This window comes from Silene latifolia, chromosome Y (genome assembly GCF_048544455.1).
Source record: "Silene latifolia isolate original U9 population chromosome Y, ASM4854445v1, whole genome shotgun sequence".
NCBI lineage: Eukaryota > Viridiplantae > Streptophyta > Magnoliopsida > Caryophyllales > Caryophyllaceae > Silene > Silene latifolia.
Window position 1 is genome coordinate 425,459,508 of NC_133538.1, and position 72,089 is coordinate 425,531,596.

At 39.7% G+C, this 72,089-nt stretch overlaps 1 protein-coding gene across 4 annotated transcripts; it reads right to left on the reverse strand.

The window, feature by feature from the left end:
* Window positions 1-13,882: 13,882 nt before the first annotated feature.
* LOC141626634 (uncharacterized) lies at window positions 13,883-17,918 on the reverse strand. Of its 4 annotated transcripts, XM_074440337.1 has the most exons (6): window positions 17,768-17,918; window positions 17,223-17,621; window positions 15,198-15,276; window positions 14,505-14,613; window positions 14,346-14,416; window positions 13,887-13,970 (listed from the first exon to the last, which is right to left on the reverse strand). In XM_074440337.1, exons 2-5 carry the CDS (start codon window positions 17,357-17,359, stop codon window positions 14,349-14,351), a joined length of 393 nt encoding a protein of 130 aa, XP_074296438.1. In that variant the 5' UTR covers window positions 17,360-17,621; window positions 17,768-17,918; the 3' UTR covers window positions 13,887-13,970; window positions 14,346-14,348. The 4 variants fall into 4 exon arrangements, 1 of the variants encoding a protein (XP_074296438.1); XR_012536239.1 differs by having other exon boundaries at window positions 13,883-14,613; window positions 15,198-15,268; XR_012536240.1 differs by having other exon boundaries at window positions 13,883-14,613; window positions 15,198-15,284.
* Window positions 17,919-72,089: the final 54,171 nt, after the last annotated feature.

Consider the following 72,089-nt stretch of genomic DNA (forward strand, 5'->3'; position numbering starts at 1 on the left):
AAAATGTCTATCACCTGAAGAGTAATACTACTGGGCGTTTATATTGTCGCGTCAGGGCAAAGATGGCTCACTTGATAACCAACTTTGATTCAGGAGATTATAAGGGTTGGGCCACAACATATTTGTTTGTTAGGGCAGATTCTATTGCCCCTAACCTGGACTATCTCAGTTATCTAGCCGTGGAGGGTGGTAAGTATTTCCCTGTATACAATTTAGAACATAATGATTTGTAAAAAAATTTTAATATAGAAGGCTAAACTGAGCACTTACAAGGCTGGTAAGAGAGGAGAGGACCTGGTCTAATACTGAAGGGCCTTCATGGCCCTGTTAAGAGAGGAGAGGACCTGATCTAATTGTCTTGGCCAAGAGCCTCTGTCTCGTTTTAAGAAGGCTAAACTGAGCACTTACAAGGCTGGTAAGAGTGCTAAGGGTTCAGGGGCCTCAACATCTGGAAGGAAGTTTAATTTTCCTACGTTGACATTTATGCCTGAGCATATGTTTGTATTTTTGATATAGGATTTCGTCGTGTAGCTATTAGGGCTTCTGCAAGGATTGCTGGTTTTGACATGTCCGTAGTGAAGGCAGGGATTTCCCAAATTACTGGGGAGAAGTCTCAGAGCAGAGAGACTACATGGATTGATAGTACTCTTCAAATTCAGGTTCCTACTCACCAAGCTCAACTGGTGTCTCCTCTACAGGCTGTGGGTGATGCTGACGAGTCCAGGCAGGCTAGCAAAAGGAAAAGGCAGGGGTAGGTTTCTAAGGGAGTTGGAGCTGTTGGTGAAGGTGTAAGCGAGGTTAGGGAAGTCAGGGCTAGGCTTGGTGATGTGCAGTTTGCTAAGGAGAAGATCCAAGCTCATTCCTTCTTGGTTGATGATCCTTACTTTATGTACTAGGCTGAGGAATCGTCTACCCAGGTTGTAGCTGCTATGTATCATTCCAAGGATTGTGCTGCCAACTTGGTTGCCATGCGTAGGGGGTATGGTTCTTTTTTCCTTGTTTTTATCTTACTTTCAAAATTTTTGATCATGCTTAACTACTCGTGATTTCGTTGCAAAATGTAAACGTAACACCCTCATCTACCAAAGAGCCTTAACAAGACCTTCTTTAGTAGATAAAGGTGTTACCATCTCGGTTGCCTGAGGACAGTAATAATCAAATGTCGATAAAAGAACAATTATATTAATTACAAGTGATTTAACCATACAACTAATACAAAAGATACAACTCGTGATAACTATCAACTAGGTGAAACTATCTCTGCCATGACTCGTGATCGACTCGTGCCTCCAAGCACCCAGCTAAGATCTATACATCAACCTGCTAAGACTGACTGCTCACCATAGTGGATCACGGCAAACACAAAACAAAGAAACAACACGACAAAACCACACAAGGTCAGCAATTGAGGTAACAAGTACAAAAGAAGACTCAACACAATTACAGCAACACACACACACCACCTCCTCCAACAAACCACACACCTTTGACTGCCTGAAGGTCCAATCCTGCCAGTGGGCGACCGCAGTCGTTCCCACCTATGCCCCGCTCATCAATCCGAGCGATAAACCCATGTTCCTTAATGTGCACATCCCTTCTGTGGCGGGTTCCATAGAAGGTGAATCAAGGGCGTGAAGCCACTCCCGCACGTGACTCCACTCAACCGAGGACGCGCCTCGAGAACCATAGACAACAATCACAACCAGATGTACAAACAACAATCACCAACTACTATCTCAACATAATGATAATCAACTACCACAACCGAACATCAACAATACACTAATCCAATTATGCGTCAACAAAAGACCCTCTAGACAATCAATAGTGCCGAATAGGCGAACCTACCTTTAGCAACCGCAGCGATTCAACGTCCGATCACAAGATAACAATCAACCATCAACACCACCTATACTAACAATCACAACCATCTATTACTACTACCACAACCATAACTGAAAACAAGGATGACGATGATGATGATGATGACGACAACATACCTATACAAAGCAATCCAGCGTAAAGACCACTACCTGACTCAAGCATCCCATCCCTATGGTGTAACCATCCTCAAGGGTCTCAAGGAGAGGAACTATGGTGGAGGAGAAGTGGAATGATTGCATTTAGGTTTTGGAAGAAAGGAGAAATGATTTGGGTTTCACGATTATACGATTTATAATTCCCCGCTGGAAACACGTTACTCGATCGAGTAACACACTTACTCGATCGAGTGGCATCTACTCGATCGAGTTCCCAAGCTACTCGATCGAGTAGCCTCAGCTAGATCGAGTAACACAAATCATCACTCTTACGGTTTTCCGAAGGTTAAGGCAGGTGTCTAAGGTCAGTCAACATCGGTCAACGGGTCCCTAAAAGGACGGGTATTATAGTAAATGACATATTGAGGGGTGCTTGTGAACTAAAGTCCTCTAACGCCAAGAATAATGTCCTGGACTGGGAGGTGCAGTGTTTGAAGTAGGATGTTGAAGCTTTGAAGACTGACTTGGAGGCGCTAAAAGAAGAAAATAAAGCTTTAAAGACGGTGAATGAGGCAGGCAAGGCAAAATTGGTTGTTGAAACGTCGAAGCTCGGGTCTGCTCATAATGTAGTGAAATCTGGTCAGAGCAAACTTGATGCTGTCCAGGATGAACTCAAAGCTAAAAAGCAGGCTATGCAAGATCTTTTGAAGGCAAATGAGGAGCTGGCTGTTGAGAGGGACACAGTGCAGAGTAGGTATAAGGATGATGCCTTGTACTTCTTTGGCAAGGGTGGGGTTGATGCTATGAAGGACCCTGTTGAGGTGAGGCAATAATGGAAACCTGAGTAAGAAATAACTGATCTTAATACTGCCTACCCTGATCTTCACAAACTGCATGTTGATGACGACGTCGACTCTCCCCCCAACTAAAAACAGGAGTGATGAGGATGATGAGGGGGAAGACGTTGCTGATGAAGGCATTGGTACTGCTACTACCTCCAAGGCACGTTGATAATTTCGCTTAGGATAAGTTTTTGGCCTATCCAGGGGGGATGTTCCCTAGACAAAACTTCGAATATTTTAGCTGGTTTTTAGCCCATCCAGGGGGGATGTTCCCTGGAAAAACTTTGCTTTTGAACTTCTTGTGCTATAAATAAGTATGTAATTTAAAGCAGCTTTTTACTTTCCTCTATGTGCTTGGTTTGAAATTTTTGTACCTGTTAAGATAAAGCCTGTAAGGAGGGCTTATGGCCCTCAGTCTGTTTAGGGACTTATGGCCCTCGGCCTTTCTGGAGGGCTTTTTTAGAAGGAGGGATAGTTGCCTGCCAGGAGGGCTAAAGACCCTCAACCTATCAGGAGGGCTTAAGAAAAATAGTCCGGATTTATTTCACCATCTTACCTGTCTTTTGTAATGAGCTCAATTTTTTATGTATTTTTGGATGTGACAAAATGTTTGAGATTTTTAGTGATCTCTATTTGTCATAGCTTGTGAGGCATTTCTGGAATGTTGTTCAGGTTTGCTGGAGTGGCCCTCAATCCTGAATATTTGTTTAAGCATGCAAATATATTATGCTAAATAGTTGCAGAAAATGCATAAAACAAGTTTTCAGTATTCAATGTAGTGGTTTGAGATATATAGTAAAAGTTCAGCTTGTCAGGCAATTTCAGGTAGCAAGAAATCACATAGAAAAAACATGGATCATTTTATTCAGGATAAGTACACATAAAAGCATGCCAGGTAAGTGATAGGATTGATATCCTTACCTGGTTCAGGCAAAACTAAATGGGCTTATACATGAAATAGTTTTAAGTGAGAGATATCCAGGATCTAGGGATCATTTCTCTGTCCAGGGTTCGAATTCTGTAAGAGCACCCACAATAGAGAGGATTGAGCATCCTCTTAACCCTATCTCTCTTCTAAGAGGACATCCTCTCTATTGTGGGAACTATGTTGATGATACGCTTGTCGTGTACCTATGCAAAGATAAATTCCCTAAACACAAATAAATGTAGTAATTGGGGTCGAACCACAAGGAAACGGGAATTCCGTCGTGAATTTATATGGGTGGATTTTTATCAAGGTCGACTTCGATTTTTGGTTTGGTTTGTTTGTTTGATGATTAATAGAAATTATGATATAAATTATATGATTAAAACGGAGTCTAAAGGGTTCGGGTCATACATGCAAGGGTAAACATATGATCATGATAAATTCGGTACTAATAACATTGTCAATTACTTAGGCATAGAGACACCCACCTTACGGTATTATTGTCAACCATAGACCGGGTCCTAGAAAAACTCTCGTCCATGACTAGGTCGTCCTACTATACATGCTTAGTCTAATTCAATTCCGTGCCTCTCGACTTATAGAACGAATGAACAAACTTAATCAATTGAATAAGGCCTTAAACAAAGATTAAACATTGTGTCACAAGCATGTGATAGAAGCAATATGAACAATATTATTATTAACCAATTTTATCATCTTATATACTTGATTTTTGCATGGCTCCCCTAACTTTTAGACTAGGAAATTTAGCTACTCATACTAAAATATAAATTGCAAACTAAATTGTAAGAAATGTTAAACATTGTTATATGATTTATATAAATTAGATGATATGACATGTGAAATGAACAATGCTAATGTAAAATGAAATACTTGATTATAAACTATGGGGTAACTAAAATAGTAATGTAAAATTGCAAACGTAGAATTAGAAATACCTTAAGGGAAGAGAACTTATATGGAAGAATAAATAACAATAACCAAATGCTTGAACAATAACTTGAAGTACAAAATGTTGAAAGATTAAATAATGGAATGCTTAACAAATTGTAAACTAAAATTAGCTTAGATTCCTACAAAAATGTGTTAAGACGAGCAAATACACTAGAACAACAAATATTATCTTATGACACTATGATAAGTGCTAAATAACAAATAAAATGGAGCTAATATAGGGGATGGAAGTATATAAAATATGCACTTATCAGTTGATGCCCTCTTATATAGAGGAAGGTGAATACTTCCTCTAGTTTTAGAGGAAAATAGACATAGGCCCTTGTGCCCATAAATTAATATTTAATTGTCATGTTCATTATTATATTAGTTTTGTTGATTTTTAAATTATTAAACAAATATAAAGTGACATATAATATTAAATATAAAATATAAAAAAAAAGTATTATAAGAGGATCCTCTCTATTGTGGGAGAAAATTAGATGTAGAGAAATGAAGAGGATGTAGATAGTGAAAAATGAAGTGGATGAAAGAGGGTATGAGATGTCAAAAAATTAAAAGGGGAGTGAAAATATAAGAGGATGGGGTCATCCTCTCTATTGTGGGTGCTCTAAGCTCCCTGTCCTACTATTAAATCAATCAGGTAAGGGTCTTCCCATGTAGGGGCGAGTTTGCTTACATTCTTGTCTTTTGTATTTGGAAAGACTTTTTGTAGGGTTAGGTCCCCTTCCCTGAATACTCTGATGTTTACGTTTTTGTTGTAGCTTCTGGCTACCATTTGTTGGTAGGATGCTATCCTGATTTTGGCTGCATCTCTCAGCTTTTCAGCCAGGGTCAGGCTGTATTACATCAGTGGCTGGTTTTCCTCAATAGTATTTAGGCTACACCTGGTGGTGGGTATGTGGATTTCTGCTGGGATTACTGCCTCACAGCCATAGACCAAGGAGTAACGTGTATGACCAGTTGATGTCTTAGGTGTAGTTCTGTCAGCCTAGAGGCCTAGAAGGAGTTCTTTATCCTATCTGCCTTTTCTTTGCTTTAGTTTCTTTTTTAGGCAGTTAATCACCACTTTGTTGCTGGACTCGGGCTGGCCGTTGGCTTTTGGATAGCCTGGTGTAGAGGTCACCATATTAATGTCCCACTGTGCACAAAAGGCCATTGTTCTCTTTCCCACAAATTGTGTGCCATTATCACAAATTATTTCTGATGGGATACCATAACGGCATATGATATTTCTCTTTATAAATGATATGACGTCCTTCTCTTTAATTTTCCTGTATGAGTCAGCTTCTATCCATTTTGAAAAGTAATCAGTCATAGCTAACATGTAGGCTTTTTGCCCAGGGGCTTGTGGTAACTTGCCTACAATGTCCATCCCATACTTCATAAATGGCCAGGGGGATGAGATGGAATGTAGTAGCTCAGATGGTTGATGAATGAACAGAGAGTGAAGCTGACATACTTCAGATTTTGAGCTATAAGCTAGGCAGTCAGCCCTTAAGGTTGGCCAGAAGTAGCCTGTCCTCAGAACTTTGCTTGCCAGGCTCCTACCTCCTTTGTGATTTCCACAGTATCCTTCATGTATGTCCTCAATGACTTGTTTGGCATCGTGTGGTTCCAGGCATCGCATGTAAGGCCCAGCCTGAGACTGTTCAAACAATGTGTTCTAAATGATGGTGTAGGTGGAAGCTTTGATTCTAAGGGCTATTGCTTCATGCCTATCTTGGGGTAATATCCCCTGCAAGAACCAATCATAGTATGGTTTGGTCCAGGAGTTTGTGTCCTCAATGATGGGATATGTTTGATCAGGCTTAGTATTGGCTGGTTCAAGCAGGTGAACAATGGGTATCTTATCAAATACATCAGGACTGAAATTTGATCCCAGGCTGGCTAGGGCATCCGCCTGAGTGTTTAAGTCTCTTGGTATCTGATCAATGTCAAATGAACTAAACTTTTTGCAAAGGTTTTTGACATATTCTAAATATAGAATCATTTTTGAATCCTTTGGAGCGTAGGTTCTTTTGACTGGATTTGAAATTTAAAGTGAGTCATTTTTTACCTTAAGATTTTGCACGCCAAGATCTATACATACCTTGAGTCCAGCTATCAGAGCTTCATATTCAGCTTCATTGTTTGTTGCTTTAAATTCACAACTAATAGCCGGAGCTATTATATCCCCATGTGGTGATTTTAGTACTAACCCTAGGCCAGTTCCACTCATATTGGTTTCTCCATCTACGTTCAGGGCCCAGTCCTGATCTGATTTTTGGGTGTTTAGTTGATTGACCTCTTTTATGAGGTTTGGTTCTAAGTTGGGACTGAAATCAGCCACAATGTCTGCTAAGGCCAGGGATTTTATTACCGTTTTAGGTTCAAAGGTGACATCATAAGTACTAAGTTGGACTGACCATTTTGCCATTCTGCCTGACAGTTCAGGTTTTCTTAGGACGAATTTGATAGGTAGATTAGTCCGGAGTATTATTGGGTGACTCTCAAAGTTAGGTCTGAGTTTTGTGCAGGATACAATTAATGCAAGTACATATTTGTCAAGTAATCCATATCTTGTTTCTGCATCCAGGAGGCTTTTACTTACATAATAGACTGGATGTTGTTGGCCTTCAATTTCCTTGACCAGGACTCCACTTACTATTGTTTCAGTGACTGATAGGTAGACTGTCAGGGGTTCTCCTTTGTTTGGTTTAGCCAATAATAGTGGAGTGGCCAGGTAAGTTTTTAATTCCTGGAAAGCTGTTTCGTGTTCAGGCATCCATTGGAATGACTTGTTCTTCCTGAGGAGGTTGTAGAATGACTTGCATCTTTTAGATTACATGGATATGAATCTATTCAGGGCTGCAACTCTTCCACTCAATCTCTGGATATCTTTGACTGACTTAGGTGACTCTAATTATAGGATGGCTTTTATTTGTTTTGGTCTAGCTTCAATTCCTCTCTTTATCACCATGTATCCTAGTAATTTGCCGATGATACTCCAAAGTGGCATTTGGAGGGGTTGAGTTTCATCTGGAATTCCTCCAGGATTTTGAATGCTACTTCCAGGTCTTTCACATGATCTTCAGCCTTTTTTTATTTGACCACCGTGTCATCTATGGAGACTTCCATTATGTCACCACTTTGGTTTTTGAACATCATATTTACCAGGCATTGATAGGTTGCCCCTACATTCTTCAGGCCAAAGGGCATTGTTGTGTAGCAATATATGCCTCTTTTCATGATGAATGCAGTGTTTTCTTGATCAGCTGGATGCATTTTGATTTGGTTGAATCCACTTGAGGCATCCATGAATGTCAATAGTTTATGTACAGCTGTAGCATCCACCATTGCATCAATGTGAGGGAGTGGGAATGGATCTTTTGAGCAAGCTTTGTTTAGGTCTGTTTAGTCTACACATTCTCCATTTACCATTTTTTTTTTGTACCACAACCACATTGGCGAGCCATTCAGGGTACATTACTTCCCTGATCATTCCCATGTCTATGAGTTTGTCCACCTCTTCATTAATGATTGTGTTGCGTTCAAGGGCAAATTTCCTCCTCTTCTGTTGTACAGGCTTGAAAGAAGTGTCAATATTGAGCTTATGGGCAATCACATTAGCATCTATACAAGTCATATCAAAATGTGACCAAGCAAAACATGATGATTTATTTTTAAGAAAGCTTACTAGTTCTGGCCTGAAATTATTAGGAACATCAGATCCTACCATTATTACCTGATCTGTTTCCATTTGCATCTGTGCCACATAAGTGCTCCTGACAGTGTACTGTAATTGCTAGACGAGTGACTTACCTGCCTTGGAAGGTTTTAGTAACTGTGTAACATTCCTGGGCAGATTTCTGTTCACCTTTGATGGTTGCTATTCCCCATTTTATTGGAATTTTGACACACTGGTGGTAGGTTGAGGGAGTGGCTCTGACATTATGGATCCAAGGCCTGCCCAAGATTGCGTTGTAGGATGAGAGGCAGTCTAGGACTCCAAATCTTTCATATGATGAGACTCCTTCAACGTAGGTTGGCAGGTAGATTTCCCCTAGAGTGTTCTTGGTCACACAACTGAATCCTACCACGACATTTGACATTTTTATGATCTGATCCTCGTCAATCTTCATGGCTTTCAGGACATCAAGCATGATCAGATTGATTGAACTTCCACCATTTACTATAATCCTCAGGAAATGAGCAATACCATTTTGCATAATGATGACCAGGCCATTATGATGGATGTCTGAAATTCCCTGCATGTCAGTGTCGTCAAAAGTAATTTGAGGTAAATTTCTGAGTTTAAAATGAGATTTCATTTTGGGCTCCCTGGCTATTTTCTTTGCAGCTGAGCTAGGCAGGCCACAAATCTCAGAGCCTCCATTGATGAATTTAACTTCATAGATTGATGGTGCTGGAGGTAGATCACGTTTTGGCCTTTCATGATCCTTCCTTGATCCGTTGTCATCCCTGTTCTTTGATGGTATTAGATCCTTCAAGTATCCTTTCTTTAGGAGGTAAGCCACTTGTCTTCGTAGACCCAGGCATTCCTCTGTGGTGTGTCCTATGTCCATATGAAATTCACACCATCTGGTTGTATCTTTCCTGGAGTTGGGGTTGTCCGTCATTTTGGGCCACTTCACAATGTCTCCCACGTTGTCAAGCCTTTTGATGAAACCTGCAGTATCAACGGAGAAATTATATTCCTGAATAGGTGGATAAGTTTAAGAGTTACCTCGTTGCTCAGGAGCGTAGTTTACTTCAGATTTGTCAAGTCTAGTATAGGGAGATGGCCTGGAGCTGCTTCCTCTATGGTTAGAGCTTTTCCTACTAGACCTTTCGTAGCCTGTAACACTGTTTATGGTTTCTGTTTTGAAGCTTTTATCCTCTTCTAGCCTAATGTAGCCAAGTGCCTTTGCCTGAACATCTTCAAAAGTTTGGCAAGGTTTCATGGTCAGCTCATCATAGAAATCACTATCCAGTGGTAGCCCTTGCCTGAATGCTTCCACAGCTGTTCCAACGTCACATATGGGGATTAAAACTTTCTCCTTATTGAATCTGGTCAAGAAAGCTCTGATTGTCTCTTCAGGCTTTTGCTTGATTCGATACAGGTCGCTTGATCTCTTCACGAGCTCCCTGCTACTGGCAAACTGATGGTTGAATGAGTTTATCAGGTCTGCAAAGGATCTGATGCTTCCATTTGGCATGTTTATGTACTTTTTTAGGGCAGGCCCGGTCAGGGTTGTTCCAAAGCCTTTTCACATATATACTTATCGTAGTTCACTGGGTATAGAGGCTGCCAACATCCTGTGCTTGTAGTAGGCTACATGGTTTTGGGAATCTCCAGTTATATTATAGGTCCTCATTGATGGTACTACAAACGTTTTAGGTAGGTCTACCTTGGCTATCTCATCCACGAAGGGAGAGTCAGCATAGCTTTCAGGGTTGGCTTCCTCGATGCTTGTAGGTATTCCAGGGATCTTATCGAATTTCTCATGGAGTTTCTGGATTTCTTAGACCATTGCCATCATTATGGCTACATTGGTTTGATCTGGAGTAGTTTATTCATTTGGGGTTTCTTCTGATCGGAATCAAGATCTCCTGCTTTGGTTTTTGCCATCATGATGGGGTTTGAGTACCAAAGTTGGAGAAATCAATATTCCTGATGATTAAAGAAAATGGAGCTCCAAGATGGATCTTCAATTTAAAGCATGAGGCTTTATCCTCCAGCTTTTGCTTCAGATTGGACTCTGATTCCTTCAACTTCTGGACTTTAGCTTCAGCCTGACCCGGTTTTTGTTCCAGCTGTTCCATTTCTAGTTGTTGCGTGGCGGCAGCCAGCTGTTCTTCGACACTGTCTCCAATCATTTTTGAAAGGGTATTTGTTTTGTTTGAGATTGTATTTTTGTTATTTTTGAGCTAAATGCCCCACGGTGGGCGCCAATTTTTTTAGCAAGATTTTACACAGATGTATTGTGTCTTGCAAGGGGAGTATTTGTAGGGTGATCTAACTCAATAATAAATGACTGACTAGTATAACGAGTAAATAAAGAATAAGTAATAGAAAAAAACACAAAGATTTATACGTGGAAAACCCTGGGAACAAGGGAAAAAACCACGGGCACCAAGCCAGAAGGGATTTTACTATGATTGATATGTGTTGACATGAGATAAATCTTGTCAGGCTACTTATAATGTGAGAGAACGTATGCAAAAATGTGTAGAATGTATACAATAGAGTAAAGGTAAGTGAGTAAGAAATTGATTCCTTTCTGTCTTCTTTCCCCTTGCTATTTATAGTAGCCTTCAATGATCTTTAACGGCGCCTCCCAATGTTAACATGGACGTTGCTAATTAATAGGCCTTGTGCCCTATTAATCCGGAAGTGGACTTCTTCCTCTAACCATATAATGTTCACGTTCTCAGCTTTAGTTGGTAACTTTTCTTCTTTTATAGGTTTGTAGAATTGGTCTTCCATGAAAGTAGAAACTATCTTCCTATACCATGATCGTTGCTTGATGTGTGTCAGCTGTATCTAACCATGCTAGGCATATATTTCTTCTGGGCAGGCAGGATATGGACCCCTGACTTGCTCTTTCCTCCTGGCTGGTGTCAGTAACTGTAGTGGATACTTGGTTTTGGGTTGCCCCTGTCTGGGCTGGCCTGATAGTTGTCGCCTGACATTTGTCTGATTAGGGAAGACAAATCTTGGCTCAACAGAATATCCTCATCTGCTATCCTCAACTTCTAATAACCCGACCGCAAATTAATCTTAAAAAACACTCCTGCACCACTCAACTGATCAAAAAGATCCTCAATCCTTAGCAAAGGATACTTATTCTTCACGGTGACATGGTTCAACTCCCTATATTTGATGCATAGCCTCACACTCCCGTCTTTGTTTTTTACAAACAAAACTGGTGCACCCCAAGGTGATACACTAAGTCAGATGTACCCCTTATCTAGAAACTCATCCAGCTGCTTCATAACCTCTTCCAATTCTTCTGGACCCATCCGGTAAAGTGCTTTAGATATAGGCCCCGTCTCCGGTTTGAGTTCAACACTGAAGTCGATGTCCCTCTTAGGAGGTAACCTCGGTATCTCATCTAGGAAAACGTCACCAAACTCCCCAACCACTGGTATGTCAGATGTTGATGGCTTCTCTACACGCATATCCCTCACATGACAAAGGATTAAAGGACACTTCTTTCTCAAACACGACTTTAATGTCATTACCGCGATCAACTTCATCTTAGGGTTTACCACGAACCCCTATATTACACTTTGACTCCCTTTGGCCCTTTTAAAGACACCCTCTTTTTCCGACAATCTATCTTAGCCTCATACTTGCCCAACTAGTCCATCCCGACGATAACCTCAAACCCATCCATAGGAAACTTTAACATATTAACCAATAAATCTACATGCCCCCACCATCATGGACACCCCTTTATACAACTTAGAACATGACACTGACTCTCCCGAAGGTATAAACACATTATCTTTTACCAACTCATAATCTCCCAACCCATAGCTAAGGCATGACTCCTAGACACAAAAGAGTGGGTTGCCCCTGAATCAAACATAATAAAAGATGGCGTGTTATGAACAAGGAAAGTACTGGTAACAACATGAGCATCATTCTTGGCTTCCTGCTTGCCTACCACAAAAAGCATCCCACTGTTCTTCTGGCCTCCACCCTGAACCGTGGTTGGTGAAGTAGTAGGTTTGGCTGCCGAGCTTTGTGACCATTGTTGTTCGCACGCTGGTACGATCCTCCATTATTGCGGTTCTAGCCGCCATTGTTGTTGTTTTGACCTCCATGATTACCCCTGATGTGACTCGTATTTACGCGCATTTAGTCCCTTAACTAGCCTCGTTCCTATGCTTCCTAGCATGTATTAGGGTCGTTTCTATCTTAAGCTTCCTACTTTGCATTTTTTATGAGGTTTTGTGCCCTTGGTAGAGGAGGAGCGCTAGCCTTGCTTGTATGAAGCAAAATGGAGCTAAATTAATCGCATATAATGACCAAGCATCAAAGAGAAGACCGATACTAAAGACCTAAGTTGATAGAAAAAATAAATGGGCAATGATGAAGGACCCCCACGACCCTTGAAGGATCCCCACGAGTTAGGCGATGGCCAAACGAAGAAGAAGTAAATCTGCACTTCAGGACGGGCGTCCCACTGAGGAGGACGGGCGTCCCCAAAGCAGGACGTGCATTTTTCAATGCAGGATGGGCGTCCATCAAGATGATGTTGTGCGTCCCGTGCCAGGACTTACAAGGCGTTGGACCTCATTTAAGGGGCTTAATCGTCATTTAAGCCCTTAGTTAACCTAATACTTGTACTTAGTATAAAACTCTCTTGTATTAGGAGATTAGAATGAAGTCATTAGAGTAGATTAGACATCTATTAGCTTAATTGTATCTTAATCCTTCCTTAATTATTGTTCAAGAATTCTTAGATCTAGTTGGGTAATTGAAGATTATTTGGGTTTATTGAAGAATTGGCAACTCTTCATCATCAATCAAGTTCTCTTCTATTATTCTTTCCTTTCCATTTTGTTCATCATAAGTTTGGTACAATTTCTTTACTCTTTGCTTAATCATTGTTTATTGCTTTACTCTTCCATCATGTTTATGTTTGTTAAGATGATTGACACAATTGTTAACATGATTTCCATGATAATGAGTGAGTAGTTTCCTAACTACGGTTAGTGCACTACTACAAAAAACATCAAAGAAACCGGTTAAAAATGCCATAAGAAACCGGTTTATAACCGGTCTCTAGCTCATAGGTGTCTTAGCCTAAAAGACCGGTTATTTGAACCGGCTTCTTTGGTTATATGAAAGAAACCGGTTGACACCAAAAACTGGTTTCTTTTACTAGTAGTTAAGACATCAATTATTGGCCAAAACCGGATTATTTGATATTACCTTTGAAACCAGTTTTCGATTAAAACCGGTCTCTTATATTTTATTTAAAAACAAAAAAAAAATAATTCAAACAATTCGAGGCCTATATATTATTAATCAAAAATTATAATCATTAAAATATTACAATTATTAAATTATATAATCACCATCAACATCCAAAAGCAACCAATCTTACAATTATATTGGATTCATATAAACTAATCTCCAATTATACATGGAACAAATCTAGAAAAATACTAACTCTTCAAGTTAACTTTGTCGTCAAAATCATCTAATCTGTACCCAAACTCGAAGACATCACTCTAGCCTTGCTCCTGCACAAAGGGAGAAAAAACAGGCAGAAAAGAAAAAAAAAGGCAGTACAGCACAAAGTACGTACTCTTGATTCATAGTCTGTGTGGTCGATGTTTTTAAATCCCCTACACTATAGAAAATATAATCACGCAACCCAGGCAGAACACCGTTGCTGACTAATAGCAACACAATGAGTAAAGTAAATGATTACTTGTAAACTTATTTGAATCAAAATCAGTTAAATTGATCGACCCTAATTAGCAAGTCTAACCATTTATGTCTGATATTTCAAACACAACAATAATAAAGCTATAATCCTACAACAACCTAATGAAGAATAGATAGAACAACCCAAACCTTAAAAAATTAAAACGAAATTGATGAAAAATGAGTACCTATTATCGAGGAACTGGCTCAAAGGAAAAGAAAGCAATTGTTTTGAGGTTGATAAAACTCCCTATGTGTACTTAATCAAACAAAAGAAACCGGTTTTATATACAACACGGATATGAATAATGATAAAATTAAGCAAATGGGTGAGAAAAGGTGCATACCAAGCACATTACTCCACTGAGGAGTAGTCAATACCAAGTCTGATCCAGTAAGTGCCTCATTTGGAGTACCATTGAAACTTTCTAGGCTTTGCCTGTATGTAGGATCAACCTGAAATGAAAATTCAAGAAAAAGATAATGTGGAATGAAAGGAGAGTAGTCTTTTTAGTTGTGGCTTAATTTCGGAACACTGTCACCACAGGTTTTTTTATTATTATAGTAGTTTTATTTATTAATTTCCTGATGACCGACTTAATTACCTATGTATAGCTTGTCATTTATATTACTCAGTCTCGTCTAAGATGTGTCATGTCCGACTGTCGGACACGGTTATTTTGGTTGAAATTTTCATTTCTTTGATCTGAAATAGTGTTGAATGGCTTTGCGTCGGACACGCGAGACATGATGGTGAAAGTTGTACAGAATACGATGCACTTGTGACGGATATGGGAACGACTCTATATACTACAGCCCCTTACAACACGACCGAAACATTGTTGTTAATTTTGTATCAATACTAGACATATCAACTAATAATTAAAAGCTTATCAGTTTATTGCACCGTAGTGCGCTGAAAATTTGTGACTGATGCTGAAAACTAGCTAATAAAACGGTCACAGGGCTGCTTCAGGATGATTAGATAAAGCAATAGGAGATACTGAAACTTAAATGGAAGTGGAGACTAGAAACATTACAACAATCTTGTAGCCGAATCTGAACTCCGTTGCATTCCGCATCTGTGCTGTTTTAATAATCTCCTCATCCTCTACAATACTGACTCACTATCAGCAACACGTTCTGGTTATCATCATATCCATACATTAATACTTAATATAAGAAGACGTATATAAACTACTCCTAAGTAGATAAATGGAGAAAATAAAAGCACTAAGGGGGCGTTTGGTACGGGAAAGGGAAAGAGAATGAAATCAAGGAAGGGTAAGAGAGGGAAATGTATGGGATTACCCATATTATACTTGGGTGTTTGGTTGACAATTAGAGGGAAAGGGAATTAAAAGCCAACATCCACCACCTCCACCACCATTATCCACCAACTGCCACCATTATCTACACCGGCACCACCACAAGTAGCGGCATCGACGATCTTCCTCACGGTACCCCACGGCAAACCTTATCACCGCGCCTCACGCCCTCAACAAACGCCACAATCCCGACCCCAAACACCTTATTCATTCTAAAAAATCCACCACAACCCTTCGGAAACCCCTCCCCCACCCCTTAAAACACCAGATCTGGTGTAACCGACGTCGGGCGGTTGTAGTGGTGTGGGCGAGGAAGGTGTTGGTGGTGGCTGGTGGGGTGGGAGATTTACTGAAGGTGTTGGTGTGGTGTTTAGTGGTTGAGGATATGGGGTAGCGTGGACAGGCGGCGTCGCTGGTAGTGGTTGTGTCGGCAAAGCTGGTGGTGGTTGTGTCGGTGTGGTGGGTGAAGGGTGTAGGTGGCAGTGGTTGACGGTGTGAGAGGGTATGGTGCGTGTTGGTAGAAGTGGTGGAAATAGGGAGTAGGAGGAAGAAGGGATTATGGGGTTATGGGCTTACCCAAGGGGGGGAGGGGTATGGATGAGAATGATTTTGGGGGTAAGGGGGGGTATGGGTTACCATTTCTTTGTGTCAAACAAACAACAACAAAAGGAATCAACCATTTTTATTCTCTTTCCCTTTCCTTATTCCCCCCAACCAAATGCCCCCTAACTTGATAAACCTCAGAAGCTAGATTCCGATAAAGTGTGTCCCCATATATAAGATACAACATAATATAGATAAGTGGTTGTTGCCCCAATATACGGAGCTCCAATGGCATGTATGTACTATGTAGGATACAACATCATTACCTAATATATATGTAGATACAATGGCAAGAAACCAAAATGAATTTCGGAAATTAAAATAGAAATATAAACAAGATATAAACAATATACGGAGCTTTTTCATTTGCTATTACGGATTTCCAAATGGCTTCACCAAAATAATAGTATTCAACAACACAAGAGACGCATAATGAAGGAGCAAGCACTTTGCAAAGATGGTTTCACCAAAAGGACTCCGATTACGGCGGTTGAATATAACCAAGCTCAACGAAGTTTTAACAATATAAAAGGACGGTTTTTAGATGACCTATGTCCTGCTTTGAGAACTACTCCACACAAATGCTAAAAACCAGAATCGTAAGATAGTACATAATTTAACAAATGTTAAAAACCAGAGTATGGCAATGAATCATAGTTTTGCACCCTCTTATAGTAAGATAGTCTTGTTCTTGAACAATATTTGAACCTGTCTCAATTCAGACCTGTCCTATTTAGGGCTTTCTTTCTTAAAATCAGAATTAAGGAGATTATTATTTAACTTGACTTGTGGAAAGTGTAGCAACTTTGTCTAACTATAATTTAACAAATGCTAAAAACTGTAGTCATAAGGAAGCTAGCCAATTGGAAAGGCGTAATAGTAAATGAACAAGCTTCGTATATTGGGTAAAATTGAAATAGAAACAAGAATAGAAGAAAAAGAGAGTGACCAAATGAGAAAGGACGAAATCGAAACCAACATCAATGTGGAATGAAAGAAGGTGAGACATGTCATTGCTTTAGTCAGTCTCTACTCCACAGTAACGAGACTCCCCTTTATCCCGTGCTCTTTCACCCAACGGAGAGAGCAATAAACAAACAATTAAGTGAACGAAGCTCCAACAAATTCACTTACAGGTCCAATTTCTCAAGCTTTTCCGGATGGCAGAACGCCACCACTGATGTCCTCTCCTTTTCCGAATTTGTGATTACCAGATGCACTGCACTCTTGAACACGCCATTAGACATTACCTGAACAAGCATGTCATCCATTTTGAACCTCAAGGCCTTCTGTTGTTAGAAAGTTGTATGCAACAAACAAATAAAAGAAGATGACCTCGCCCAGATGACCAATGATGACAAATAGGGCACCAGGAATAACAGGAACCTTGTACCACTGGTCATTATTAAGAACCTCAAGGCCTTCAGTATCTAATAAGTTTATGGATATTGTTGTTCCATCGACATGTCGTGGGAAGCCATGAACTCTGTCAGGGAATGGGCAATCTTCCTCCTCAATACTCAATACTCAATACTGATAAATTGATAGATTGATACAGAAAGAGCAATAAACGAATAATTAAGTGAACAAATCAATACCTAAACTATCATTTGCTCCTACAAATTCAATCGAAATTAAAACCCTAAAAAATTAAAACGAAATTGAAGAGAAATGAATACCTAAATCGAGGAACAAATATATGCAAACGATAATTTTGAGGAACAGGCGATCGATTTGGCTGGAAGGAACTGTCGCCGATTTTCTTAAGACTGCGTTTGGTGGTGGCGATGTGCGGTGAGGCGAGAAGTGGGGGTGTTAACTGATAGTGGTAAATGGTAAGTGATAACCCATGTAAAATGAATTAAAAAAAGAAGAAAAAAGATAATGGAAAATTCCCAAAAAGTTAAGAAACCGGTTTATATACAACCCGGTTTGTTAGCTTATTTTAAGAGACCAATTTTAAAAAATCAACGGTTTCTTATGTTAAGAGACCGGTTTGAGAATTTAACAGGTTTCTTATTAGTGATCTCTTTGCTATTTTTTGTAGTAGTGGTGGGGGTTTAGGGGAGTTAATCATGGGGTAGATGTTTACTTAATGAGTTCATATGATTGCTTGCCCGTTGTAGTTTCAACTTATGCACATGTTATGCTTGATGAAATGCTTGATTGACAACCTAGCATGATTCTCTTATCCTTTCAACAAGACTTGTAAGACATAAACCAACTCAAAGCTTGTCAGACCATACATATAGTTGAATAGGGAGAATTAACTCGTCGTAGGTATTGTAAAGTCTTGACCGACTCGGCTCCGAGACCCAAAACTTTCTAGGAATTCTTAGATATAAATTAACTCGATTCCACTCTAACAATAAATTGATTGCATCTATGAAACTTGTTTATGTGATCTCATCATGATTCCCCTATGAACCCATGACACCCTAGTAACATTAATCAATTGGTTACACCCCCATTTACTTTTCTTGCTTTGTTACCCACTTGTTTATATTTCCTTTGTTAGGTAGTTTAGATAACAATCTCAACCCAAACCAAATTGTGACTTAAAGGCATAACTACTTGCATTTGATAGCTTAATCCAATACCCGTCCCTTGGGATCCGACCTTGACTTACCGCTCTACTAAGAGTAGTTTGTTGAGATTATAAATATGTTTTAAGAGTGTACACTGACACGCAAATCAAAATGGCGCTGTTGCCGGGGACGGTGTTCAATTGAATTGTTATCAATATTTGTTTTTAGTTGTGTCTTTCTTTGCCTTGGGGAAAAATATTTCCTCAAGCTACTTCTCACCTTTTTCTCTTAGTTTAAATTGCAAGATGGACCTTATAGATTGTTGTTTATAGGACCATGTGGGTTCTACTCTCATCAAAGACCCTTTGGAAGCATTGGAGGCCTTGGAAGCAAATGAGGGCAACGGTAAACATTGGGCATTGGAAGTAGATCTCCTTGAAGCCGCTCTAGCCAACAAAGAGCTAAGAGACAACGGTAACCACCATGATCTTAGACATCTCTTGGTGAAGAAATATTCAAAGCCATGCTTGTTGAGGTGGATATTGTTGCTCCAAGAATTTGACTGAGAGATAAGAGACAAGAAAGGAGCCGAGAATGTAGTTTCGGATCACTTGTCAAGTATTCGATTTGACTACAATGAATAAAGTACACCAATTAATGATTCCTTTCCCGATGATGTTCTAATGGCCATCCACACATAACTCAAACGACACACAACACCATGGTTTGCCGATTTTGCAAACTAAATTGTTGGAGGAGTTCTTCCCCCGAATTTGAACTACAATCAATGAAAGATATTCCTATGTAAAGTGAAGAGGTATTTTTGGGATGGCCCCAATATCTACAAGGCATGTAGTGATGGTCTATACCGAAAGTGTGTGCCACAATGCCAAAGTCCAACAATCGGGCTTCTATTAGCCCACCAGGTTTGAAGATGCTAGAGAGTTTATCCTTCATTGTGACCCTTGCCAAAGAACCGGGAACAAATCTTGGAGAAATGAGATGCCACAACGAGGCATATTGGAAGTTGAAATCTTCGATGTATGGGGTTGATTACCAAGGTCCCTTTATATCCTCCCAATGCAACAAGTACAATATAGTTGCCATTGATTACGTATCAAAGTGGGTAGAAGCAATTGCTACTCCAAGCAACGATGCAAAGATGGTAACCAAGCTTAAAAGAAAAGTGATCTTCCCAAGGTTTGGAGTCCCTAGAGCAATTATTAGTGATGGTGGAACATACTTCCATGAGAAGAAACTTGCATCTCTCTTGACAAAATATGGTGTTCAACATAGAACCGGCTTGGGATATCATCCTCAAAGAAGCGGTCAAGTCGAAGTTTCTAATAGAGTGATCAAGCAAATTCTTGAGAAAGTTGTTTACAAGACTCGTAAGGATTGGAGCATGAAACTTGATGACAGTCTTTGGGCTTATAAGACGGCCTATAAAACCCCCCATAGGAGCCTCCCCTTACAAGTTAGTCTATGGAATGGCTTGTCACTTGCCAATTGAGTTGGAATATAAGGCCTTTTAGGCAATCTAGCTCTGAATCTTGATCTCAAGCTAAGTGGAGAGAAGAGGATCTTGCAAATTGAAGAGTTGGAAGAATTTCGACTTCATTCATATGAGAATGCAAAGTGTGGGATTTATCTGTATGCATCCCTTTGAATTTAAGGACTATAACGAATATATCATGATGAATGCTAGTCATAAAATTAAATTACATAAACAAAAGGATAAAGAGAATTAGAAATAACCTTCGGTCCTAGCTAATTTGGCCTATGAACAATATCACAATGATATTCTCCTATCAGTTGCACCCAAGATGCTCCGAGAAATAACCCTCAAAATTGCTAGAATGAGATCCCCAATTATCTGTAAATATTAGGGTTTTTGTGTGTTTTCTGATGAGAGAAAATGATGAGCAAAACTAGGTTAAAATTAGGTTAGAAAAATTATGATCTACCATACCCTTATCAAACCGAGTATAAGGTGTAATAGGGTAGATATTTTCCTTCCAAATTTTCGGCCCATATACCGAAATTAAGAGAGTTAATTTCTCCTTTTTTCGGTTATTCCAAAAATGTATAAAATGTGTACATAGTCATCTAGTGAGGATCGAACCCATGACCTCTTGGTTTGAGTACCCTCACTATTACCACTATGACACATTCATCTTGTTGATGTTAAATATAACCGATTACATTTAATTACGAATTAACAGATTAATTCGTCCAAGCTAACATTACATACATTTAATTAAATATAACTTATTGTATTCAATTTACGAATTGACAGTTAATTCGTCTCAACTAATATGATTTAATCTTCATTAAATAATTGTCTCATCAAAACATTGACTAACTGTTTAGTCATATAAGGCATCAATGTGATTATATTTCTATAACCACATCTCTCAAACACATCCTATAGGTGTGACCTTTAGGGACCAGTTGATCACCGCCATCTGTATGATAATAACGTCAAACTTTCTAGCAAGCCACCGTTATTAGGTAATCGTTAATCAACTGATTAACATACGAAGTATACCCTTGTGAACCTGTAAGAGATTTACAAATATTATCACACTAATTTGTGGAGGACACAAGCTCCAATAAACTCCCACTTGTCCTCACAAGTTTATGTGCGATAACCGATTCTCATATCCTAAAATTTCTCCCACTCAATGTAAAACAATTTGCAAATCCGTATTCACAAAGGTCGTATTTTACAAGTGATCATTATCAAGAGTGGTTTCCCCGACTAGAGAGTAACTTAACTGATAAACAAATCAACATTCGAGCATGGCCATGCATTTCAGTTACTACTCCTCGAGTGGCCCTGAGAAATAACTATACCTGATAAAGGTTGGATATTTTCCTCAACTCGAATCCTGCAGATGTAAGCACCGTATGAAATGACCCAGAAAAAATCTACTTAGCCTCCAGTTACGGCAGACCGTGAGAAAGAAACCAAAGTCACCCAAAAATTGCCTTAAGCTCAAGAGATAGTTGATAGTCAAAAGAATCGACTCTAGGAACACAATGGATGTCCTATCCACGACCTGGCACCGAATGTTTTTAAACATTTAGGACTCCATTACGTTGTCACAAAAATTTGTCCTACGAGGTATCGTTATAATCTCGCATTTGTGATCGATCAGTCAACAGTTTGACTTATGGCTCGTTGAACCCACCATCAATCGACTGCACAATATAATAGCTAGAGTTATCAGCTCTTGTAGGTGATTACATACCAAACAAAATATAATGTAATTCAGTTCACTTTGTGGCGTTCAAAGTTGTCAGTAAAATCCACATGAAAAACAAAATATTATATTAATACGATGAAGTTATAAATAGTATATGAAAAAGATAATGTATCAAATTCATAATCAACTATTACAACTCAGGAACACGTTTAATTCTCATGGAAATAACGTGCCCTCCATGCTTATCATACTTCAATGGCTCAGTAGTAGAATCTGCTACAACTTCCTGTTTGGAACTATTCCGGCTGACCGCAGCACCATTAAGAGTAAGAACGAATCTAGACTGAGATTTCTAATCATCTCGATCCATTTGGAAGCTAGCATCTGCGCAACATATTGCGCATAGCTTAGTATCGCCTCCATAAGTCAATACCCAATCCTTAGTCCTCCGTAGGTACATGGATTCTTTTGATACCGACTCGTCATACTCAATGCATATGCCACGTCTGGACGTGTGCATATCATGGCATACATGATTGATCCTATAGCTGATGCATAAGGAACACGACTCATGCGCTCAACCCCTTCAGGCGTCGTGGGTGACTGAGACTTGCTCAACTGCATCCCAGACGTCATTGGAAGGTTCCCCTTCTTGGAATTGATCATTGTGAACTTATCAAGAATCTTATCCAAATAAGACTCTTGACTAAGTGATAACGTTTGTCGTGATCTATCTCGGTAGATACGGATTCCCAATATGCGTTGTGCCTCACCCAGATCTTTCATCTGGAAATGGTTCTTCAACCATTCTTTAACCGAAGGTAGGAGAGGAATGTCATTCCCAATCAGGAGTATGTCATCGACATACAATATCAAGAATACAATATTTCTCCCACTCGACTTGATATATAAGCATGGTTCTTCGACCGATCGAGTGGAACCATACTCTTTTATCACCTGGTCGAAACGATGATTCCAACACCGAGAAGCTTGCTTAAGTCCATAAATGGAACGCTTAAGCTTGCATACTTTCTTAGGACGTTTAGGATCTATGAAACCTTCGGGTTGCACCATGTACAACTCTTCCTCCAAATAACCGTTTAAGAAGGCGGTTTTCACATCCATTTAGCAAATTTCATAATCATGAAAAAACGGCAATCGCTAAGATTATCCGAATGGAACGTAGCATGACTACAGGTGCAAAAAGCTCATCATAATGCAATCCGTGCACTTGAGTGAAACCTTTTGCCACTAGTCGTGCCTTATAGGTATCTGGTTGCGCGTATACAGAACGCTTTATTTTGTAAAGCCATTTGCACTGTAGAGGTTTTACCTTATTAGGTAAACCAACTAGATCTCATACGTCATTCTCATACATGGAATCCATCTCGGATTGTATGGCTTCGAGCCATAGCTTTGAGTCGGAACAGGCCATAGCACCTTTATAGGTAGCGGTTTCATTACTCTCTAGGAGTAAAACGTCATTCTCCTCGACCATACCAATGTATCTGTCCGGAGGCTGAGAGACTCTACCCGACCTCCTAGGTTCCTCAGGAATTTTAACCGTATCATCAGTTGGAGGAATAACTTCCTCCATCTGTTACTCGGTTCTTGGTTCTGAAATCTCCGATAGCTCGAAGGTTCTATTACTCGTCTTGTTCTCGAGAAATTCTTTCTCTAAGAACGTCGCACTAGCCGCAACAAAAACTCGATGTTCGGTAGGCGAATAGAAGTAATGACCAAATGTTCCTTTTGGATAACCTATAAAGTATGTCTTGACCAATCGCGGGCCGAGCTTATCCTCGTGTCTCCACTTGACATAAGCCTCACAGCCCCAAACCCGAATAAAGGACAAGTTAGGGACCGTTCCCTTCCACATTTCATATCGAGTATTGTCGACAGCTTTAGTCGGACTTCGGTTAAGTATAAGAGCAGCTGACAAAAGAGCAAAACCCCATAATGAATCAGGCACTACCGTGTGACTCATCATGGATCGAACCATATCAAGTAAGCTTCGATTTGTCCGTTCGGACACACCATTCAATTGAGGTGTTCTAGGTGGAGTTAACTGCAAAACGATTCCACAGTCTTTCAGGTGTTGATCAAACTCATTTGAAAGATATTCGCCACCCCGATCTGAACGGAGTGCTTTAACCTTTCTACCCAGTTGGTTCTGTACCCTGTTTTGGTATTCCTTGAATTTCTCAAAGGACTCACTTTTATGCTTCATTAAGTAGACATATCCGTATCTACTCAAATCGTCCGTGAAAGTGAAAATATCTATAGCCATCTCTAGCGGTAATTGACATAGGTCCACAAACATCAGTATGTATGAGTCCTAATAGGTCACTAGTGCGCATTCCAACACCTTTTAAGGAAATTCAAGTCATTTTGCCAATGAGACATGATTCACACGTGCCATATGCGGAAAATTCGAATGCGGGACTAGTCCTATTATCGACGACTTTCCTTACGCGTTTCTCATTTATGTGTCCCATTCGACAATGCCATAGATAGGTTTGATCTTTGTCACCAACCTTTAATTTCTTATTATTCATGTGTAATACTTCCGTGGTTTGATCTAAGATGTAAATTCCATTCATGGAAACTGTTTTGCCATAAATCATTTCATTAAAAAGAAAATACAGCTATTATCCTTTATTGAAAATGAAAAACCGTCTATCTTGAGTACGTAAATAAAAATAATGTTCTTAGATAAACTGGGTACATAGTAACAGTTATATAAAAATAACTCAAAACCACTAGGGAGTTGGATTACATATGTTCCCTTCGAGACTGCAGCAACTCGTGCTCCATTCATGACTCGCAGGTCCACATCACCCTTTTCGAGAGGTATTATGTTCTTTAGGTCCTGCAAATAATTACACAGATGAGAACCACAACCAGTATCAAGTACCCAAGTTCCGAAACTTGCATGGTTAATCTCAATCATATGAATATAAGATGACATACCAACAGGTATGACGCGGCCTGCTTTTATGTCCTCACGGGACAGTTCCTCCTCCAATGTCCAGTCTTGTGACAATGGTGGCACTCAATGTCACCGCCCTTGCTCTTTGCCTTGCCCTGTGAGCCACTAGTCTCACCGGACCCACTCTTACCGTTTCTTGGCTTTTTAAACTTTGGCCTACCTACAGCTAGGTCGCCATGAGCCTTGACCTTACCTTTACCCTTGTTGGAAATCGTGAGAACATCCTGCTTCATGCTCCCACTCAATTTCATATCCTTCTCGGTCTGTACGAGAAGGGAGTGTAGCTCATGAGGACTCTTTTTCAAGTCATTCATGTAGTAGTTCGCCCTGAAAAGGGCAAAACCATCGTGAAGAGAATGAAGCATTCGGTCTATGACAATGCTCTCACTGATTTTACAATCAAGTGCCTCCAACTTCTCGACATTCTCAATCATGTGAAGAATGTGTGGGCTAACCGGTTGGCCCTTCTGGAGTTTCGCATCAAAGAAGCGACAGGTATGCTCATATGTAACGATTCTCGGTGCTTTTGAGAACTCGTTAGTGAGCGTGGTGAAAATCTTGTTCACACCTTGGGCAATGAAGCGTCTCTGCAAATTGGTTTCCATTGCAAATATGAGTACGTTCTTTATCGCACCCGCTTCCATAACGAAGTCACTATAAGCGAGTGACTCGTTGACTCCTGCATTGGGGCCTGGGTTTACCGGTATTGGCTCGGTTAAGTACCTGAGCTTACCGTCAGCAATGACACTAGGCATTTGGATTGCGTTATTTCCAGACATTTTGTTGTAACAGTATTATCAAAATAAACGTGTTCTACACTGCGAGAAGAAGAATAAAAATAATAAGCATGTGCATCGATTTTAATTGAAGTCTAATGATCTAATGTCATAACGCGAAGACTCAAAACATTTATACAATTGACCTTCCTCAAGAATTATATAAATGATCCCAAGACTCAATTCTCTGTAAATTGATAAGCTAACCTTTTAGCTAATTCTACCGTTAGAATTCTTGGTCGATAAATTTCTGTAAATTCTATCTTTAGTCCATCATAATCACGAGAAACTCTTCGGACTATGATGTTGAGGTAAACTAAGTCAACACAACTACTTACCCAACGTAGAAGGGGTCATATTATGCCTACTGACGAAGAAGGGATTCATAGTTGTTTGCCCTTATAAAGACTAATCTCAATTTCCGTTTTGGAGGAAGATCCCATCAACTTTATTTTAATTCATTTTAAGTGAACTAATATCTAGCATGCGAGAATGAATAAACTAAGGTGATGGCTTAATAAGTTTGTGACATCTGTATGTCCATGAAAACTAACATACAACCTATATGAGTCAATTTTCATGCATTTTAGTAGTAGGTGGTTTGGTTTTTTTAAATATGATGCATAAACTATCATGTGAATGAAAAGCAATATGAATGAAAACGTAAAACAATAAAAGTCCTAGTGTGCCCTATCCTATCAAAATGAACATTAAATACAAGTTTGGAATCCATCCTTGGACCCGAGAAGCTTGTCTTGATGTTCCATCTTGATCCATGTAGCGGGAGTGAGCTCCAATCTCCATCTTTAGTCTTCTTTTGAAAAATACAATAAATAAAATTTACATAATAAACCTATTTATTATATTCTAATTTCAAAACCTAAAACTAAAGAATAAATAAAGGAGATTCGAGATCTCATAATTAAATAAAAATTATGTTTCCTTCATTACGAAAACATAATTAACTAAGGCCACACTAAGTATTACAAATTACAACCGATTGCAAAAAATACGTAAATAAATTCATTCAATGATTCATTCAACAAAATTAAAATGCATCAACTAAAAAATAAATTAAACATACATGACACAATTCCTTAATTATGTTAATTAATTTATCCAAACCACCTATTTAAAAACAAATTAAGTGACAATTCCTCAATTAATCACATTAATTTCAATCATAATTCATATTAAACTTGTAATATGAATTTAATCCATCAATATTTTAAACTGCTTTAAAATAATTAGGTATCTCAAAATTGTGAACCGTTTCACAACAATTAATCATACATTGTAAAGGTAATGTATAATTAATATTGGCCAAAACAAACAAAAGCAAAATCCTTTTTTTTATATGTCTCGGCTAAACCAAGAAAAAAAACAAGCCCTTTTTTTTCGGCAAAAACAGCAAGAACCAAAAAAACAGCCCGTTTCTCATATTGTTCACGATTTTTATCTATAAAAAACCGAAACAAGACAATTTTTTTTTTTTTTAAAAAAAATACTGTCCTATGTGAACAGTAACGTGACGTGAACAGTAACAAAAAAAAAATTCTTTACTCGGATGCTTTTCAAATCGGCATAAACAAAAACAGCCGCAAAAAACATTAATCGGTTTTTCGGGAAAAACCGAAAAGAAAAAAAACAGAATTTTTTTTTTATAGTAAAAATACTGTTCATCCGTGAACAGTACCGTGACGGAAGGAAAAAAAATTCCACGGATAAAAAAAATCCAGCCGATTATATATTTTTTTCGCAAACCCTAATAATTGTTTACAAACAATTTTATGAAAATCATCAAAATTAAAATTCGTGGCCTTGACTCTGATACCACTTGTGGGATTTTTCTGTATGCATCCCTTTGAATTTAAGGACTATAACGAATATATCATGATGAATGCTAGTCATAAAGTTAAATTACATAAACAAAAGGGTAAAGAGAATTAGAAATAACCTTCGGTCCTAGCTAATTCGGCCTATGAACAATATCACAATAATATTCTCCTATCAGTTGCACCCAAGATGCTCCGAGAAATACCCCTCAAAATTGCTAGAATGAGATCCCCAATTTTCTGTAGAAAATGATGATCAAAATTAGGTTAAAATTAGGTTAGAAAAATTATGATCTACCATACCCTTATCAAACCGAGTATAAGGTGTAATAGGGTAGATATTTTCCTTCCAAATTTTCGGCCCATATACCGAAATTAAGAGAGTTAATTTCTCCTTTTTTCGGTTATTCCAAAAATGTATAAAATGTGTAAATAGTCATCTAGTGAGGATCGAACCCATGACCTCTTGGTTTGAGTACCCTCACTACTACCACTATGACACATTCATCTTGTTGATGTTAAATATAACCGATTATATTTAATTACCAATTAACAGATTAATTCGTTCAAGTTAACATTACATACATTTAATTAAATATAACTTATTATATTCAATTTACGAATTGACACTTAATTCGTCTCAACTAATATTATTTAATCTTCATTAAATAATTGTCTCATCAACACATTGACTAACTGTTTAGTCATATAAGGCATCAATGTGATTATATTTCTATAACCACATCTCTCAAACACATCCTATAGGTGTGACCTTAAGGGACCAGTTGATCACCGCCATCTGTATGATAATAACGTCAAACTTTCTAGCAAGCCAACCGTTATTAGGTAATCGTTAATCAACTGATTAAAATACGAATTATACCCTTGTGAACCTGTAAGAGATTTACAAATGTTATCACACTAATTTGTGGAGGATACAAGCTCCAACACAAAGATCTACAAAGAACGCACTAAAATGCTCCATGACAAGGGGATCAAGCAAAAGGCATTACACAAGGGAGACAAAATCCTTCTATTTAACTCTAGTTATCGACTCTTCCCCGGAAAGTTAAATTCACGATGGACGGGTCCCTTTGTGATCACAAATGTTGGAAAGTATGGAGACTTTGAGATAATGTCGGAGGAAGGAAATCGGTTCAAGGTCAATGGTCAATAGATCAAGCCATATTATGAAGGAGATTTCGTAGGAGAAGTTGAGGCCATCCGCCTTGAGCCTCTCCCACCATAACAAAGCATTGAAATGGAAGAGAGTTTGGTGGAGTCCTCCCTAAACCACCACTTGTAAATATACTAACTTACTTTCTTGCACTTAACTTCTTGCATTGCATTTTATTTACCTCGTCTCAAGCATAATTTTTGACATGAGAGCAAGTGAGGGAGGGTTACTAATCAAATTTGATGTGTGAAGGTAATGAAATTTAAGTATGGGGAAGCTTTGCCTAGGCTAAGAGAGCCTATGGCACTCAATCCATTGCTAGAAAGAGGAAGCCTTAGAAGAGCTAAAAGGAGGATCCCCATGAGTTGGCCTCAACTCGTGGGAGTTGGAGCCAAAAACATTGAAGGAAAAATTCCTGTAGCAAAACACGGGCATCCTGGAATCAACCCGGGCGTCCCAAATACTCAGGTCGAGCAAGCCAGCATGAGGACGCATGTCCCCATCTACTCCTAAAGAGAAAAAATTTAGCTGCAGCAAAATACGGGAGTCCTGGACACGACCCGGGCGACTCATCACGGGCGGACCGACATGCGGACGCACGTCCCTCCCTACGTCTACAAAAAATTCCTAAAGCAGGAAATGCCCGGCTCCTTCATCGACCCACGCGTCTCCCTCCCGTGCTCCTCTTCTAATGACTGCCAACCCTACTTTCTTTTCCTCATTTTCACCATACTCATTAAGACACATCAACTTCTCTCTCTTCTAAGTAACCAAATCCCCCCCCCCCCACACAAACACTCAACGCCACCAAATCTCATCTCTAAACAACCAAATCAACCTCCCTAAACATTAGCTCACCCAAATCTAGGGTTTGAGAAATTCCACAAAGCAAAGAAATCCTACTTAGGAGGATTTCATTTCACTCTCAACCACAAAGTTCAAAGGAATATCCAACTCAAGCAAAAGCATCATCATGGCAAGGGAAAAGAGAAGGGCAGAAAGGATAATTGGGAGTTCTTCTAGCTCACACCACAATGAAAGGAGAAGGGAAAATGAAGATATCATTGATCTCTCTCGACTTGAGAGGTTCTCCAACATCGAATTCGTCAATGATGCACAAAGGACCGTCTTCCATCGACTATTGGGTAAGAACATCCTCCCTACAAAGTTTGTGTGTCATGATACTTTAACGAAATTAGGAATTTATCATCGAACCGAGACATTGTTTGATTTTTTTGGACTATCAACTATGTTCCATGTGCATGAACTTACCTATCAATCACTTGTGCTCGAATTTCTGAATTTCCTAAAGATCTCTACCATAAATGACACCATTTGCATTGAGTTTCGTTTAGAGAATGTAACAAGGATGATAACTTCGGTTGAATTTGCGGATATATTGGGTTTAGACGTGTTGATCTCTCGGCCATACAAGCCTAGGAACTATAGTGTAGCACCTTTTTGGAGAGCCCTAATGGGCTGCGACTTGACTAAGATAAAAGATTGTTCGGCTTCCTACATTCAAAACCCCATTACAAGATTCACATACCATTTCATCACGAGCACCCTACTAGCTCGACGTGACCCGGCCGTGGTAAATGAGCTAGATCTTACATTCATGGAATCATATTTGAAAATACAAGGGAAAAGCGGTTGTAATTTCAATGCCCCTTTTGTGATGCTTGAACGATGGGCACGATTTCGGAATGGTTGTGATAATGGGATGAGACATATTGTCAATGGAGGCTTGATTACAAGAATATCCAAGAGGTATAACCCAAATTTCAACAAAGATAACTCATATGTCCCTCTTCCGGGCAACACTAGGCTCAATGAACGACTTCTTTTCCAACAACATTATTGGATAGCCTACGAAGGGTATGAGAGGCAAATCAAATGGTTAACAAAAGGGAGTGCCTCACTAAGCCTTCCTAGAAGGATTGACAAGGATTTCACCAAGGAGGGGGCCCCTTTATTGAATACCATCATACCTAGTGCCCGGAAATTCAAGACAAGAAGATCAATCCCAACCCCCTACTTTACAACAAACAAGTGAACCTCAATAAAGTGAGGGGGAAAGAATCACTATTCCTCCCTACCAACTCTACAACCACCCTAACCCGTTCATTCTACTAAGGGATGACTTTACTACGGGTTTACTTCAAGCAATGCATAGGCAATAATACGATGATAGGGCGGATGCCTACTATACTCTTTATCCCAATTTCCATCAAATGGCCTGCCAAAGGTGGATTAATGAGGAAGGAGCACTTCTCTTATGGGCTCAATTTGACATACTCTTTCCTAATTCGGCCCATGGGAATGACAGAGCTAGTGGAAATGGTAACGGAAAGGAGGAAATATCAAGTGACGGTGACACCGTGGAAGTGAATAGTGATGGAGATGAGTTTATGGACTTTTATGAGAATGATGATTCGGGAGTGAATTGGAGTGATGAGCTTGGAGGAGATGATGATGATAAATGAAAGAGTTCTTTGGCTTGGTGGAAGAGGGCAAGAGGCACCCACCATGGCTTTTGTGAGCTTTTTCTTCCTCTCTCACTTCCATGTCAAAAATTGATTTGCATAATAATTTAGTTTGAATAATTCTTATTGTTTTGGCTTTTGCCTAGTGCATGCCCTATTAACATCAAAGGACCTTTTCCACCTTAGCAACATCAAGGTGATGACAAATTTTACTCCCACTAAGAAAATCCAAAATGACAATTTGCATAGCATGCATGGCCTTGTGGCCAAACTCCCTCCTTCACTTTAACCGGTTTGGGGAAGTTTAGTCACAAGCATCCCGAGTTAAATTAAATTAGCTCTCCGACCAATCGAAAGCATGCATCATTTATAGTAGTTTATCTTACATAATTTCTAATATATTTCATGTAGTATGCATTTAGTGTAGAATTCATGGATTTCATATAGTTTCATGCATTTGCATAATTTCCTATCGTTTTGTCCATTGAGGGCAATGTCCATACTAGTGTGGGGATGGGGAATTCTAACATCTAACCTATTTCAAAAATAATAAAAATTGAAAAATTTTAAAAAATTTCAAAAACATGTTCTTTCCTTTATAGTATAGAATTGTATATATTTGTTTGTTTGTCACTCTTATCACATGGGGACGACTACACCACATTCGAAGCATAAAGTGTAACACCCCCATACACCAAGTGCCTTACCAGGACCACCTAATACATGGGAATGCTACCATCTCGGTTACCCGAGGCAATGCATATCCAATATACAATAAAGGAATATACTTTTCTAAATACGTTTAAAATGATACAAGTCCAAAAACCAAAACTTATAAGTAAATACAACTGTTTCTCAAAACTGTCAAACCAACTGAAACAATATAAAAGAATGTTTATGACATAGTGGAAGACTTCTAAACAGCTCGTGGTGACTCAACCCAGCTATCCCATGCGCATCAACTCATACCTGCTCAATAGCTGCTCACCATCCCCGAATGGATCACCACAGTTTTCAAAACATTTAAACGGGGTCAGTACTGACTACACAAACAATACAACAAAAGCAATACAACAATCCCATCGAACCAAACCTATCTCCATCATATCATCACACACCTGACTATACACTAAAGTGTGTAGTCCTGCCATAATACTCATCGCAACAAGTATTCAACACCGCCAGTTGGGGACCGTAGCCGTTCCCACCAAAGCCTCGCTCATCTCATCCGAGCGATAACCCAAGTTCCTTAATATGCACTTCCCTTCTGTGGCGGGTTCCACGGAAGGCCAATCAAGGGCATGAAGCCACTCCCGCAAGTGACTCCACTCAGCCGAGGAGGCACCTCGCAAACAGCAAACAGTTATACAACAACCACATTATACTATCAACAATCACCAACTCCAAATCCAATACCGATATGATATACAACAACAACAACAACAACAACAACAACAACAACAACAACAACAACAACAACAACAACAACAACAACAACAACAACAACAACAACAACGACAACAACAGCAGCAACAACAACAACAACAACAACAATCAATCAATCAATCAATCAATCAATTATCAACAATGCCATGTAAACAATACTGAGTAGGGAAACCCTACCTGGAAAAGCAATCACCAAGATCATCACAATCAGCTAATCATAATCGTTCTTCCACGAAATCACCTCCTATAAACACACAATCATACAATCACAATCTAACATCAACAATACTCCCCAAAACCCCAAATTTACCCAATTAGGGTTTTCACTAAAATCAATGAAACGATATAAAAATCATACTAGAAGCTTACCCACAATGCGACGGTCTCAACGGCGTAAAGAACTCAACAATCCGACGACTCTAGCCCTTAGGATTTGATAGCAATGCGAAAGAGGAGAGTAACGTAACTTGTTTTTATTTCTTATGAAACTTAGAATAGGGTAAAATGACAAGAAACTGACGAAATATGCTTTTATATCCTTCTCGCATTACTATCAAAACCCGCCAAAATAACCCGTAAGACTCACTTACTCTATCGAGTAAGTGACTTACTCGATCGAGTGCCCCCTAATCGATCGAGTGTCACACGTACTCGATCGAATACCCAACAGGCAGACTACTGTTCTGCGTAAAAATATACTTACTCGACAAAGTAAGCTCCACTCGATAGAGTACCCATAGACATAGAAAACCGTAGTATTACAGTCATCCCTCCTTAAAAAGAACTTCGCCCCCGAAGTTCAACCCATACTCAAAACAAACATACTAACTCGACCAAGACACAACAATGCAACTAAGAACTCAAAACGAAACCCCAACCTATAAAACATAAACTCTTAACACCAACTCCACCAACTATGCCTACCTCTACAACATAACTCACAATATCGTATCCACCACATTATAGTCTGTCGACACTAACTCCATACATTTACAAATACCATCCACCAACGTCGCTAGCATCGTCTCACTACATATTGTCCACCAGAATCTCCAGTATCAAGACACTCATACATATCAAACTGAATGTTACATTATACCACCCTTAAAAGGAACTTCGTCCTCGAAGTTTACTCACACTCATAAACATCATCATCCATCTATCAACACTATCGAACTCATAAACATCTTCATCCAACTGTCAACAATATCTAAGTATTCCTAAACATCGAACTACTACAAGCACGGCCATGACCTTTTAACCATATAAACCACAATACAAATCCATTCTTTATGTTACACCAACACTCTACTTCCAATTATACTACAACATGTACAACCATCAAACTCTCTTTGCCGCATCCTACTCCTCTTAAGATAAATGTTACGTCCTTGTAACTCACTAATACTAGATCCTTAGATGTATCTTCTCCTTATCCTCATCACCACCACCGGTCAAAGATAACCGCCTATAACCTCAACACCTATAACCATTCCTATTTCCAAGGCTCTCTTACTTAAACAGTTCTCATACCTTAATTCATTTGGTACACCATGTAACCTCTACCACAAAAACCTTAGCGTAACCAATACTCCAATTCTTCCACATTACTATAAAACGACATACTCCTCTATACAAAGCACCTATCTCCAAAAGCATAACTCACGATCCACACTTATTACCCACCCTGACACTAGATCCTCAAGTTCTTTTCTTTCATTACCGCAAAATTCATTCCTAACTTAACATGATACTAATTCCCAACACCCTATGTTCAATGTCTCTATAAATGATTATGAACTACTTGCCGCTTCCAGATCAATACAACACATGTTCCACAAATCAGTTGCCATTACTATGTCAACCAATGCCTCATCTAAAACAAGGTCAAAATTACTGTAACAACCTCTCACAACTGTGTCCCATCAACAGGATATCACTATACCATGACAACAACGGAAACATATACAACTCTCTTCCATATCATACTCTACCCTCACTCCCAAGCTGAAACGAGCAAGAAACATCAATAAACAAAACAACGGTCTATATGTCCAAACGAAACTCACAAGAAACAATTGTAAACAAAACAACAATCTATATGACTGGTATACTCATTCGAAAACGTACTCATCCCACCTACTCCACCACAACCGATGACGGCATCGCAACACCGCCACTAACAGCCGCACCACATCGCGAAAATACCCGCATCACAACACGAAATACTGTGTCCGGATTACCACCCGAGGCACAACAGCCACATCAATAGTCATCGCAGCTCATACAATCCCATAAACACTGACTCAGTACAACTTTCATGATAAGAAAACTTTATTAAAACCGCTCTACTAGATCACAATGCAACAAATTATACGGGATAAACAGATAAGAACCTCATGAATATCATCCATACCTTTTCACGGAATAAACATATATCATGAATACACATACAAGTATAACTAGCCATGCCAGATCACTCAAATTATTACTTTTTGAAAATCATTCCATTAGGTTACCGTACCCAACATATATTACAGAACATTCAGATAACAGTTGTATAACTATAACATCATACCACTTCTCGTAAGGTCAGAACCTCATAGAAACATTTATACACATCATAGATGTAACACCCCCATATTCAGAGGAGCCTTAACTAGGCCTTCCTTAGCATATAAGGGCGTTACCATCTCGGTTGCCTGAGGAAGTAATAATCAAATGTCGATAAAAGAACTATTAGGTTATATTACAAGGGATTTAAAACCAACTGATGATACATAGATACAACTCAAAGTCTACTCGCTATAACTATCAAAACTCGTGAAGACTCATCCCTACCGAACTCCACTATCAACCATATCAACACCGCTAAGACAATCGCTCACCATAAGGGATCACGGCGGACACAAAAAAACAAACAAGACAACCACACACAAGGTCGATGACGAGATAAGATACAACAATATCAATAACAACCATCAATACAACTCAACACAAACAGCCAAACACACAATCGCACCCACTCCAAACAATCTCCGTCACCGACTGTCCACTGGACCAGCCCTGCCAATGGAGGACCGCAGCCGTTCCCACCTAAGCCCCGCTCATCATACCGAGCGATAACCCTGTCCCATTAATGTGCACATCCCCTCCCGTGGCGGGTACCACGGAGGGCGAAACTAAGGCCTGAAGCCACTCCCGCAAGTGACTCCACTCAGCCGAGAATGCATCTCGAGAACCAGAGACAAATCAATCACAATCATAATCAGGACCATCACACTACGAATGCGATAAAATACAACAACCACAACACAACCACAACATCCGACACGCTAGACCATCTACAGAAACTGAGTAGGCGAACCTACCTTTAAGCAACAACAACCAATCCATGTCAACACATGCCATAATTAGCAACCAAGCAAAGCCTATAAGCACAACACGATCATCTATTACTACCAAGCAAACCCTAATTGCAAAGATGAGGATAATGATGATGATTATGACATACATATAAGGAGAAACCCGGCAAAAGACCGCTACCCGACTCAAGCTACGCTCTCCTAAGGCACAAGGACCTTCAAAGGGCTTCCATGAAGGTTTTGTGGTGAAGGGAAGGGAAAAAGGCGACTGATGGATGGGAAGAATGAGGAGGAAATGAATTGTGGATTTAACAAAACGCGATTGAAAACCCTTGCTGAAAACTCGATACTCGATCGAGTACCCAACATACTCGATCGAGTGACCCCCTACTCGATCGAGTATCCTCTACTCTATCGAGTACCACTCCTAACACGTAACTCAAGATAGTTTTGGCACGCATTTCTAAGACTATTCCCGCACCCAAGGTCAGTCAACGTTGGTCAAAGGGTCTCTAAAAGGGCGGGTATTACAGTCTTCCCCCCTTAAAAGAATTTCGTCCCCGAAGTTCCACTCACTCATCTTAACGCTCAAGACACGGGAAAACAGGCCATCACCATTCCTCCTACTCAAGTCATTACTCCCCGGATATACCATCCCCCATGTCATCATCATCACTATCTAACGCTCTATTCGTAACGACTCTTACTCTTATCATACACACATTATCATCCTCAACTGTTACTCTATATGTTATATAAAACATCAACCTCGTAATGCGAAGCACAAACAACGCTTACTCATCGCATGATAACCACTATCAACTCGAAACATGTCTCGTATCAACTTCATGCTGCACAACTAATACCACCATGTTACTTAACCACGCGATTCAATTACGATCCATTGCACCATAACTATCTATTCATGACCGTCCTTTAAAACATATCATCACATTCACTTTAATGAACTAAAGTAACCACTTACACTTCATTTAAGCAATGTGATCAAAGTACTAGGAAATTTTGTAATTAAACAACAAAACATTATAAACGAACAACAACATAACTTCAAAATTAGCCTTTTTATTTTGCGACATTACTCTTCCCCTCTAAAAAGGAACTTCGTCCCTGAAGTTCACCACCAAAAGTTACAACACATATTACTTATTACTTGCTTCATAGCATGAATTAGAAACATATTATTTGTCATGGACATTACTCGCTAAGCACATCCTTGTTAAATTCGAAATCATACATAAACCACCGGAATAACTAGCCGCCGTCGATAAAGCATGTTAATAGGGTATGCACGAATGTACGAGGAGATGTAACTCCGATAATTAGGTAGTAATAGGGCGGATGCAACATTTAAGTGACAAGAAACTATCACCGCTTCACTAATTGTGACCGATATGCATATAAAACTCAAGCACGACTTCCAACATATGAAATTAACGGTTCAAAGATGTCACTAAGTACTAACAACCACGTTAAACATCGAACTTGCAATTATAAAACAATTGCACACTTTTAATTTTTCGAAAACTTCCTGTAACAGTGCTACTCGATCGAGTATGTAAGGGTACTCGATCGAGTGACATGCTACTCGATCGAGTGTCTTGGCTACTCGATCGAGTAGCCAGAGATCAGAATGCATCAAATCTGTCATACCTGTAGCTACTCGATCGAGTAAGGGGGTACTCTGTCGAGTACCTACAGGTCAAATGCCTTATAAAACCTGTCATAAACCAACATATATATACATAGCCGTCACATACTTGGGTCGAGATGATTTCCCGACCCCAAAATCAATCCTGCAACAAAGTTAAGTAACAAATCCGGCGTTATGGCCAACAATACATATCCATAACCACAGTTTCAACGAAAATAACTACCGAAATCTAACGGCACTACCAACATCTACTACGAACGACCATGCATCAAGATGAAACAAGGAGTATCACTCCTCCTGCTGCTGCTGCTCAACCATCACCTGATCATCACCACCACCTCCAGAAGTACCCGCTCCCGATGACCCAATCCCCGCATCTACTCCTACCCCGGCTCCTGGACTCATGTACCACGGGGTCAAGCCACCATAGGCAAAGGACTAAGGTGTCTCCCACGTCGAGTGAACCACCCCGTAGGAGTGGAAAACCCCTGTGTAGTCCCCAACTCCGCTCCACCAAACCGGATGCGGTCCCTCGGTCCCTATCCCCTGAGTGTACGCCATCTCGTGCATGTTCCTAAGTGTCAAGGTAGATGACACTCTCTCTGCTAAGTAGCTGGAACGCGTCTCCGGGGTGTCAAGGTAAGGGTAGCACAGAAAAGGACGCTGCCGCTGCTGCTGAGGTGCTACCTGTTGTGGCCTAGTCTCCGAGGCCCTCTCCCTCACTCGACGGGGTCCTCTCCCCAACCTGGGTCTCTCCACCACAACCGCCGCATTCTCGCCCTTCGTCGGCTCTGGCATCACCTCAAGAATTGTGTCGTCGATGAGGTAGGTCTGCAGCTGGCGGGGTCTATCAACATCCTCCTCCTCCTCCTCATCACCAGAGTCCACAGGTACAACTGCCGACTCCAAAGCCTTCGTCAGTGGGAGGTGCTCAGGAGCTGGAATCTTCATCCAACTCATGCCCCACACCCTCCAAGCTAGGCTACCGTCAGCCAAAGTTCTCAACTATTTCAGGTCGAGGTAGTAGTCACGGTCCATAGTTGGCACTGGGGTAGCTAGAGGCACATACTCTGAAGAAGCCTCAAAGGAGGTTAGCTTTACAGCTAACCGAGTGGCGATAGCGCCACAGCTCCATTACCGGGAAGAAGCAGTAGCCATCAAGGCAAGAGCAGCACAGACGATGGAAGGAGCATTAAATACCACTTTCCTGGCCCGCTCCGGGTTGAGGTAGACATCAGAAGCAACACCTCATGATTATTAAGTTTACTGATATCTTTTCTGTCATAAAGGAGGTTTGAAAGAGAACGGAGAAAGACCTTCAAGGTAACATGCTGAACATCATTAATCAACATGTTGCTTGAGGTGGGAGCTGGCTTTCCGGTCAAGCAAGGCATTAGGCGGCAAGCACCGCACTCAGCAGGAATATCGGTGATAGAATCCTTGGGAGGCTTGGCCGACCCAAGGTGAGACGCAAACAGATCGATAGTCAACAGAAAGTTGGTGTTCATCAACCGAAATTCAACGGTCTGGGCAGCTGGGTCATAACTAAAGGAGCTCATAAACTCTAAGGTAAGAAAAGGATAAGAGTGTTTCCTCAGCCTGTACAAACCCGTAAAACCCAAAGTCTCGAATATGTGACGGACATCCGTCTCTATCCCCAACTCCTCCAAAAGTGTAGTGTCTATACACCTGGTCGGTCTCATTTTGCGTTTTTGCAAATCTACAAAACGCTCTCTCTGTTTGAAATCGACAAAAACAACAGAAGGGTACTCTGGAACTGCGGGTACCATGGGTCCACTCCCCTCCCCAGTCTCAGGCTGTGTAACCCTCCCCCGTTTACTCCCTACGTTCGGTCTCGGCATCTGTTTCGGCATATGATTTAAACAAACTTGTATAAACATGTAAGCATATACTTCACGAAATTTTGGATTTCATATATGCTCAGCTAGGTTCACCAACTCATCAACCAATTTGTCATGTGAAGCACAAAATTCATGCCATTAAACTTTGAATATTTAGCTAAGTACACACATTCACCAACAGTTTCCTTAATTTGATATATAACCTCAGTTTACAGCTACTCATAAACCACATTTGTGAGATATTTATCTTGGTGATTACACATGCTCAACAATTCTACTATCCTAGCACGATTCAAATGTCACTCTACATACACACTTAACAACATGTGAGGCACTTGAACATGCTCATGGAAAGCAATTTAGAACATATTATCATCAACCTTCAATATTAGGAACTAATAACTCAGTTAAACTTTTTCAGACGGTCTCTACAACTGTAACAATTTTGACATATTCTTCATGAATCAACACCACTACTATCATATTGATGTTTAACCTTCATTTAAACAGTCATATACAACACCAAATTCCACATATAAATCACGAATTTCCATTTGAGGCACTTTTAAGACGGAGTTTTGAGGGAACTTTTTAAGGTGAAAACCATTAAAATTCATCCTTCAACATATTATATACAAGGTATAGTACTCAATTTCATCATCTAATCAATGTAAAACAATCAAAAATCAATTTCAATTTTTGTAACCCTAAAATTTTCGGTTTCAATTTTGCAATTTCTAGTCTAATTTACAGCACTTAATCACCAACAATCAAAGAAAGAGGACATGTGGATTATATTTCAACAATTAAAAGCAAGAATCTATCCATATAAATCGAAAATTTCAGATTATATAACTATTCTAATACATCCAAATCAATAAATTATGTAAATTAGGAAGAAAAACATACCTTGATTGAGTAGTAAAGTGAAGAAACAAAATCAAACAAAGAAAATAACCCCAAATTAACCACCACTAACACAAGAATATGAGAGATTATGAGGGTTTAAGAGCTTAGGTATCAAAATATAGAAGGAGAATGAGAAGAAATAGAAAGAATAGGGGTTTTAAGAAACCCGTGGGATTCACTGTACAGTAACCTACTCGATCGAGTGCCTAGGGTACTCGATCGAGTAGGCGATAATTCGTCGAGTATCTGCAGAAATTTTTCCGCATCACGGCGTCATAGCTTCCTAACTAGATCAAGTGAGGTCTACTCGGTCTAGTAAGCACTCGCACTCGGTCAAGCATAGTCAACTACTCGGTCAGAAATACGAAGTAAATCGAAGATTCCGGTAAAACAACATCGCGTGTCGATTCCAAACTAAGTTCGGAACTCGGCACTAATTATCACACTCGTTCACGCATTACCACAATTGTCCAAGCATAACATATCGTTTCAACTAATAAGGTGTACGTCACATTACGTTACTCAAGTTACCCAACTCGGGTTACCTGCTACCGAATCTTCCATAAACATAATCACGTCATTATATTACACTTAACTTACTTTATACATCACTACCAAATTTGTGTTCATTCAACTTAGAACATGTAAATTAGCATTAGTTCATTCTTTCATATAACATATAATTGCATATTCTTCTTAACAAATTAATCTATCATGTTCCACATTCTCTCATAAGTAAATCATTGTACACAAATCAATTATTATGCAGCGAAAATTTTCAACTAATAAACAAGGCATCGTGTAAGCTCACTAACTACGCCAAAAACTTTACTAATTCCACTAAAGATTACTACGCACGGCCCAAATACCACTATCACATCCCTTAAGACTTAGCCAGAGGTAGCTCCGGCACAATTAACATACACATCACACATAGACACACGGACTCCACATTCCCGTACCATGTGACTGGCTTAAGTATCATGGCGCAAAGATTTTGAAATGAGGGCGCCTACTCACCCAAAATCTAGCATCAGCGGGGCTCCCATTATACATACACCAGGTTCATTTTATTAGACTCACTACGCTCATTAGGTTCATTTGTTACAGGTTCCAAAATCGTCGCTCTGATATCACTTTGTAACACCCCCATATTTAGAGGAGCCTTAACTAGGCCTTCCTTAGCATATAAGGGCGTTACCATCTCGGTTGCCCGAGGAAGTAATAATCAAATGTCGATAAAAGAACTATTAGGTTATATTACAAGTGATTTAAAACCAACTGATGATACATAGATACAACTCAAAGTCTACTCGCTATAACTATCAAAACTCGTGAAGACTCATCCCTACCGAACTCCGGCTATCAACCATATCAACACCGCTAAGACAATTTCGCTCACCGAAAGGGATCACGGCGGACACATAAACAAACAAGACAACCACACAAGGTCGATCGAGATAAGATACAACAATATCAATAACAACCATCAATACAACTCAACACAAATGACCACACACACAATCGCACTCACTCCAAACAATCTCCGTCACACGATCGTCCACGGACCCGCCACGCGGTGGGGACAACAAATGTTCCCACCTAAGCCCCGCTCATCATACCGAGCGATAACCCTGTCCCATTAATGTGCACATCCCCTCCCGTGGCGGGTTCCACGAAGGGCGAAACTAGGGCGTGAAGCCACTCCCGCAAGTGAGTCCACTCAGCCGAGAACGCATCTCCAGAACCAGAGACAAATCAATCACAATCACAATCAGGACCAACATACTACGAATGCGATAAAAAACAACAACCACAACACAACCACAACATCCGACACGCTAGACCATCTACAGAAACTGAGTAGGCGAACCTACCTTTAAGCAACAGCAACCAATCCATGCCAACACATGCCATAACCAGCAACCAAGCAAAGCCTATAAGCACAACACGATCATCTATTACTACCAAGCAAACCCTAATTGCAAAGATTAGGAGAGTGATGATGATTATGACATACCTATAAGGAGAAACCCGGCAAAAGACCGCTACCCGACTCAAGCTACGCTCTCCTAAGGCACAAGGACCTTCAAAGGGCTTACATGGAGGTTTTGTGGTGAAGGGAAGGGAAAGAGGCGACTGATGGATGAGAAGAATGAGGCGGAAATGAATTGCGGATTTAACAAAACGCGATTAAAAACCCTCGCTGAAAACTCGATACTCGATCGAGTACCCAACATACTCGATCGAGTGACCCCCTACTCGATCGACTAACCTAGCTACTCGATCGAGTAACCTCTACTCTATCGAATACCACTCCTAACACGTAACTCAAGATAGTTTTGGCACGCATTTCTAAGACTATTCCCGCACCCAAGGTCAGTCAACGCTGGTCAAAGGGTCTCTAAAAGGGCGGGTATTACAATAGACCCGTAATCACTTCCAACCAGTCAATCCTGATCACGTATGTTACCACTTGATAAAGGTTATCTCTCACCCGAGCTTAACTCGTATGCCATTTGTAACACATTCTCCCATTAGCATAACTATCACCTCCTGCCAAATGTAACCATACCATTAGTACCCAAGAACTAGCAACCGCCTCCTATAATCACATCGTATACCCCCTCACAACCATACATACCAATCTGGCCTCTACAAAACCAACCTCTTTAAAATGGCTACCTTTCCTACTAATCACCACCCTTAACCACTAGTGACAACACCACCACTGTTCGAATAACAAATCTCTTACAGTCACCTATAAATATCACGGTTCTTTCCCAACTCGATTAACAACCCAAATGACGAACATCAAACCCATCCACAAATTTACCTGAACATTCATCCCAATTTTGCCTTTAATTGTATCACCACCTAACTCACCTCTAAAATCTCATATCGTGAAAATACTCTTCTAACTTTTACTCCCTTTAATTCCTCGAAGCTCATGGCTAACATGTTGTCCTAAAACTCCTATATAACCACTAACTCACGCCTTCTCATGATACTATCACACATTTCCATGTTTTCTTAGCTTCATGTTTCTTAACTCTGGTCGACGGTTTCTCAGCTTACTTCCATCGTTCTTTCCTCTTTACAATCAATAATACCAATTAATAATTCAACTCCTTATTCCTTCTACCTAACTCTTTAGTGCTCCGGTTACCGTCTCATTGCTCAAAAACTCAAATCCCATTATTTCATATCAGTACCATCTCACTCTTTATTTCCATGGATCATCTCTTATCATGCTATCGCTCACACTTATCACCAATCAATCCACAAGGTCAGTCCACACCATCTCATTTTTTTTACCAAAACTAATTTCATACCGTTAATTGCCCAAGGAAATCACACATTGGTTTCACCTCTTGATAATACAAATTCTCAAACTCGGCCACTACCTTCACATCGCGGCATAACTCGATCTCACTATACACCATTTGTTTCCATACCTCTATAACGACCTTCCATCAATCATAACCGTAACCAACACAATCCTAACCCCCCCCCCCCCCCAATAATCCTCACACATCCCAATTTACCACTATTTGCAACCCTCATTTCAATCTTTTCATTCTCACGTTCCATAAACTCACATCACTCCTTGCTCATATTAACTTACCTTTACATTACATACTCAAATTCGCAATTATATCACTCACCATGTGTAGATACCCAGTATCTGCACCTTTGAAAAACCACCTGATGATGATCGGACTATAACGTGTTTTTGATATGCGTGCGTGGATTGGCTATGCACGAGACGGTTTAATGCACTACTCGGATATGAAAAATGATTTCAAAAGTTTTCTAACTTCATTTGCATTAAAATTACACTATTTAGATTTAAAACCGTCTTCGGACCCAAAACCGCCTCAGAAACACGCAACTCGAGTCAACCTGAGTTAACCCGAGTCAAACAAAATCTCAAATGTCGAAAATAATGTCATGAATGTCTTTATCATGTCATTTCCATTAAAATGATCCTAATTAGACTCAAAACCGACACCGAGCCAAAAACCGAATCGAAATTCAAATCCCAACTCACACGAGTCAAACCCGAGTCAAAGATACAAAATACCTACCCCAAATATCAACCAAAAGGAAGCTTACATGGCTAAGCAATGCTCAAAGACCACAAATCACAACCAACAAAACATTGGTTAGAAAAAATGCAAAATCCAAATTTGTGAAAGGGACAACAATACACCCACTTGTATCTCAAGGTAGCTCGCGCCTCTTTAGGGTGTCTGCTTAGCCTCTAAGCAAACACAACCGACCTACCTCCCCACATTTCTCTGTAAATACCCACCATCAAACAACATAATCCATATGCGAGAGTCCGCCCCCTCCTTCTCCCTTAAACTTCTAGACCCGACTTCCTAAGTCACAAAATCGACACGTGTTTACGACCTACCGATCGTAAATACAAGCCTTACAAATTTTGTTTGGTACCGTCACCGTGCATTCGACCGACCAATTTGACCAACTCAATTCATCAATCAACATGTTTTAATTAACATATTTCCAACTCATTTTCAAAACTAAATCCTCTTTTAAGGCACCTTTTTAAACTTCTTTGATCGCGATTAGTCACAACGAGAAAATCGTCTATAAAGTCGTCTACGTCGCAAACATCAATATACGTAAGTTTGAGGGTGTAATAATATCATTTATTTCATGTCTTTACTGTTTTTATGAGTTCATATGCATGAACAATGCATAACACGATTCAAATATAGGTTAGACGAGCCAAAACCGAGTTTTGGCCTGAGACAGAAGCCCCTTGTTATGCACAAAGTCTCGCGCTTCAATGGGGTGTCAAGGTCAGACTCAACCGTGTTTGTTCTCGTCTTTCCTCTTTATTTCATTTCTTATTTGTAATCGGTTTTTACCATTTCGAATGTTTCAAATCATTTTTATGACAAACTCTTTAACCATAAATTATGATCACCCTTGGTTCCATGTACCCTGACGGTTTAATCCGTGACTCGGTGATGTTAATTTGTTAATTACATTTTAAAGGAAGTTATTTTATTTTATTTACCATTTTAATTCATTTTTATGATAAACATATTTTGAACGTTACAAAAATCATCTTTGGTTCTTTATACCATGACGGTTTAGTCCATGACTCGATGATATTATTGGTTAATTACAAATTAAAGGGTATTTTAAACACCTTTTATTTTATTTACCATTTTTCTCATTTGTTTACATTTTTAAATATATTAGTCATAATTCATAATCATCCTTGGTTCTTTATACCATGTCGGTTTAATCCGAGTGCGATGATTAACTTGACTAATTACAAAGAAATGAACTTAACATGATTAGTTCAAATCAAATATTTTACATTTTTGTTTGCAAACTATACTTTTCAAACATGCAAATCCAACAACGAATGTTACTAACACAATAGTAATTATTCCGAGTCATGCAAACAACATTTGCAAATCTTTTATCATAAATACAGTTTTAAATAACCATTTCAAGAACCAGGAGACGCCCCCTTAGGTCAGCTCATGGCTCGCGCCCCAAGCGGCCGTCTGTTTCAAGCTTTCAAAACCAGGGCAGAGCCCTTTATCTCGCCAATAGGCTCGCGCCTTAACAGGGCTGCCTGGCACTGTTCTGTCCCATTTTGGTACTTTTCTAGGATGATCCCGATTACGGCTTATCTGAATACGTGAAAGATCAGATTGATAAGTTTACGTTTTCTACACTTTGTCATTTGACACTCTTTTTCAAATAAATGGATCGTGTTAAGCATCATAATCCGAATTTGGTAAATGGATGTTTAATTTCCGTTTTCACATGCAAATCAATCTAAATCCAACTTGACATTTTATGCTTGATATTTGGATTAACAAACCGACTTAGAAAGCTCACATGTTAGGTTTACACATTTGGATGTACATTCATGCATTTACACCGTTTTATCAACTTTTGCACTTAAACAACCACGATCGATCAGTAGAAGCCGCTATCGCGGGCGGGATTGGGTGTCCGATTAAAGGGCTTCCCAATACGTACCCTCACCCCTTACTTAGAACCTTTGGATAGTGGATGGCCTTATCCAGGGCGTACGAGAGTCATTTTAGGCATAGAATGCTAAAAGGGGGACGAGTCCTTATCTTTAGTACCTATGTCAAACACCGCTTTTTGCCTTGGTTGACCTAGGTATAAAGTGGATTCGAACGGGTTCCAAGCATCCCACAAATGCTTGGTGGCGACTCCGAACATCTCTAATCGTCTCGAGACCTTTACCGAGACGAAACCGACCGATCTAAAGCGAACCAGTCGAAAGCATTTTTACGTCACCGAGGGTGGCTTTCTAGACCACTGCCATTGTCCACAGATCGGCTGGACATACGCAGGTGGGCCTATGACCACAAATTGGCGACTCCGCTGGGGAGAACTAGGACACTTGTGTCTTTGTGATCCTTAGAGGTGAAACTCGAACGAGGTCGTAGTTAAAGTGCATTAATTGATATTACGGTCATAAGTCGGGTTCCTTGTCCGGGCCCACAACCTAACCTTTATCGACCAATTGGCCCGTCTCATCGGCGTGGGTTTTCTCATCCCCGCGTTTTGAATCCTGATTAAGTCAAGCATACCATTGATGTTACACATTTCTGTTTTGTAAAAGAGCTTTCACCACTTTCGAGCACGAGGCTAGGGCACCCTCCTTACACATTTTGTTTGGATTGTTATCCCTCTCGCAAATCGGGGTTTGATTGCTTGGTGCATAACCCACCCTTTTAAGCCAAAACCATGTCAGCATTATGCATAATATAATGAACTGTGAGTGCTTATGTGTTTTGTGATCATAAGTCCTTCCGTGTCATTTTCAAAATTTCAAAAACATTTTTTTGCGCCGTTATAATGGCCATTTCAAACCTCGGTATTTCGCCGACCGTTGCATTTCAAAACAACACGCCTTTTTAGGCCGTCATAATGACGATTTTCAAACCCGGTTTTTATAACCATTTTTAATTACACGTTTTCATGCCGTTGTAATGACGATTTCAAACTTCGGTTTTCACAAACCATTTCAAAATACCCTTTTTACGTCGTCATAATGGCCGTTTCAAACCTCGGTCCCTCACCGTCCGTTACATTCTAAAAGTGCCCTTTTGTGCCGTCATAATGACAAATTCTATTCTCGAATTTTCAAAATTCGGAATCAACTTTCAAATAAAAACGGTTTTCAAACCGTCGTAATGGCGATTTCAACCCGTGCAACTTTCCAAATTTCAAATCTCATTTTCGAAATCAAATTTGGCTTTTCTAACCCGTCGTAACGACGAATTCAATCTTTATAATTTCCAATTTCAAGTCTTGAGAATGATTTTAGCCGTTTTCAAATTCCAAACGAAAAATCAAATAAAAAAAATCAAATCATTGAAAACAAATTAAACTGTTTTCAAATCTCAAATCAAAAATCAAATCATTTGAAGGCCAATTTAACCGCTTTCAAATTTCAATCAAAAACCAAATCATATGGCACTGCTCTGGGGATACTTGCTTCATAAGGAATGCTGCAACCCATTGGTCCGACTTCGGACCCACCTGAACACAAAAGAGCCCGTTCATGGAACGAAAATGTCTATTGCCAATACCATCAAGGCAAGGACCATGACACCGAAGCCTGTTCCAAACTCAAGCATGCCATTCAAGATATGATTGAAGTTGTCAAAATCATAATTGCACCTCTCAGTCAAGACAATCCTCCTGAATGTCTCAAATCAAACAGCAAGGTTGAGCTTTCTCAAAGGACATTCACTAAACTCAACACAACCTATGCCGCAGCTCTTCAAAAGCTCATGGCTGAAGGGAAGCTACAACCAATCGGGCCCACTCCGGACCAATCTGAAAGTAGGAAATCCCGTTTCTGGGACGGCAGTGCCTATTGCCAATATCATCAAGGGAATGGTCATGACACTGAAACATGCTTCAAACTGAAACATGTTATTCAAAATATGATCGACAATCTTGAGCTGAAAGCTTCATCCCTATGCCAACCAAGTGATGAAGACAACCCTAATGAACATCTCTTTCTGCAAGGAGATAAAGGCCTCATCGAGTATTGTCCTCATATCATCCCCAACAATGAGAGTGAAGTGCTCAAGTAGGTCAATGCTCAAGATCAAACATTCAAGACGCTGGATGCCGCGAAGGAGACCTTCGAGGAGGAAAGTGATTATTAGGAGTCCGTATCTACGACTAAGTCTGAGTCCGAGTCCGAGTCTTAGGCTTTCTCATATCTATCCTACCGTCTGTCCTTTTATTCCTAAGTGACAAACTGGGGGCTGACCCCATGAGTCACATGTATTCATCGAGTTTGTGCTAACATCTTATTTATCTAAATAAAAGCACAATTTCCAACTATCATATATTCTCCCCTTTACCATTTCCCGTTGACAACGAGAATTGATTTGAGAATTAATTTAAAACAAACATGTTCCAATTCAATGTGTGTATACTCGAGTGACGTTCCGTACCGAGTAAGCGGAGGACTCGGAACTCCGTGTCCATTCTCTTTACCTATTCCATGTATGGCAATAGAAACGTTTCATTAGCACCCGGTCTAGAACGAGCTTTTATCAAAGGGATCCTAAGACGAACCTAGATAACAAACCAGAACATCTCCTTGTTCATGATCAATGACGGAAGGCATGCCCATTTCCCACAAAAACATCCCATCACCAAGTATCAACCTCTCACCAATGGGTACATCCCCGTCTGCACCTTTACCTTCCTCGAACGAAGGACTGCAAAAAAAACCAATATATCCGAAGTAAATCTCTTACAGGTTCACAAAGGTATATTTTGTATTTTAATCAGGTGATTAACGATTACCTAATAACGGTTGGCTTGCTAGAAAGTTTGACGTTATTATCATACAGATGGCGGTGATCAACTGGTCCCTAAAGGTCACACCTATAGGATGTGTTTGAGAGATGTGGTTATAGAAATATAATCACATTGATGCCTTATATGACTACACAGTTAGTCAATGTGTTGATGAGACAATTATTTAATAAAGATTAAATAATATTAGTTGAGACGAATTAACTGTCAATTCGTAAATTGAATATAATAAGTTATATTTAATTAAATGTATGTAATGTTAGTTTGGACGAATTAATATGTTAATTCGTAATTAAATGTAATCGGTTTTATTTAATATCAACAAGATGAATGTGTCATAGTGGTAATAGTGAGGGTACTCAAACCAAGAGGTCATGGGTTTGATCCTCACTAGATGACAATTTATCTTTAACACATTTATACATTTTTGGAATAACCGAAAATAAGGATTTTACTCCTTATTATTTCGGTTCATATGGGCCGATTTTTGGAAAAAGAAAATCAACCCTATTTCTCCATATACTCGGTTATAAGGAGAGTTAGGTGTTTTTTTTCTAAACCTAATTTTTGCTCATCATTTTCTCTCATCAGAAAATCACACAAATAAACCCTAATATTTACAGAAAATTGGGGATCTCATTCTAGCAATTTGAGGGGCATTTCTCGGAGCATCTTGGGTGCAACTGATAGGAGAATATCATTGCGATATTGTTCATAGGCCATAAAAGCTAGGACCGAAGGTTATTTCTTAATTCTTTACGATTTTCTTTATGCAATTTATTTTATGACTAGTTATCATAACTTTATAATTCGTTATAATCCTTAAATATAAAGGGATGCATACAGATAAATCCCACAAGTGGTATCAGAGCCAAGGTCACTAATTTTAATTTTGATGATTCTCATAAAATTGTTTGTAAACAATAATTAGGGTTTGCCAAAAAATATAATCGGCTAAAATTTTTTTGAGCCGTGGAATTTTTTTTTTTTTCATATTCGTTACTGTTCACGGATGAACAGTATTTTTTTTTAAAAAAAAAAAAATCTGTTTTTTTTTTCTTTCTTTCGGTTTCTCCTGAAAAACCGATTAAAGTTTTTGCGGCTGTTTTTGTTTATGCCGATTTGAAAAGCATCCGAGAAAAGCAATTTTTTTTTTCTCATTCTTGTTCACGTGGTTACTTGTTCACGGAGGACAGATTTTTAAAAAAAAAAAATTGTCTTGTTTCGGTTTTTACGATACAACCGTGTACAAAATAAGGAAAGTTGTTTTTCTTTTTTAGTTTAGCCTCTTTGAAATTATAAAAAAACAAAAATTGTTTTTTTTTATCTTTTTCAAATGAGACCAAAAAGAAAAAAAAAAGGATTTTGTTTTTTTTTTTTTGTTTTGGCCAATTTTGTTTATACATTAAATTTATAATGTATGATAATTTTTGTGAAGCGGTTCACAAAATTTAAAGATACCTAATTATTTAAAAGCAGTTTAAAATATTGATGTATTAAATTCATATTACAAGTTTAATATGAATTAAGTTTGAAATTAATGTGATTAATTGAGGAATTGTCACTTAATTTGTTAATTTTAATAGGTGGTTTGGATAAAATTAATCAACATAATTAAGAAATTGTGTCATGTTTAATTTATTTTTAGTTGATGCATTTTATTTTAGTTGAATAAATCGTTGAATGGTTTTATTTACGTATTTTTACAATCGGTTGTAATTTGTAATACTTAGTGTGGCCTTAGTCAAATTATGTTTTCGTAATGAAGGAAACATAATTTTTTATGTAATTATGAGACGTATCTCCTTTTATTTTTTCTTTAGTTTTGGGTTTTGAAATTAGAATGTAATAAATAGGTTTATTATGTAATTTATTTATTGTAATTTAAAAGAAGACTAAAGATGGAGATTGGAGCTCACTCCCGCTACATGGATCAAGATGGAACATCAAGACAAGCTTCTCGGGTCCATGGATGGATTCCAAAGTTGTATTAATGTTCATTTTGATAGGATAGGCCACACTAGGACTTTATTTTGTTTTACGTTTTACCGTTCTTATTGCTTTTCATTCACATGATAGTTTATGCATCATATTCCGCCTAAACCAAACCACCTACTACTAAAATGCATGAAAATTGACTCATATAGATTGTATGTTAGTTTTCATTGACATACAGATGTCACTCAGTTTAAGCCATCACCTTAGTTTATTCATTCACGCATGCTAGATATTAGTTCACTTAAAATGAATTAAAATAAAGTTGATGGGATCTTCCTCTAAAACGGAAATTGAGATTAGTCTTTATAAGGGCAAACAACTATGAATCCCTTCTTCGTCGGTAGGCATAATATGACCCCTTGTACGTTGGGTAAGTAGTTTGTGTTGACTTAGTTTATCTCAACATCATAGTCCGAAGAGTTTCTTGTGATTATGATGGACTAAAGATAGAATTTACAGAAATTTATCGATCAAGAATTCTAACGGTAGAATTAGCTAAAAGGTTAGCTTATCAATTTGTAGATAATTGAGTCTTGGAATCATTTATATAATTCTTGAGGGAGATCAATTGTATAAATGCTTGAGTCTACGCGTTATAGCAGTATTGCATTAGACTTAAATCATAAACGATGAGTATGCTTATTTATTCTTCTTTTCGCAGTGTAGAATACGTTTTATATCGATAATACTGTTACAACAAATGGCTGGAAATAACGAAATCCCAATGCCAAGTGCCACACTTGATCGCGAGTCCTGGCTTAAAGTTTTTATGAACAACATGAATCAGTTCACACGTCTGAAAAATGACGGGTCCAATTTCGCGGACTGGGAGGCATCATTGCGGAATGCTGCCACTGCTGATGGTAAGCTCAGGTATCTAACTGAGCCAATACCGGTAAACCCAGGCCTAAATGCAAGAGCTAACGATATAGTTGCTTATAGTGACTTCGTTATGGAAGCGGGTGCGATAAAGAACGTACTCATCTTTGCAATGGAAACCAATTTGCAGAGACGCTTCATTGCTCAGGGTGCAAACAAGATTTTCACCACGCTCACTAACGAGTTCTCAAAGGCACCGAGAATCGTTACTTATGAGCATACCTGTCGCTTCTTTGATGCGAAACTCCAGAAGGGCCAACCAGTTAGCCCACACATTTTTCACATGATTGAGAATGTCGAGAAGCTGGAGGCACTTGATTGTAAAATCAGTGAGAGCATTGTCATAGACCGAATACTTCATTCTCTTCACGATGGTTTTGCCCTTTTCAGGGCGAACTACTACATGAATTACTTGAAAAAGAGTCCTCATGAGCTACACTCCCTTCTCGTACAGACCGAGAAGGATATGAAATTGAGTGGGAGCATGAAGCAGTATGTTCTCACGATTTCCAACAAGGGTAAAGGTAAGGGCAAGGCTCATGGCGACCTAGCTGTAGGTAAGCCAAAGTTTAAAAAGCCAGGAAACGGTAAGAGTGGGCCCGGTGAGACTAGTGGCTCACAGGGCAAGGCAAAGAGCAAGGGCGGTGACATTGAGTGCCACAATTGTCACAAGACTGGACATTGGAGGAGGAACTGTCCCGTGTACCGTGAGGACATTAAAGCAGGCCGCATCATTCCTGTTGGTATGTCATCTTATATTCATATGATTGAGATTAACCATGCAAGTTTCGGAACTTGGGTACTTGATATCTTGGTTGTGGTTCTCATCTCAGTAATAATAATTTGCGGGACCTAAAGAACATCATACCTCTCGAAAAGGGTGATGTGGACTTGCGAGTCGGGAATGGAGCACGAGTTGCTGCAGTCTCGAAGGGAACATATGTAATCCAACTCCCTAGTGGTTTTGAGTTATTTTATATAACTGTTACTATGTACCAAGTTTATCTAAGAACATTATTTCTATTTCCGTACTCGATATAAACGGTTTTGCATTTTCAATATAGGATAATACCTGTATTTTCTTTTTAATGAAATGATTTATGGCAAAGCAGTTTCCATGAATGGAATTTACATCTTAGATCAAACCACGGAAGTATTACACGTGAATAATAAGAAATTAAAGGTTGATGACAAAGATCAAACCTATCTATGGCATTGTCGAATGGGACACATAAATGAGAAACGCGTGAAGAAACTCATCGATAATGGGACTATTCCCGCATTCGAATTTTCTACATATGGCACGTGTGAATCATGTCTCATTGGCAAAATGACTCGAATTTCCTTCAAAGGTGTTGGAATGCGCTAGTGACCTATTAGGACTCATACATACTGATGTTTGTGGACCTATGTCAATTACCGCTAGAGATGGCAATAGATATTTTATCACTTTTACGGACGATTTGAATAGATACGGATATGTCTACTTAATGAAGCATAAAAGTGAGTCCTTTGAGAAATTCAAGGAATACCAAAACAGGGTTGAAAAGCAACTGGGTAGAAAGGTTAAAGCACTCCGTTCAGATCGGGGTGGCGAATATCTTTCAAATGAGTTTGATCAACACCTTAAAGACTGTGGAATCGTTTTGCAGTTAACTCCACCTAGAACACCTCAATTAAATGGTTTGTCCGAACAGAGAAATCGAACCTTGCTTGATATGGTTCGATCTATGATGAGTCACACGGTTGTGCCTGATTCATTATGGGGTTTTGCTCTTTTGTCAGCTGCTCTTATACTTAACCGAAGTCCGACTAAAGCTGTCGACAAGACTCCATATGAAATGTGGAAGGGAACGGTCCCTAACTTGTCCTTTATTCGGGTTTGGGGCTGCGAGGCTTATGTCAAGTGGAGACACGAGGATAAGCTCGGCCCGCGATCGGTCAAGACATACTTTATATTTTATCCAAAAGGAACATTTGGTCATTACTTCTATTCGCCTACCGAACATCGAGTTTTTGTTGCAGCTAGTGCGACGTTCTTGGAGAAAGAATTTCTCGAGAACAAGACGAGTAATAGAACCTTCGAGCTGTCGGAGATTCCAGAACCAACAACCGAGGAACGGATGGATGAATTTGTTCCTCCAACTGATGACACGGTTCATATTCCCGAGGAACCTAGGAGGTCGGGTAGAGTCTCTAATCCTCCGGACAGATACATTGGTATGGTCGAGGAGAATGGCGTTTTACTCGTTGAGAGTAATGAACCTGCTACCTATAAAGGTGCTATGGCCTGTTCCGACTCAAAGCTATGGCTCGAAGCCATGCAATCCGAGATGGCTATATGTATGAGAATAACGTATAGGATCTAGTTGATTTACCTAATAAGGTACAACCTCTACAGTGTAAATGGCTTTACAAAATAAAGCATTCTGTAGACGCGCAACCAGATACCTATAAGGCACAACTTGTGGCAAAAGGTTTCACTCAAGTGCACGGATTGCATTATGATGAAATTTTTGCACCCGTAGTCATGTTACGTTCCATTCGGATAATCTTAGTGATTGCCGCATTTCATGACTATGAAATTTGGCAAATGGATGTGAAAACCGCCTTCTTAAACGGTTATTTGGAGGAAGAGTTGTACATGGTGCAACTCGAAGGTTTCATAGATCCTGAACATCCTAAGAAAGTATGCAAGCTTCAGCGTTCCATTTACAGACTTAAGCAAGCTTCTCGGAGTTGGAATCATCGTTTCGACCAGGTGATAAAAGAGTATGGTTTCACTCGATCGGTCGAAGAACCATGCTTATATATCAAGTCGAGAGGGAGCAAGATTGTATTCTTGATATTGTATGTTGATGACATACTCTTGATTGGGAATGACATTCCTCTCCTATCTTCGGTTAAAGAATGGTTGAAGAACCATTTCCAGATGAAAGATCTGGTTGAGGCACAACGCATTTTGGGAATCCGTATCTACCGAGATAGATCACGACGGACGTTATCACTAAGTCAGGAGTCTTATTTGGATAAGATTCTTGAGAGGTTCAGCATGACCAACTCTAAGAAGGGGAACCTTCCAATGACGTCTGGGATGCAGTTGAGCAAGTCTCAGTCACCCACGACGCCTGAAGGGATTGAGCGCATGAGTCGTGTTCCTTATGCATCTACAATAGAATCAATCATGTATGCCATGATATGCACACGTCCAGACGTGTCATATGCATTGAGTATGATGAGTCGGTACCAAAAGAATCCAGGTGAAACACACTGGATAGCTGTTAAAAATATCCTCAAGTGCCTACGGAGGACTAAGGATAGGGTATTGACTTATGGAGGCGATACTAAGCTATGCGCAATATGTTGCGCAGATGCTAGCTTCCAAACGGATCGAGATGATTAGAAATCTCAGTCTAGATTCGTTTTTACTCTTAATGGTGATGCGGTCAGCTGGAATAGTTCCAAACAGGAAGTTGTAGCAGATTCTACTACTGAGCCATTAAAATATGATAAGCATGGAGGGCACGTTATTTTCATGACAATTAGACGTGTACCTGAGTTATAGTAGTTGATTATGAATTCGATACGTTATCTTTTTCATATACTATTTATAACTTCATCGTTTTATTATAATATTTTGTTTTTCATGTGGATTGTACTGACAACTTTGAACGCCACAAAGTGAACTGAATTATATTATATTTTGTTTGGTCCGTAATCGCCTACAAGAGCTGATAACTCTGGCTATTATATTGTGCAGTCGATTGATGGTGGGTTCAACGAGCCATAAGTCAAACTGTTGACTGATCGATCACAAATGCGAGATTATAACGATACCTCGTAGGACAAATTTTTGTGACAATGTAATGGAGTCCTAAATGTTTAAAACATTCGGTGCCAGGTCGTGGATATGTCATCCATTGTGTTCCTAGAGTCGATTCTTTTGACGATTGACCGTCTCTTGAGATTAAGGCAGTTTTTGGGTGACTTTGGTTTCTTTCTCACGGTCTGCCGTAACTGGAGGCTAAGTAGATTTCTTTTGGGTCATTTCATACTGTGCTTACATCGGCAGGTGATGTGACCATTATTTGCGCACATTTAGTCCCCTAATTGAGCCTATTTTGCATACTATTATAGCATTTCATGGCCATTTTATCCGTCAAAACCTTCCTATTTGCTTTTCTATCGCATTCTATATGATTTGTAGGAAAGAAGATAATAAGGCGGAAATTTCCGTCTTTCGTGCGTATTCGGAAGCTATTTGACGATATTCGATGGAATATGTATGAGGAGGAAGCAAGAATTAAAGACCAAGCTTACAAGAATAAAATGGGAGTGAAGGAAAGGGAAGAATAGAAGAGAAAACGAGAACTGCAGTCCAACCCGTGCGGATTCTCTAGAATCCGGCCGTCCCCAATGTACAGAATCCGTGCGTCTTCACCCAAATCCACTCGTTTTCCTATGCGCCAATCCGCCCGTCCCGACACCAAACCCCCCGGATTCCAGCCCAGCACATTTTCGTCTTCTTCAAGCTTCAACGAAAGAAGCCCTTCCTTCAAGAAATATCGGCTTCTCCCTGCTCTATCTAAAAAGTGTAATTACTAGTTTAGCCCTTAGTTAACCCTAATGCATCCACCAAATTTCCACTATAAATACCCCATTTGTAATAATCCAAAAGGAGTTTTGGAAGAGGGGGATCTCATCAAGCTCTCTTAGTAGGAAATTCTCTTAGATTAGATTAGGAGTAGATTAGAATAGATTACTCTTTAATCTTTCCACAAATTACACATTAATCTTTCCATAATTATTGTTCAAGTTTATTATTCAAGTTTATTGTTGGGTAATTGAAGATTATTAGGTTATTATTGGGAGATTGACAAGCTTCCATCAATCATCAAGTTTATTCCATTATTCTTTGCATTATTGTTTTGGAATCTCCATAGGTATAATCCTATTAATCCTTCTTTTAATTATTGTTAATCTTTTTTACTTGTTCATCATGTTTTACATTGTTAATATGATTGACAACCTTGTTAACATGCTAAACTTGATCATGAGTGAGTAGTTATTTAGCTAGGATTAATAGGTAATTAGGGGAAACCAACATGGGATTGATTAATGCTTAATCTAATATGTTCACATGATTAAATTGCTTGCTTGTTGTGATGTCAACTTTATGCACATGTTATGTTTGATGAAATGCTAAGCCTATGAATCCTTGCATTTTTACCATCTCTTATCTACTCACCTTGACTTGTAAGATATAAACCAACTCGAGTCTTGTTAGACCATGCATAGAAGTTGAATAGGAGGAAAGTAAGTCGACTTGTAGGTGTTGTACAATCTAATCGATTCGGCTCCGGGACCCAATCCTTCCTATGAACCGTAAGACATAAACCAACTCGGTTCCTCCACAACATTAATTGCTTGCAACTTTGTAAATATGTTTGTATGATCAACACCATGAATCCCTTATGACCCCATGATATCCTAGCACTTTTAATCATTTGTTTACATTTTCCCCTTTTATCGCTTGTTTTACTTTATTGCTTGTATTAACCTAGGACACAACTACAAACCCAACAAATTGTGACACTAGCATAAATTGAGGTAGATAGACTTAGAGCCCAAAGCACACCGTCCCATGGATCGACCTCGACTTACCGCTAACTAGTTGTTTGTTGAGTATTAAAAATGTGTTAGATTGGATGTGACCCGACGACATCAACCGGATCAAAATGGCGCCGTTGCCGGGGATGGTGCTATGTGATTAAGTTCTTACTTGTTTGTCTATTTTAATTTTGCTTTCACCTTGAGGAACTTGTTCCTCAAGGGTTGTTCTTACCATTTTTGTGTAGTTTCCATCCTTGTAGTTATTTCCTTGTCTTAGCTATGATGGCTCAAAACTTGACATATGGAGTATGTGGTGGATTCTTTGAGTATGACTATGGGTATGGGGAGTTTGAGAAGCAAGTCAACACAAACCTACCTTACTATTCGTACAATAAAAATCCTAACTACTACCCCAATTCTTCCCACCAAAATCACCACATCCAATACCCACAACAACCAACCACCCAAAACTCACTTTACAACCAATTCCAAATGCCACAATACAACCATTTTCACACCCACCCACAACAAGAAGATGAACCCATACAAATCGTGATTCTCTAAATGATGGGAGATCAACAAAACTTCTTCAAACAAATGCTAGAAGAGAGCCAAAGAAGGGATAATGTTCTTCGGGGCATTGTTGCCCAAAGAGAGGAATTGGAGATCCAAATTGCCCAATTGAAAGAATCCCAAGCAATCACTCCACACCATTCTTTGAACATTGAGCATAAATGCGAATTTGAAGTAGTAACTTTTGATATGGAAAATGAGAAATGGGAAGAGCCAATCTCCTTGAGCTCTTGTGACTATGAAAGTGTTGTGTTCGATGAGGAAGACATGAGGTTGAGTAAGCCAAGTACTCTTAATCTTTGTGAGTATGGGGGTGTGTCCTTTGAAGTGAATATGGGGTTGTTGGAGAAAGAGTTAAATGAAGCCCCCATTTATGGTTCATATGAAGATAGCAACAATAATGATGAGCATAACGGATGGACTCGCAATATCACCTTGCTTGAGGAGCCTATCCTTGAGACATTTGAGATACCCTATCATGAAAAAGAACGTCCTTCCTTTATTCCTCATGAAGACCACTTGACACCTATCATGGAGCCAATGATCATTGAAGAGGATATGGTAGATCTTCTTCAAAAGGCCAAAGTTTCATACAAGAGCTACTTGGTGAAAAAGCTCAAAGAGAAAATTGCTCGTGAGGCCACTTGTGAATATTTGGCACCCACAATCTCAACTCCTAAGGTATCCAATCATCAATGCCATGAAAATTCTCCTTCTTCCTTGGAAGGATTGAATAATCAAAATGCTATCATCATCACCGAGATTGAAGAAGAAGTTGGTAAGTGGAAGTCTACGGATGAAAATGAACCACACTTCATGCTTAGTGTTGACAAGAATCACGGGCTTGTTTATTTGAAGCATCGGGAAAGCTCTAACGCTAAGGACAAAGCAAGGGAAAGAACATTTTACAAGCTTCCTTGGCCAAATTTCATATTCAAATTGAGCAACCCATATTTATTCTTATTTGGAGCTTGTTCACAAGCTTTTGATCTCTTATTAAGAGCCTTGAGCTCTATGGATAAGAATTTCTACAATTTGAACTAGTTTGGTGGAGTCCTATCTCAAACCACCATTTGTAAGATACTTCTTGGACCCTTTACTTTGTATAATATTGTACATTATTGCATTTGCATTTAATTTCCTGCATGAGAGAGGAGAGAGAGAGAGAGAGTCATCTTACATGTCTAATGAGCAAATTTCAGAAAAAGATATGGAAAAAGAGAAAATCGGCGAAAGGGTACATTATTGCACGAAAAAGAAAGAAAATATAAGGAAAGAAGCTGAAGACGCCCGGATTTAGAGGAAGACGCCCGTCCAGGGCCCACGGTGAAGGAATGATTGGCGCTGAAGAAGAAGACGTGCGGATTCCAGCAAAAACGCCCATCCTGGGACAATACGTCCGTATTCTTCGCGGGACGTCCGTCCCGTATGTCATCTAAGAACGAGATTTTGCGCTGTAGCAGAAGACGGGCGGATTTAGCCCAAGACGCCCGTCCCGACCAAGCCGCACATCCCAGATCCAAGACACCCGTCTTTTCCCTCCTCTCAACCGAGAAAAATCGCAGTGTTAGAATCCGCCCGGATTCGAGCGAAGACGCCCGTCTTCTATTCTCACAATCCGCCCGTCCCGAAGGAAATCTGCTCGGATTGTCCTGTTTTTTCGGATAAACCGGATATGACCCACCCTTATCCGCTCGGATTCCCTCTTTCTTCTAAATAATCACCCCCTTTCTCCCTCATTTCCTCACCTTAACAAACCCTAAAAACACTCATCCTCATCCTCAAAATCACACCCCTTCTCAAAAACACTCCCATCACCCACATCAAATGGCGCCATTGATGAACACCAAGGGAAAGGCCAAGAAATTGGTTGAATCCACCGGAAAGAAGCGCAAGGGATCAACCTCTTCAATGCCACGGGAGGTAGTACTACCAAGGAGCACCCAACCCCTAATGAGGGAAGGAATTGAACAACTTGACTACTTCCAAGAGGTGCTATTTTAATCTGATGACCACCACATGAACTTTGTCAAATTACTAGGTAAGAACTACGAACCCACTCAATTCGTAGATACTAGGGTGTTGGAAATCCTTAAGATAAGGTACCCTACCGAGATGTTCTTTAATGGTCTTGGCATTGGGAAACTTTTCCATGCCCATGAGGAGACGTACCTTAGTCTCAGCCTTGAATTCTTGAGTAGCCTTCGCATTGTGATAAATACCCGCACCAAAGTGGACATGGAGTTTAGGTTGTGCAACCTAGACCATCATCTTTCACTTGAGGAATTCGCCTATGTTTTCGGTCTTGTAGTGCCCACCAACTATACCGAAAAACCCGATAATTTCGGTGTGGACCTTCTTTGGAAGGCTATCTCCGGGAGGGATTTTATCCACCCAAAGCATTGCCACACCTTCGCCATCCAACATCTGGTGATTCGATTCACCGAGCTCTTTGTGGCCGGTACCATCAATGGGAGGTACGAACAAGATAGGTGTACTCTCATCGATTTAACCTTTCTTGAATCCTATTTGAATGTTCGAGCGGTGAGGCATTATAACTTCAATACGCCACTTGAGATACTTACTAGGTTCAATGATTTTGCTCAAGGAACCACCCAACTCAAGACCTTCGTGATGGGAGGTCTAATTACTATTTTGGCCCACCACCTTTGTCCCGGGTTCAATGCCCGAGGGACCTATAGTCCTCTTGAGGGGAGGACTTTGATTGATGAGCACACCATCTTCAACAGTCATTGATGGTGTAACTATACTCGAGATGGGAGTGTAGAGTGGCACACCAAAGGATGCACTTCAATGATCCTTGAAGGTTGGAAGATACCGGGCATTGACCCAAACCATACCCTACCCCATATACCAAATTTGAGTCGGCAATCCCCAATACCCCAGGTATTAATGATTTGATGGCACTCATGAATAGAGTGGACCTCGGGGTTCATAACGGGAGGGTCGACAACTACTTGGCCTTTTATCCCCAATACTATAACATGGCTCAACAAGGGTATATTGACCCCAATGGTCCTAAGCCCTCTTGGGCACAACCGGAGCTCTTGTTCCCAAATCAAGGGAACCAAGCTTGGGGTCGCGACGGCGGAGGGCATTCTAGCCAAGGTGGAGGGTACTCGGGTCAAGAGGAAGAATTTGACCAAGGAGGGTATTGGGGACAAGCAAGCAGGTATAACCAAGCCGGGAGCTCTCATCATTATGGCTATTATCAAGATGAAGATGACGAGTGAAAGAGGACTACCTCACCACCTCCAATTGTATGATACCTATCTCTCCCTCTCTCTTTTGTACACACATTGCATTTAGTGTAGTTTTCGCATGCATTTGTATCATATTTCATTTGCATTAGTTAGTTCATATAGTATAGTTTGCATTGTAATATATCTCACATGATTCATGTAGTTAATTGCATATAGACTAGAATTCATGCATAAACACTAATGACCAATCCAATTCTTTTCTATACTAGAAATAGTGTTTTAATCGGTTTGGCGAGGTTTGATCATAGGTGACTTAATGCATCATATAGTATAGTTTAGATTGCATTCATTTGTTACATATGTCATATAGAATTGCATTTAGTTAGAGCATGCATGCATTCATATCATATCATTGCATTTATTCAAAAATCCAAAAAACATGTAATTTCTTTTTCATTCCTACTCCTATATGTATATTGAGGACAATGTCCAAAATAAAGTGGGGGATGGGAATTTATATTCCAAAATACATAAAAATTGAAAAATTTCGAAAAATCCCAAAAATATGTCTTTTAATTTCCTAAAATCAAAAACCATAAAATTTTGATAATTTGAAAAAATCAAAAACATGTTCATTTCCTTTGTAGTGTAGTCAAGTATATATTATTGTATATATTGTGTTTGTTCTATCCTTGTTCACAATTATCGACTATGCCACATCCGAGACATGAGGATATTGAAGACCGCATGGTATGATCTTTCCAATCTCCTTTTTCCTCTTTATGTTAATGACTATGTGGCTTTATTTTGATTGATGCGGTATAACAATGTGAACTTAGGACTTGCATTTAGTTTATATGTCATATTAGTTGATAGAATCACTTGCATTAGGATGAATATATTACTTGCATCATTGCATGTAGTTGCATTTAGATAAAATATTTTGAAAAGTGCCTAATTGAGAACTTTGACAAGAGCAACTAAGCCATTACAAATACTTTTTCAACTTAAGACTTTGTCTACTAGAATGGTTGTAAAACACCCTAGATAGTGTCATACTAGTGTCTTTTGACCCATGACCCAAAGCCTAGTCAAGGGTTTGCATGTGAGTCACCTATCCAACCCCGTGATGTGATGTGGACTTGGTTAACTTGTCTAGGTGACCTTGATTGACCTTGTGGTAAGGCAACCTAAAAATATTTTCTATCAATAAGCTTGAAGTGCTCATTTCAAAGAATTTTTTCATGTGGAAGTAATTTAATGCCAAGGAAACCTCAAATGTTATGAAATGTTGAAATGTTGATAAATTTAATTGTTTTGATGGAGGCGTACCACTTCGATGTGCTTTGGAGCGGGATCCATTGAATTGGGCCCCCACACGGTTGTGAATTCGGCCGCCCAGAGACAGAGTGACTATCACCCCGAAAAGTTATTGTCTAGAGGTTAACCGGTTGCCTAATAAGCGATTGGCAAAAGCAAAGGACACTAGCCCAGAAGGGACAAACCCCATCTTAATTTTTGAAATGTGAAAGTTAAATGAGGGCAATTTTGAATACTAGTCATATCCACCCTTGTTTATAAAGACTTGAGCATTTCATTCCCAAAGAGCCTTTTTGTAAAACCACTTTGTCGAGCTTGGGACGATCCATGACTTTTACTTTTGTAGAGAATTCGAGACCTGTCATGTCATATGCTACTAGCATCATAGGGATCATCATTCTACCACCATCCGATCGCTCTTGACGAAAGCATTTGGAAATTGAGGACGAAAGTAGTTTTGTTTAACACCATTTGGAGGTGATTTAGTGCCATCCTCTTAGCCTTAGTAATTTGTTGAACTAGTATTTGTGAAGGATTACATGCTCTTAAATTTGTTCTCTTCTAGTTGCCTCCGCCACTTGATGAGGAAGTGGCTATTCCTTTTATAGATGCATCCATTATTTGATTTTGTGTGCTTAATGATTGGATGTGTCACCATTTTGGCAAGACCCACCTTGCCTTGCAAGAAGGCATCCGACCTCATGATTGTCTTGTTGTGAGTTGAAGGGGCGGAGTGAGACCCGCTAATTGTCTCATATCGGCTATATTAGGATAGTTTAAATAAAGGTCTAGTTTTTGTCACCTCTTTACTCGGGACGAGTAAAGGTTCGGTTTGGGGATATTTGATGTGACCATTATTTGCGCACATTTAGTCCCCTAATTGAGCCTATTTTGCATACTATTATAGCATTGCATGGCCATTTTATCCGTCAAAACCTTCCTATTTGCTTTTCTATCGCATTCTATATGATTTGTAGGAAAGAAGATAATAAGGCGGAAATTCCCGTCTTTCGTGCGTATTCGGAATTTATTTGACGATATTCGATGGACTAGTATGAGGAGGAAGTAAGAACTAAAGACCAAGCTTACAAGAATAAAATGGGAGTGAAGGAAAGGGAAGAATAGAAGAGAAAACGAGAACTGCAGTCCAACCCGTGCGGATTCTCTAGAACCCGGCCGTCCCCAATGTACAGAATCCGTGCGTCTTCACCCAAATCAGCCCGTTTTCCTCTACGCCAATCCGCCCGTCCCGACACCAAACCGCCCGGATTCCAGCCCAGCACATTTTCGTCTTCTTCAAGCTTCAAAGAAAGAAGCCCTTCCTTTAAGAAAGACCGGCTTCTCCCTGCTCTATCTAAAAAGTGTAATTACTAGTTTAGCCCTTAGTTAACCCTAATGCATCCACCTAATTTCCACTATAAATACCCCATTTGTAATAATCCAAAAGGAGTTTTGGAAGAGGGGGATCCCATCAAGCTCTCTTAGTAGGAAATTCTCTTAGATTAGATTAGGAGTAGAATAGAATAGATTACTCTTTAATCTTTCCACAAATTACACATTAATCTTTCCATAATTATTGTTCAAGTTTATTATTCAAGTTTATTGTTGGGTAATTGAAGATTATTGGGTTATTATTGGGAGATTGACAACCTTCCATCAATCATCAAGTTTCTTCCATTATTCTTTGCATTATTGTTTTGGAATCTCCATAGGTATAATCCTCTTAATCCTTGTTTTAATTATTGTTAATCTTTCTTACTTATTCATCATGTTTAACCTTGTTAATATGATTGACAACCTTGTTAACATGCTAAACTTGATCATGAGTGAGTAGTTATTTAGCTAGGATTAATGGGTAATTAGGGGAAATCAACATGGGATTAATTAATGCTTAATTTAATATGTTCACATGATTAAATTGCTTGCTTGTTGTGATGTCAACTTTATGCACATGTTATGTTTGATGAAATGCTAAGCCTATGAATCCTTACATTTTTATCATCTCTTATCTACTCAACTTGACTTGTAAGATATAAATCAACTTGAGTCTTGTTAGACCATGCATATAAGTTGAATAGGAGGAAAGTAAGTCGACTTGTAGGTGTTGTACAATCTAATCGATTCGGCTCCAGGACCCAATCCTTCCTATGAACCGTAAGACATAAACCAACTCGGTTCCTCCATAACATTAATTGCTTGCAACTTTGTAAACATGTTTGTATGATCAACACCATAAATCCCTTATGACCCCATGATATCCTAGCACTTTTAATCATTTGTTTACATTTTCCCCTTTTATCGCTTGTTTTACTTTATTGCTTGTATTAACCTAGGACACAACTACAAACCCAACAAATTGTGACACTAGCATAAATTGAGGTAGATAGACTTAGAGCCCAAAGCACACCGTCCCATGGATCGACCTCGACTTACCGCTAACTAGTTGTTTGTTGAGTACTATAAATGTGTTTGATTGGATGTGACCCGACGATATCAACCAGATCAGCAGGATTCGAGTTGAGGAAAATATCCAACCCTTATCAGGTATATTTATTTCTCAGGGCCACTCGAGGAGTTGTAACTGAAATGCAGGGCAATGCTCGAATGTTGATTCGTTTATCAGTTAAGTTACTCTCTAGTCGGGGAAACCACTCTTGATAATGATCGCTTATAAAATACGACCTTTGTGAATACGGATTTGCAAATTGTTTTACATTGAGTGGGAGAAATTTTAGGATATGAGAATCGGTTATCGCACATACACTTGTGAGGACAAGTGGGAGTTTGTTGGAGCTTGTGTCCTCCACAAATTAGTGTGATAACATTTGTAAATCTCTTACAGGTTCACAAGGGTATACTTCGTATTTTAATCAGTTGATTAACGATTACCTAATAACGGTTGGCTTGCTAGAAAGTTTGACGTTATTATCATACAGATGGCGGTAATCAACTGGTCCCTAAAGGTCACACCTATAGGATGTGTTTGAGAGATGTGGTTATAGAAATATAATCACATTGATGCCTTATATGACAAACAGTTAGTCAATGTGTTGATGAGATAATTATTTAATGAAGATTAAATAATATTAGTTGAGACTAATTAACTGTCAATTCGTAAATTGAATATAATAAGTTATATTTAATTAAATGTATGTAATGTTAGCTTGGACGAATTAATCTGTTAATTCGTAATTAAATGTAATCGGTGATATTTAATATCAACAAGATGAATGTGTCATAGTGGTAATAGTGAGGGTACTCAAACCAAGAGGTCATGGGTTCGATCCTCACTAGATGACAATTTATCTTTAACACATTTATACATTTTTGGAATAACCGAAAATAAGGATTTTAATCCTTATTATTTCGGTTCATATGGGCCGATTTTTGGAAAATGAAAATCAACCCTATTTCTCCATATACTCGGTTATAAGGAGAGTTAGGTGTTTTTTTTCTAAACCTAATTTTTACTCATCATTTTCTCTCATCAGAAAATCACACAAATAAACCCTAATATTTACAGAAAATTGGGGATCTCATTCTAGAAATTTGAGGGGCATTTCTCGAAGCATCTTGGGTGCAACTGATAGGAGAATATCATTGCGATATTGTTCATAGGCCATAAAAGCTAGGACCGAAGGTTATTTCTTAATTCTTTACGATTTTGTTTATGTAATTTATTTTATGACTAGTTATCATCACTTCATAATTCGTTATAATCCTTAAATATAAAGGGATGCATACAGATAAATCCCAACAAAATTGCCATTCTTGATCATGTTTTCTCACTTGTGTTCGTGCCAAATTCATTATGTCGTCTCAAGGTATGTAAATCCTACTGATTCCACTTGAATTTATTTACCTTTTTATTGATTGAATTAGGGCAAAACCCTAGAAACCTATTTAGGAGTATATGGGTGCTTTTAGTTTGTATTTTGGTCCTCATTCCTGCTTTCTAGGAGCAAATAACGCGAGCCGACGAGATATCGACGTATTTCGCAATGTTGTGTTTGTTTGCTTGAGTTTTGTGCCCCGCTAGGTTGAATTTTACTAGTTGTGGGCAAAATTTGAATTTTTGCCTTTGTGAGACGGTCTTATGCTGACGAAATAAGCGTCTGTTTGGGCTCAAACTGAGCCGTCTTGTCTTGAAATGGACCTTAACGATAGTTTAGGTCACTTTGAGACGTGATTAAGTCACGTTGTTTTGTTGTGGTCGTAATTTGAATTTTTGACCTGTTTGTACTCGAATTGGCGTAAAGTTGCCTTTTCGGGCTGTGAAAAATGCCCAGTTTTGTCGGGAATTTTTACTGCTTATTTTTTGCGGACCTTGTGTAGGTCTTGAGGTGTTGGGTGGTTTTTTGTAATTTTTGTCGTTGTTTTGACTCGTCTTTTGCTTAGAAAGAAGGGCGAGTCATTTTTGTGAATATTTTGTGAAGTGTTTTGCTGGATGGGTTTAGGCGGGTTTGTCTTGGTTTTTGTTTTGCATATGCAGGTGGTTTTGTTTTTTGGATTTTGTCCATTTTGCGCCGTTATAATGCCGAAATTCCGGCTGACGTTGTTTTTGTTTTGTTTTGATTGCAGGTGAGTGTTCCGGGGCTTCTGGGCCCACTGGGTCTGTGGCCGAGTCCTTGGAGCTTTTGTTTGGGACTGGACCGGTTAGTACTCCGGGAGTGTGCCTGAGGTAGTAGTGGAGGACGCTTCGGAGGAGGAAGATGATCCGGGGGAGGAGAGACGGTTGTTGTCTTGTCCTTGTCGAGTTGTGTTTCTCCCTGGTGGCCTTTGTCCTGCCTTTGATCGCATGTCGATCATTGGCTGTTGTCCGCAGAAATTTGGATGTCTGATGGTTGGGGGTTAACACCAGTGTATCGTTCTACATTGCCGTTTTCAGTCGATGCTGAATTCTAATGATTGGGGGTTAACGTCGGGGTGGCACCTTATGTCGCGGCTTCCTCTCATTGCTGAATTCCGATGATTGGGGGTTAACGTTGGGGCGATGCAGTGTGTCAAAATTCGTGATTGTCACGTAGTCCGAAGTCTGCCATGATTTTTTTCCTTTTCGGTTACGGAGTAGGAAAGAGGTTTTACCGTCATGGTGACCACCTTTGCTTCCGATGTTGCTCCTTTCTTTTCCATGTTGCTCCTTTTCTGTTCTGTTCAGAAGGGTAGGGAGTGTTTAGTTCGGTAGGTGGCGGATAGCCCCCAGTTTGTTATTTTAGGTCAGTGTCTGTATGATAAATACTTGTACCGGATCCTATTTGTATGGTCAGTCATTTGTATCAAACGTGTGTTGATGTATTTTGCGTGAGGCGGTTTGTATACATGTGTTTTTGGTTTGTAGTGTGTTTGTGTTTGGCTTTTTTGTGTTGTGTTTCGGAGAAGCACGGTCAGTGGATGATTCCCCATTTGCTTCGGCATTTGTTCCTGCATCGTTATTGTAGAAAACAAGCAACATGTAGCACATACGCATACACGTAAACACGCAAAAGCATTTTATGAAAACAAAAATTACCACGATGACTCGAAGTTAAAATTGAAATCGAAACTTTGAAAATTCCGCGACAAGTCGTCACGTTTGAATTTTTCAAATAAAAGTTGCTTTGAAATTTCGAGAAATTAATTCGTGTTTGAATTTAGTTGCATCAAATTTTGCCGAAAATTGATTTGCGACTCGAAAAGCTAAAACTCAAACCGTCACGGTTGAATTTCAAAAGAGATTTTGTGAGTGTGTTAAATTTGATTTTTTGCGAGATCAAAACTCGGATTTGTAAGAGTTTGAATTTTTGAGGAAAATTGACGTCGTATTATCAATTTTGATTTTTATGGAAAATGCGAACAAAAATTTCGGAATTTTTGACTGAATGAAAACGATCCGTCGCGGATCGGGGCGACTAGCCCTTCCCCCTTGAAAAAAGAAGAGAAAAACCCGTATGTTTAAAGCTGCGTCATGGAAACCGTATCGGATTTCGTAAAACGCGAAAACAAGGAAATGTGAGTGTGAGAAAACACAAAAATTTCCGACCAGGCCTGAAGAGGCGCGAGACTTAAGGCCAGAAAATATATGTGTCAGGAAGAAACACAACTTGACAGGGACAAGTCAAGGCGCGGATCCTGGGAATCAGCCCAAAGAGGCGCGAGCCCCTGGGCGATGCAAGGCAGCTTCCCCTTTTTTAGAAAAAAGCGCTGACTGTTTTGTATAAATAGGGACGTTTGTGCTTCATTGTTTCATCATCCGAAAAACGAAAAACATCTCTACGAAAAACTTTCTTCTTCTTCCACAAAAGTAATTCATGGATACTTTCGAAAATAGGTTGCGACATTGGTGTCGGGATTTGTTGCCTCCCAAGAAGTATCAACTCATTATAATGGAAGTGGGTTAATTGTTGATGCTTCATCAAGTTAAGGTGTAGTCCTCGTTCCTTGAAGCATGCTCTCGGTTTTGGGATTCGAAACATCATGTTTTCGTTTTCCCTAAAGGTGAAATTTCCCTCTTGCGGAAGAAGTGGGCGCCATTGGAGGGTGGCCGGGTTGTACTCCGGTGTTTTCTCCGACTCGGTTGTGTTACAAAGAGGAAGTTTTTTTCAATGTTGGGCTAGTCGACGAGTTAAGTGAACTTTCTCCTTGCTCCACATGGTGTGGATATGTTGGCTCTCATTAACATTTTCTCAAACCGGTTGGATGTTAATGTCTCGGAGGTGGCTAGAAGAAGGGCTCTTGCCTTTTGCCTAGTGCGTGCGTACCTCCTTGTCGATGCCTTGAAGAAGGAGGGGTCAAGATGGTATGGTAGTATGACCCTTGGCATGTGGTTGAGTAAATAGAGCACGGGTTCGATCCATCGTGGTTGGTGCTTGGCGAGATCATCCAAGCTTTAGACAAGAAGGGCTCTTGTGGAGAAGCTCCTTCATTTGGATCTCCAAGGATCCTCCAAGTGTGGCTCATGGAGAGGCTAAGGAATGTAGAGCCTCCGGTTGATTTTCTTCTTACTCCTTCCGTCACCCAACGATAAGGAAGTAGTTCTATTCGGATAAGTTTGCGTCCACCGAGGCCTATTGGGCCTCGAAATTTGTGGGGGAGGGTGGTCCTCATATCCGTTGGGTGGCGTCGTGGTGGCACTTGAGGTCCTTCACAGGGTTGCCCGCTCCGGCCGCTTGTTCTTGTTTCTTAATGGTGGTGGGGTTGAAGGTTGCTTCCTTCATTTTTCCAGAAAGGCTTATGAGGCAAATGGGCCGCCAACAAAAGGTGCCCGCTCAAGATACTCTCGTCCAAGAAAGCGTTTTCCGAAATTCCGAGCTTGTGGAGATTTTTGAGAAGTGGTGGGCCACTCAGCTGACTTTGGAGGTACCAAACCCCGTTGCCACGACATGGGTGACTCCCGCTTATGTCAAGTGGTCTAGAGCTCAAAACTTGGAAGAAAGGTCCAAGTTCCGCAATGACGAGGTTGTCGACTTGAAGTATTGGGAAGTTGGTAAGGCCAACCGTGCCTTGTTTGACGACTTCACTGATGACGTTAGCCCGGATGTAGTGAGGCCACCGAAGAGGAGCAGCTTGGATCCTAAAGAGGTGGTGGGCTATGTATGGGCTCGGCTTGGACCGAGTATGGGGTCTTGCAAGAGACCTGATGCCGTCGCCGTTGTAGATCCGTTGAGGATCCGTTCCGAAGAGGAAGTCCATGCTAGGCGGGCCAACAAGAAGGCCAAGGGGAAGATGTAACCCGAGGGAAAACGCAAGGGTAGAATGGAATAGTGAAGCCTTTCATTACCCGTTTTACTGTTATGTTGTAATAGTGTTTGTGTGTTTTTATTATGTTATACTAGCTAGGTATTGTGTATTTTGTGCTAGTTTTAGTATGTGAGATGTCTTAGACGACATTCTTGCTTGGCAAGTTGTGGACTTGCTTAGCTTTATTTGTTGTCAAGTTTGTAATCCCTCTCATTATTAATTAAATAAGAGGATTGCTTGAGTTGAAAGAAGTTATGAATGCTCATTTTTTCTTCCATCCATTTTGTATGGGCAATTCAGTTTGAATTATCCTAAACATTGCACCTGTGAAGGGAATTTTTGTGGAATGGAGAAAGGCTTCTTCTCTTTTTTTTTTTTGTGGAAAAAGGAATGTTTTCCTTTTCTCTTTTGTTTTGAAGTTGGTATGGGTGATTTATTTTTATGTGGGGATGGTTGTATCCTTCTTGTGTAAGAATGGACTTCCTACCTATTCACCTGAAGTGGTGAAATCAAACCATGCTCGTAGTTCGAATGTTTGTTTATTTTGTTTAAGTGTTGTGGTGGTATCCTTCTTGTGTAAGAAAGGACTGCCTACGTATCCACCTGAAGAGGTGAAATCAAACCATGCTCGTACTTTAAGTGTTTTTTTAAGTGCAAATGGATGTTGCCTTTGACAAATCAAAGGTTGTTTGAAACATGGCAAGGTGCCATAACTTAGACTCGATGAAACATGCAATTTCAAATCAGAATGCTTTGAGGAATTGACATGAAAGGGGCATTGTGGTCACTAGTCGTGAAACTAGGTAAAGGTTTGTTGGTTTCTAATGTTCAAGGGTAGTATTTCTTGTGTTGGTCTAGGTTGGTCGGGTTTGTGAAATCCTCCCCGTCTAGGTCACTCAGCCTCACTGCGCCCCCCGAAAGCATTCTCTTGACCAGGTATGGCCCAGCCCAATTGGGTTTCAATTTCCCCTTGGATCGACGGGTAATGGTGCTCGAACAGACTTGAGGATCAAGTCGCCTTCTTTGATGTTTCTGGGTTTGACTTTTTTTTGAATGCCCACTGTATACGTCATTGGTATAGCTAGACGTTGTGCAAGGCGTTGAGTCGCCGTTCGTCTAGCAGTGTGAGTTGTTCGAACCTTCGACGGGTCCATCCCGCCTCAGGAACTTGACTTTCCAGTAGCATGTGTAGAGATGGAACCTCCAACTCGACTGGTTGAACTGCCTCCATATCGTACTCTAGGTAGAAGGGTGTCGCTCCTGTTGGTGTTCGAATGGAGGTTCGGTATCCCCAGAGTGCGAATGGGAGTTTGCTCGGCCAATCGCGGTAATTGTCTTCCATCTTTTTGATGATGGTGACAAGATTCTTGTTTGCTGCCTCTACCGCTCCGTTAGTTTGGGGACGACAGGGGGATGATCGATGCCATTTGATTTTTTACTTGTCCAGCAAGGCTTGTGTTTCCGCCCGGAAATGGGAGCCGTGGTCGCTGATGATTTCATGGGGTACCCCATATCTGTAGATGATGTTGTCCAGGATG

Coding starts and splice junctions, on each gene's coding strand:
- LOC141626634 (XM_074440337.1), bottom strand. CDS start 17,359: ATGGATGACATGCTTGTTCAGGTAATGTCTAATGGCGTGTTCAAGAGT. Junction 14,614..15,197: donor GATTCGGCTACAAGATTGTT/GTAATGTTTCTA, acceptor TTTTCATTTCAG/GTTGATCCTACATACAGGCA. Junction 14,417..14,504: donor TCAGTGGAGTAATGTGCTTG/GTATGCACCTTT, acceptor TGTTTGATTAAG/TACACATAGGGAGTTTTATC.